This window comes from Ziziphus jujuba, chromosome 1, assembly GCF_031755915.1.
Source record: "Ziziphus jujuba cultivar Dongzao chromosome 1, ASM3175591v1".
NCBI classification, from domain to species: Eukaryota; Viridiplantae; Streptophyta; class Magnoliopsida; order Rosales; family Rhamnaceae; genus Ziziphus; species Ziziphus jujuba.
In genome coordinates, this window is record NC_083379.1 from 15,313,670 (window position 1) to 15,385,758 (window position 72,089).

The following is a 72,089-nucleotide window of genomic DNA, read 5'->3' on the forward strand; positions in this document are numbered from 1 at the left end:
CTTTTTTAATTGGACGGTCTTAAAATTATATTATTTAATTGATCAAGAAAATAAATAAATTAATTAAATATTATACTATTATATTATATTGGATTGAATTATTTAAAATTTTATTCAATTAAATATAATTAAATTATATTTTTTAAATTTAAAATTATTTAAAATATATGATAAATTATACCTATCACGATAAGCAAATTATACATGATTAAATAAAAAAATAAAAAACAGAAACTAAAATTAATTTTTATATGAATTGCAGAAAAAAGAAATTGATTTGATTTTAAAAAATGGAAATGGAAATGGAAATAGAAAAGAAAGAAAAAAGAATTTCGGCATTCCCGAATCCCGCAGGTGTGAAAGGCGTAAAGAAATAGGGGGTGCCGTTGACTAAAGGTTCTTATTTTATCTCAAGCAAGATTCCAACAAGTGTCCCCAACTGAGGGTGGGACCCAGAAAGAAACCTTTTTAAAATTTTTAGTATGAAAGCGAATGCACAGATATGCAGCTTATATGGGCCCCAGTTATAAGAAGTAACGACGACGTCTTGACCTTGTTTGTCATTTTCGTCCCTATCTATGTACTTTCTTGGGTCCAGTCCTTCCTTTCCACGAAGCATTTAAAAACTCTCTCTTAGAATTCCAATAAAAGAAGTTTTCCAGTCGATGAAGAGCTTATGGCAGCTGGGCTCTTATGTTTCTCTCTGTCAATTCTAATTCTTTAAGTGGCTTCACTTATTATTATTTTCCCTTTCCAAACCACCCCTCCTTTAATGTAATTTTTTTTTTAAAAAAATTATTGGTAATAATTAAATAAATAATTGTTGCTGAAACGTCTAATTTTGCAGGAAGAAGCATTAACATCATGACGAAGAAAGCCCCGCCAATACCCGCGCGCCACGTTATCTGGTTCGGCTGGAAGCTGGTGATATTCTTCTCCGTCGCGCTTTGCCTCGTCGCCCTCCTCAAGCTCCATTCTCAACCACCCGACCTCTCTTCTTCAGTCGCCTCTCGCTCTAGATCTCGTATTTCACGCCCTAACATCTTCACCGGTCCTCCCAAGATCGCCTTCCTATTTCTCGCCCGCCGCAACCTCCCTCTTGATTTTCTCTGGGGCAATTTCTTCGAGGTTTGCTTTTCTTTTTCTTTTTCTCTCTTTTTTTTTTTTTTCCTGCTTCAATTTTCTTGGACTTTCTCGGATAATTAATTAGAGTTTGTGGAATTTTTTTTAATTTGTTTGTTTGTAGGATGCTGACGTCGAGAAATTTTCAATTTATATCCATTCCACGCCTGGTTTTGTTTTCGACGAGACTAATACGAAATCACATTTCTTTCGCGGCCGACAATTGAGGAATAGTATCCGGGTGATTATTCTTGTTTTACCAATTTTTCTTTTGGCTGAGTAAATAATATATATATATATATATATGTATGAAGTAATAACATTTAACTTTTTGACATTTTTGTTCTTTGATGCTGTTAGTATCTACTGTACTAGACTGAGGTGCGTGGAGGTTTCTTTATTTCGTTTTGTTTTTTTAATTTTTCTTTATTTTTGGTTATGGAACTAATTCATTTCCGATTTTGCGGTTTTATTTTTCTTTACTCTTTCAGCAGCCTAGGTTTGAATTATCAATTTGTTGATCATTAAATGTCCATACTGTTTCAGTCCGTTTGGTTGCTAAGAAATTACGGAGTCAAATAAATAAAAAAGCAAATTGTATACTCCGAGATTTTTGGTAAAGAAAAAAAAAAAAAAATTTTCAATTCTAGAGTTTTTGGGTATTTTTGGGTTGAGATTAATGCATTGCTATTATTACAGCATCCTGCTTCATATCTTAGTATGGTGGATGAGAATTGTGTGGTCACCATATTGCAGGTGGCATGGGGAGAATCCAGTATGATCCAAGCAGAAAGGCTGCTGCTTGAAGCAGCTCTTGAGGATCCGGCAAGTCAAAGATTTGTTCTCCTCTCTGATAGGTTTGTGTTAAAAGAAATAAATGTCTATCCCATAGGTTCATGATTGTAGCTTTACATTTATCTTGTTAAAGCTTTTCAAAGTAAAGAAGGTTGCTTAAACCACAAATATGTGTTGGTATTTACATAATTTAAATATTTTCAATAAAAAAGAAAAAGAAAAAATTGCTTGGCATCTAATTTGATGATAACAAGATATTATTATCATTATTATTATTATTTTATTACTATGTCATGTTGTGTACAAATTAATCCAGCGGAATAGTTGATGTTAGCGTGTACTGTTTTCTTATTGGTTGTATGAATTTTTATTTTTTATTTTTATCTTTGGGGTGGGGGTTTGTGGTGTCTGTTGTTTGGAGATGGTTTATGTCTAATAGTTGTTATTTTCTACGTTACAGTTGTGTTCCTTTGTACAACTTTAGCTATATCTACAACTATGTGATGGCTTCCCCAAGGAGTTTTGTAGACAGGTAGATGAAGGGCATTGACTCTTGAGGTGCCAAGCACTAATTCTTTTTATATGATTTAATTGCAAGTGAAGATGATAATTCATATTAGATTTCAGCTTCTTAGACTGTGTTTGAACTAAAGAAATTGCTAGCCATTTATGTTATTTGTTTCTGCTGTAGCTTTCTTGATGCAAAAGAGGGCCGCTACAACCCAAAAATGTCTCCTAGGATACCAAAGAACAAATGGCGAAAAGGATCTCAGGTATTCTATTGACTTCGTTGATAATATTTGTCTCGTATATGTATATTTCTTGGAAAATATAAATTTGATTGTAGGGAAGTACATAACACAGACACCGTTGTCAGGAAATAATGATGAAGATAAAATAATACCAATTATTTCCAAAACCAGCATACTAAATTTAGATGCCAGATATACCGGCCTGAATCTTCGTTCTTGCACAAAATGGTCTTCTACATCTGCATCTCGTTTGAGTTATTTCTGCAGTTTGATGTGTCAATATGTGAGCAAAAAAATGATGGGAAAGAGTAGAGAAAACAGAGTTATAACTTCTAAAGGTCATTGGTTGATGAACCATAATAAAAAATTAGACTCAACGTACAGTGAGTCAAAATATTTAATTTGTGTGCAAGTATATGCTGTATATGTTGAATAAGATTCAGTAAGTTTTCTAGAATATAATTTCCTTTTACAACCTAAAATGTTTTAAACGCATCCAGTCACTTATTTTTTGTCCATTGTTGAACTAAATCCCATGGAAGTGTGATTGCAAAGAAAAGAGACACTAATTTTAGAAAGAACCTATGTTTAAAAGTTACTGGTTCTTCTTGCTGGACCTCAGATTGTGCAAAGCCGAGATATGGTACTCAGTAGCGCATTGCTTACCCAAAAGCATCGTCATTATAATTTTTACTTTATTATTTTATTCTACTTTAGGTTTATATAATGACTTTTACTTTATTATTTTATTCTACTTTAGGTTTATATTATGGGGTACTCATCATCTATTTTCTAACTTCAGTTTGATTGGATAATTTCAGTGGATCACTTTAGTACGAGAGCATGCTGAGGTTATTGTAGACGATGAAGTTATCTTTCCAGTCTTCCAAAAATTTTGCAAGGTCTGAAACCATCAATTTGGGTTTCTATTTAAGTAATTTATATTTGTCATTTTCTCAATTATTGTAGTTGTTGAAGGTTGATGCTTAAAGTTGTTGAGTGTTCTTTTGAGATTGCTTATCTAATAATTAAGGTTAGATATAATTATATAAATAAACACAAACCTAGTTGTTTCAACTAGAAAATCTGAACCATCTTCCTTGCTTTAGAGTATAAGTATATGCTTTTATGCCAGTTCAAATTGTCAAATTCTTCCTGCGTTTCAAATATTATATGTGTTTTTACGTTGCATGATACTAGTCATTGGGGATTAAATTAAAATTGTGGCTAAAAGTTTATGGATGATTTTATACTTAACTGGCAAGAAAATGCACATGAACATGTCTGCAAATGTACTTGTTGAAAGAGTTCTTTTATGGAGAAAAAGGAAAATGTGAAAGCATTTCCCTTTTTTTTTTTTTTTGGGGGGGGTTTTTTGGGGTTAACGCTATTACTTGAGAATGAATAAAATATACCCTTGATTCGTTCATAAACTGACTTTGGTGCTTTTCATTTGCAGCGGCGCCCACTTCTAGATGCTAGCAAGGGAAAGATGAATGCTGTAAGTATTCATTATGCCCTGATCTTCATGGAGAAATTAAGGAGCTACTCTTTTAGTTTATGTACTCTATAATTTTTAAATTTCGTGTATAAATTGTTTGTTCATCCGAGTCCTAATTTTTTCTGATTCGTGAAACTCAAGTGGTTTTCGTCTTCAAGTTGATTGATTCAAGAGAGCATGCTTACGGAAAATTGTTATATTATCATGTCAATTCAAACACATGCTAGCGTATTGATAATTCTTAGGAACATGTTGTCATTGTGTTTTTGTAATTTTTTCATTTTTCTTCTTCTGTTTTGGAGAATTTTATCCTTGGGAAAAATAGATATGATGAGTTAGAAGTATTCCTTTCTAACAATTTTTAACTTATTATGATTTTGTTTTAATTACCAAATGCAGAAGCTTCAGAAGCAGCACAATTGCATCCCTGATGAACACTATGTGCCGACATTGCTTGCGGTAAGCTATGGATTTTTTAATTTTATTGGATGTCTCATAATATCAGCTTTACACTCTCATCCCTACTTCTCTCTCTCCCCCGTGTTCTAGTACTATATATTTACTTCTCTACTCGTTCACATGGCTTTTAATTAAAATGGTTTCACTATTTCAAGAGTTCCTATCTAGAATCCTGTAACCCTGTGGCTATGGCTTTCCTTTCGTTCCTTATTCCTGATCTGTGAGCTTTCTTATTAGATGAGTGAACTTGAAAGTGAACTTGAACGACGAACGCTCACCTATACCTCATGGAACTTGTCTGCGACAAAAATGGAGACTAAAGGTTGGCATCCAACAACATTTACCTATGCAAATTCGGGCCCTGAAAAAATCAGAGAAATAAAGGTGTTATTACATAACTTCTTTCTATGTGTTTACTTATAAAAGGATAAAGGTTCCACCTTGTAATCTTTTGGCAGTACTAGATGTCTTTTTTTCCTCTTCATCCCCTTCTCCACCTTCACTGTTTTTCTTATGTCTTGTTTTATGTCTGCTACCACAGAATCTGAACCATGTATATTATGAGACAGAATTCAGGACAGAGTGGTGCCGTTCTAACTCTACATCTGTCCCCTGTTTTTTGTTCGCGAGGAAATTTTCTCAGGCGGCTGCTATGCGCCTTCTGGGTGAAGGAGTGGTTGGCCGGTTTGGTGCTGCTACATTGTTAGATGCACCTCCATGATTGGCCATGTTTTTTTTACAGCTCACTAACCTGTCAACTGACCCACTTGAAATTATAGTTTTGGCTACTAGAGGAGGTTCCCTAGAGGTTTATCAGATATAACATATACCCATTGTAAGAGATGGATTTTGATACTTAAGACACCAACATTTCGTTGCTGCAGCCTGTTCACTGATGTTTACTGAAGCTGTTGGAAGGTGAGAGATAGGAAATTGAATAGCATTACTTGTTGCGACCTTGAGATCATATGAAGTAGTAATATTTTTTTTCTTGTAGCTAGCAGTGACATACAGTACATTGTATACATAGTCGAAAGGATATTACAAAAAGTGGTATACTTTTCCTTAAGTTTATGTTTTATCCAGGTTGAATGCAGATGGATGAATCTTTGGGATTAATTGGAAATTAACCAGCCTGGTCGGTGGTACATAGAATAACGAAGCTAGTCCCTGTTTAGTTCTGTGCTTCAAACTTTTTTATACGTTTAAAACCAAAAGGATATATTTCGAAAGAAAAATTATACATTTTAAAATGATCGACTAGTGTCTACTTTTTTTCAGCAAACTCCATGCAAGCTTTCTCATCCTATTGCTGAAGATGGATCATTTGTATGCATGTTGTACGTAATAGATGTTACATGCACGATCAATGGGTAAAATACTTAAAATGCACAGTTTAAGATGAATTATGAATAATAGTAAAAGGATTACGTGTGTCAAATTATATGGTAATATATAGAGGTTTGATTAAGTAGGCTATCTACCTTATTTTATAGTATTAAATATTAAAATGATACAAAATTAAATAGGAATAAAGAAGAAAATATTTAAATTTTTTAATTTTTTTTTCTAACAAAAAAAATTCAATTTTAGTTAAATAACGTATAAGAATTTAATAAGTTTGTACTAAAAAGTTTACTTTTCATTATTATATTTTTAATATTAAAAAATAAAAAAATAATTTAAATTAGTGGTGAAATTAGTGTTGCCATATATGATTTGGCAATTCTATTCCCAACTAGTCAATAATAAAAATGAGTTTAAGACAATCCACTAAATCATTGTTGAATATATATAATATTATATATCTTCATATACATATATATATATATATATATATTTTGCTTTTTTTATAACACACTCCAAAGTCCAAACCATTTATTTTTACGCATGGAAATAGAGGATTCAGGAGAATAATGGAATAACCTCGATATTTTTGTAGAGAAAAATTCCTTTCAAACTCTTATACAACATTTACAGCATTTTAATATTTCTTGAAACACCAAAAGAAATATAATATATAATATACTAACTAAATGCAACAGTATATAAAAATATATTATCAAAACATGAAAACAAGTATCCCTCCGATCCAATATTCATTCATTTATAATCAATTGGATTAATGATTAAATTTTAAAAATTTAACTTGTTTTGTGATTCAAAAATTAATTATAGAAGATTTTAGAGTAAAACCATCAGCTTAATATGAGCATTACTCTCTCTTTATATATAATATTGTATATATCTCTCTCTGTATATATTTGTTGATTTTTTTTATAACACACTCCAAGGTTCAAAATTAAAGGAACAATGGAATAACCTCAATACTTTTATAGAGAAAAATTTCTTTCAACATCTTACACAACATCTACAGCATTTTAATATTTTTCGAAACACCAAAAGCAATATAATCAGTGGCGGATCCAGAAAATTTGATCAGAGGGGTACAATAAATTTTTTTAATAAATTAAATTATTATTATTGATAATAAAACCAAATTAAAATTACTTATTCATGAATAAGTACTTAATTAATAATTTATATTTTCTATTCAACTACTACGGTATAATTTATATTATTATATATAAAAATAAAATAGTCAGTAAAAAATTTCTCATTGTGTTATCATTATATTTATTTGATTTTTCTTTAGAAACATAAAAAAAAGTATAATATTAGCTTATTTATTTAGGTTTATTTGTCCAATGTTATATACAATTACTTTCTAAATATTAATTAATTATCATTTATGTAAATATCTCTTTGCTTTAAAATATATTTTTTTAACCAACCAAAAAATACGATGATAAATTATGAAAAATAATTTACATATAAAAAAATAAAATATTAATAAATTATGTAAAAACTATATAAATACAATCCTTTAACAGGTAATGAAAACTACATCATATAATTTACCAAACAAACCATTTTATACATAATATTAACATTATACATGCACAAGTTAGTTAATCATAATTTAAAATTTAAAATTTAATATTTGAAGAGTTAAAATTAAAGTTTTAAATTAATGGACATTTAATGTGGACAATTAGTTTCATAATTTATGGAAATACAAACATTTATATAGCTCAATACTTTCAAATTTTAAATTTTAAAATTTTAAATTTCTAAATTTGGCTCACATAATTTATTTATGGACATTATTTGTCAATAGTAAATAGCCCATTAATTTAAAATAGACAATTTTAATATAAAGCTATTTAAATTTCAAATTGTTCATATTATTATAATGAGTAATTAATATAGATAATTAAAAAATATTATATTGCAAAAACAATTATGATATTGAGATGCTAAAGTTTAAATATTTTTACTCATAAAAGGAATACTGTTAATCCCAGAACTTTAAAAACGATATTTTTAACTAAGTAAAAATTAAGATAATAAATTATGGACAAACACTCTCCAATTAAAAAACTAATTTTTTTTAATTACTTCATAAATATTAATTAAATATCATTTATGTACAGTTAATATTACCATTGGTAGTTAAGTTATTCTTAATTTCATTTGGATTTTTGAATATGGAAAAAAAAAAAGTAGCCAATGATTTAAGGTATGTTAGTTTAAAACACTCAAATTGTGTGTGTGTGTGTGTTTTTTTTCCCCCTCCTAAACACCCAAATTACAATTTTTAAATAGTAATAACAAATTTGAGAATTGATTGTGGAATTAAAATTGCCTAAATAAAGCTATTATTTTTTTAGGAGGTAATACATGAATTTGAATAAAGCAAATAATACATTTTTGAAATAATAAATTTATTTTGGAGCAAACGAAAATTGAATAAGGTTAATTATTTATTTTGAAAATAAATAATTTTTTTTTTTTTTTGTGAATGAATGAAGGGATATATAAAGCTAGGTTCATAATTGAGAAGAGTGGTAACAATATATTATTTTTATTATTTCACTTAGTTGATTAAATTAATATTAATTTTTTTTTTGTTACAAAGCATTTAAAAATCTTTAATTTATTTATTTATTATAAATTAGTAAAATTGCTTAATTTTTGTTTGATTTTTTTTTTGCGTAATTTTTATTATTTTATTATTATTATTTTCTTTATTTTTCTAATTGAATTTAGAATGGCACACCCATGCCTATTAAAAGAGATATCCAAATTGTTTGATTTTTATAAAACTACAAAACAATATTAATAAAAATTATAAAATTGATAACAAACTATTAATAGTTTTTTGTCTAAACTCATCAAAAATAGTATATTTAATTAATTTGAATATAATTAATTATCTAAATCATCTATTACGGTTACACGGTATGCCGTATATCATACGGGATCGAGCTAGCAATATAAAATAATGAAATAGTTATAATGTAAATAATATTTAAAAATATAAATATTACATGTAATAAACTCAAAAACTATAAAAAAGAAATTTTGAATTTTTTTTTCTTTTTTGATATGTAAAAAATTAGTTTTAATGTTGAAAGATATTCATAAAAAAATGGTGAAAGATATTTTTACATTTTTTTTCTCAAAGAAAAAAGAAATTGTAAACTTACATATAAATTCTAAAAGTATTTTTGCAATGTTTAGTAAAGTTTTTAGGGTTGCATTAGGCAAATTCATTACGCTAAAAAGGAAAAATTAATTAAAAAAAAAATATGTGAATACTAGGTAGGAAACCATAAATTAAGAAGAATACTTGCCTAAAATTTAAATGATAATAAACCAATTAGAAAAAAAGAAAAGAAAAGAAATTAGGTAAAGTGTTTAAAATAAATAAATAAATAATTGAGCCCCCTCGGCCTTTGGTAGTTCCGCCCCAGAATACAATATATAATATTCAAACTAACAGGCAACAGCTACTTTGAAAAGGTATGCACCATAAAAGAATTATACAAACTAAATACAGCAATTTTTATTTTTTCATTACTATTATTCCCCAGTAAGTAGGGAGCTATAATAATACATTATCAAAGCATGAAAACAAATATTCCTCCAATCCAATATAAATGCTGCTAGCTAGTTGTCCATCCCAATAATTTTTTTCTTTCAAACAGTAAAAAAGAATAATAATATATATTTTTTTTAAATTAAATGACTCGAATTTTTCAAAGTTTTCTTTCAGTTTATGCGATTACACTGCCTTCTCACCTCACCTTGCCTTTGAGTAAGAACGTTGGTAGAGGAAAGCTTAACAAACGCAGAAGAGAAGACATTGAAGAAGTAGTTTTGATCAGCAGCAAACCTTCTAACGATGGGCAAAGTTCGAGGATCAGTGGAAATACTGGAGTCAATCCCGAACAAGCCCTTACCCATTAAAACATTTGTATAGTACTGGTTATCAAACACAAATGGAGTTAAATCATTGGATACAAAAGTGAGATTTGTTAGAGGAACTCTTGTTGGGCATTTCAATCTCAACATTTGTTCGAACACGAAATCCATTCGATCACTGGGTTTTCTGTTATACAATCTGTTCACAATATTCACGCAGTGTCCAACACCCAATGTATGCGCACCTGCAAAAATGTTAACAAAAGAAATTAATTTTGTTCATATGCAATATGCAAATGGTGCTATTGGAAAGCTTTTTTTGTTATTATTTTATTTTTTCCAAAACAAGAAAACAAACATTTGCTTTCTTGTGTAAGAAGCATGCGATCATTACCATTTCTTCCAAAGTTAAAAGTAATGGAAGAGATGCAATCAGTTTTTATCAACTACCTAAAATCAGACCCAATAGCAAACTCTTCAGGTTGTGCTTATATAATCAGACCTACTCTTCGGGTTAAAATTCTGTTTGAGGATGAATAAGCCTGACGAATTTCTATTGGGCTCTTTTCAGAAACCCAACATAAGCCCACCTATTTGTTTGAAATTAATGCATCTGCAAGATTCTCTCATCTATAGGAATGGCAAAATAACTCACAAAATCCGATCCCCTGGAAAATGGGGCGGTGATGGTGCACACTTTAAGAGGTGAGGCGGGCCACGGGGAGGCCGCCCTGGCCGCGTCTCTCCCGGCTGCCATCCCTACTTATCTATAAAAAATCTCTTTTGTCACTTTGCTACCATTAGGAGCAATATTATTACCTAGAATGGCAACCGATTCCTCGAGGTTCATTCCTTTGGATGTGAAAATATGGAGAAGCTGGTCGACTGTTATTCCAGGTGAAGGAAGATTAAGATCAGCCTGTTTGGAATTAGTGGCAGTAGTGGAGTCCTTTCTTCCTAGAGGGATAGTAATGTGAGGTCCGCCCGTGAATAGCACCGACTCTTTGGCGGCTAAAGCAATGATATCTGCACAAGAAACCTGTCCAGGACATTCCAATTCTAGGACAGATTTTATGTGACTTATCAGTTCTTGCTTTCTGATACCAAAGTTTTTCGATGAAACCAATTCGGTGTTATGGGTGGTTAAGTCATGGGAATCCAGCAGGATTGACGCATCACATCCCTGCAGTATTCATAACAAACCTGAATGTTATAGGTGTATAAAAGTCTTATCTCATATGATAACTTTGAGCTTTTAGAAAAGTAGTACTTTAACATAAGTATTAGACAAAATTGTTAGTTGAAATGTTTTAGAAAATACATGATGCTTTAACATTGAAAATGATAGGGAGGACCACACAAATGCATGCTTAAAGGGTTAGTGACTTGATATAATATAAGATTTGACTAGCAAATAATAGCTTATAAGATTAAAGTAATTGATAATTAATTGGTTTCCCAATTAAATTGGAATAGTCCGATTTCCAAAACTCTTGAGTCATTTTCTATAGTTGGTGTAGAATTTGCTTATAGTGAAGCGAGTTTCTGAATAAAAGAAAAGAAAAACTGTATGCCTGGCTATAAACATACGGTGAAAAGGACAACCAGGGGTCAACATCTGAAACCATGCTAACTCACCTACGTACATTATTCAGTGAGTTAATGTGAGATTATCAGCAAATCAACTCCACATATACTTGCTTCTTCATTTATTTATTTTTTGGATAGCGGGTAGATACTGGTTTTAATGCTTATTTGCTATGCTTTCAATGATTTCAACAGTTTGGTGCCATGCAGTTACGGAACGGAACAATATTAATATACATATATATTAGAATATAATACCTAATATATATATATAAACATTTATATTTATATATTTACCTGCACTTGGCAGTCATGGAAGAAGAGCCTGAGGAAGGCAGCTGGTGCAGAGATATCAGTCGCGAAAATGGCTATCATCTCCTTCTTCACTGTATCTTCCAACAATGGGCACGAATACTTGTAATAGTCATACCCAAGTTGGCCTCCATGCACTCCAAATGAATTCCCCACAATCAATGCCACCACAACCATGTATAGGGAATTCCTCATTCTCCTACTTTTTTTTTCTCTTCTTTCTGTCTCCGTTTCTCTTCCTCTCGCTATCAAAGACTATCTGTAAATATATGAAGTTTATTCTTCCTCTCCCTATCAATAATCTGTGAATATGTGATGTCTATTAATGCATTGTATCTTGTCAGAGAGATTATTGATAGTACAAGAAAAAATGCAAAAATATGCCACCATATATAACATCTGATATTTGAGTACCCAAATCCCATATGTAATAATATTATGATATGAAATCCCATATGTAATATAATATTATGATATGAAAGTTTTATTCGTTATAATAATTTTATTTTATTTGTGTTGATAATTAAGAGAATAAATGTGATAGCGAACTAACTAGCTTTCATCAGAAATGATGTTATAAATAATTAATGGTCCAATTAATGCATCTATGTGTCATCTAGTTATTGGTTAGCCATTCTTTTCATTCACAGTTTGCACTAAAGATTAGCACCTCCAAAGAAAAAGACAAGTCAATATTTTAAAAATGGGGGAGTACCAATAACTTTATATAATTTACAAATCTAGAGGTGACCATGTCATTGCCGAGTTCCGACCAATCCAATTTCAACCTGCTGTCAAAATCACAAAGAAATTTAACTTTGCAACAGTGACAGTAAAATATACAAAACATGCAGCATTTACAAAATTAGTTGGTAGTTGCGATTTTCCAGCTCGTCATGAAAATTGCTGTCAGATGCATTTAATTTTTGCTGTACGCAATATCTCTTTGAAAATGGATGCATCTGCTCTGCCATTACTATGCAAAACCATGTATAAAAACAATTTCCTTTAGGTTTGTGCCGTCCAATTAATATTCCTTCAGCTTCTTTTATAGGCAATATCATCTTTTGGAAACTGTATTCCAACGTATAAAATGAGACATAGAACTGCTGATGGTATTAATGATTGCCACTTATCCAACTATATTTTCAATTTTAAATCATGTTTAATTAAGGTGTCATTTATAACATATGAATGATACATGCCACATCAGCATATTTCTCGATATAATTTGGAAGATAGTTTCCGGGAGAATAAAACTCTATATACAATATTATCCCTTAAAGCTAATTTTCAAGCTAGCTATCAGCTCATGCGATGACATGCTACCTCAAACAAAGGAATTTCATATGGTTGAGAGGAAGAAATAATCATTATCTTGAAAATTTTTGCTGGTCTCCCTGTCAGATACGAAATTTCATGTGGAAAAAGAAGAACTTGAAATCCTAGAGATTATTAATTAGCCAGCTAATAATATTTCTGTTGATTAACAAGTAAGCATTCAGAGACACGAGCATGTGCCTGGATGGGGCCTAATCTGTGCCCTAAAGATCCTAAGTCAAGCTAATTTAGCAAGCGCTGCTTCCTGCCTTAATTCTTCTTGAATCTTTACAACGTCCACCTCACACGTACCAATTCCTCAACTGCACTTGTTTCAAAACTTGGGTCCATTTTCTTGGCCTTTACTCTGCAGTAGCATTTTCTTCTTAACCTCCTCTTCTCCAATTCTTCACTAACCTCAGATGTATCCTGCTTCACACAGTCCAAAGCGGAGTACAAAACAGAAGAGAAAAAAAATATTAAAAGGGAACAGTTACATTGTTAGCGCAAGTGGTAAGAAGAATATTGGGGGAAGCAGAGGTGTTCATTAAATACTTCTGGCTTATGGATCACATGCTTACACAAATTGAGCAGCAAAATAATCCAGCAAACCATACCAAAAATATTGGCATAATTAATTATATGGAATGGAAAAAGTTTGCCTAGCTAAGTGTATAGAAAGAGAAGCTAGTGACTCTAGAAACTATAATTGTTCAGTCACGCAGAATAAACGGACAAGATCAGACACAAGTTGTTGAGCACAGATCAGTCACCCAGTTCCTTACATAACGCCTACAGAAACTAAGGAAAACAGGCTAAACAAAATACGCGAAAGCTTTTGTAAGCTTACTAAAACTATAAGCATCTATCACAGCCAGAGGAGCTACTTTAAATTATATATCCTGAATACCTAATAGGATAATCTAAAACACATAAATTGTGCAAGCACTCCGTCACTGCGATTTTCTCAGGAAACTCATATGAGACATTCTGGTGGGCATTAAGACTATAAATTGAATTATTTGGTATTCTTCTTTCCCTCACCATATTTCAAAGAGCAGAAGAAATGAATTTCTTGAATTCGTATAAAATCAAGCGCACTTAAGCTTTTTTGTTCAATAAGCATAGCTGAAATGTACACATAGATATACATTTTTCTTTTTGTTTCTTGGTATGTATAGTACAGATGTCAGATCTTTACTCAGCAACAAAAACACGGAAAGATTAGAGGTGCGAGAATAGTAATGTTGGGGAGGGAGAGAATACTTACCATGCAACCGGCTGGCCACATGCCCATCGTTATCACCAACTACCTTCTGTGCCTTTTGTCAAACCCAATTCATCTCTCTATTTTCCTTTCCCTATATTTCCGTAGAAGCATAATTAAAGTTTTCAACAGCCACTAGGCAGTGAACCTAAGGACATTATCTTTCGGCTCAAGCCCTCAGACTGACGGCTCTATTAATATACAAATCCGAATACTTTCACCACCTTTTTCGGCTTTCCGCTGGAAAGTTAAACTAGCCCTTTCTATTAGAAGCAAATATTTTACCAAACAACAACAATAGTAAAACTTATTTGAAACAAGAGTAGAACAAAAGAGGTCCTCCAGCTCAAAAAACCAGAAGAGGTCCTAAACAATAGAATCTATCGAGTAAATGCAAATATTTGTGTGATGGATCATTTATACACCTTATGAGCTACTTGGTTCGTCATGAATGGTAGAGCTAAGCTTCAAATAAAATGAAGGTCCACAAAACTGGTTTACCGAATATAAACTATCAGGTTAAACCATTTGTTGAAAAGACAACAAAAGTTTGCATAAGGCATCTTCTAATGTACATCAAAGAAGCCTATAGTATCAAGAACTGCAAAATGTCTAGGCAAGAGTCTGGTGACACACTTACATTTCTAACTGACAGGATATTGGAAAGTAATAGTTCATCCAACTTCGCAAACAGCTCCGTCTTAAAATGTTTCCTGTAAATCACATGATACAAGAGTATTCATCAACAATATTCTAATTTCAGCACAGAAACTAAACTGAAATTTAACATAAACTCTTTTCCAGACAAGCAAGATAAACATAAAAAAGACCAAACAGAAAATCTTCCCACCATTGGCCTACCTCTCTAGGAAGGGAAAATAGGGGCAATCATGATGCAGTACCAACTAAATTCATTCCATTCTTATCTGAAAGCAACTGAATCTTCCATCCTTATTCATTGTTGCATAACTGAAGTTTCTCATTCCAAGCATTAGAAAGATGCATTCCAAACACATGGAAAACGTAAAAATAGAAGTTGTTTTTTCATTGCCTTTCTAATGCAGTGTTAGAAATTTTGCTTTCCATCCAATGTAGGCCACAAAAGGGCATACCAGAGTACATCATGCATCTATCCAGTTATAAAGTTAAGGCTCAGTTTCCTCATTTTCCCAGTTAAGGTTCTCAATGTTGATATTATATCATCAAATTGAGGATGTGAATTATGGCCTGTAAAAAATGTCGTGATGTTCCCATGTAATTCAATAAAACTCCAGCCAGGGAGTTTTTTTAAGCCAAGAGACCTCATTTGAGTCCATGCCTCACCAACGCCATCCCACCTATTCATTGAAGCATAGCTGTGTGCCAATTGTACATAGTTTCCTGCACCTGCAGGTTTCAACATGAGAAGATCTCTAGCAATAATGTCACCAAGTTCCTTATTACCATTAGTCCGACAACCATCAAGAAGTATGCCTAACACATCAACTGCAGGTTCTGGAAACATCCTTTTATAGAAGTTATATGCCTCCTCTACCCTTCCAGCTCGACTAAGGAGATCCACAATGCAAGCACGATGTTCAAGGTTTGGTGCAATACCAAAATCTTCAGTCATAGATTGGAATACACTCAAGCCCTGGTCTACAAGCCCATTGTGACTACAAGCAGAGAGGACAGAAAGGAAAATGACATGATTTGGTTTCATTCCAGAGCTTAGAAACTTTGAATACATCCTCAAAGCAGTCTCCCCTTTGCCATGCCAACCATATCCAGAAATGATTGAGCCCCATGAGACCAGATCCAAATCTCGCATTTCATTAAAGCACTTTTGAGCTGTATCTATGTCGCCACATTTAGAGTACATATCAACCAGAGCTGTGCCAACCAAGATGCATGGTCTAAGACAACTTCTAATAACAAAACCGTGGATCCACTTTCCCTGATGGAGTGCTCCGGTAGAAGCGCAAGCTTGGAGCAGGGAAACAACAGTTAATGAATCTGGTCTCTGAAGTGTTGTTTTCATCTCTGAGAAGAGGGTCAGGCCCTCATATAAATAGCCGTTTTGAGCATATCCATCAACTATAGCATTCCAAGAAACCAAATCCTTTTGGTCCATTCTTTGAAAAATGACCCGACTTTGATGCAAATGACCGCACTTTGCATACATGGTAATAAGAGAGTTTTGGGCAGTGATATCTAGATCCATTCCTTGTCTTAGCACATAACAATGAATTGAAGTTCCCAGATCAAAAGAACCCAGTTGTGCACAAGCGGCTAGAGCACTAGCAACGGTAGCAGTAGTTGGCTTTGTTCTTGATTTTAACATCTGGTGAAAGATAAACACTGCCCTGTCTGCATAATCATTCTGCACAAGCCCTGAGATCATTGCAGTCCATAAGACTACATCCTTATTCGTGGTCTTTTCAAACATCTGAAATGCAACACTAATACTTTTAAGCTTCAAGTACATAACAATGAGTGATGTTTCAAGATGGGCATCCAATTCAAATATTGTTCTAATAATCTGCCCATGCACCAACTTTCCCAATTTAAGATTATTCTGTGTTGCTGTTGCAGAGACAATAGAACCAAATGTCTGTTTATCAGGCTCCAAACCTTCGACTTTCATTCTATGAAAAAGCTGGAAAGCTTCTCCAACATTCCCAGTCTGGCAATAACCAGCCATCAGAGAGTTCCATGAAACTATGTTTCTTTGATTCATAAATTCAAACAAGCACCTAGCATCCTCAATGCCTCCACACTTACCATAACCATTCAATATGGAATTCACCAAAGCATTATCAAAATCGAAACCATATGAAATAGTACAACCATGCAAACACTGCACGTGAGCAAGCTCTGAAATTCCAGGGAGCAAGCTTAACAAGGTAACTGAACTAGGTTGAATTCCTTGATTTCGCATTTCACTTAACAATGAAGCAGAGATATCAACATCTCCTGCACGTGAATAGCATCCGATAATGGCAGTCCAAGGGACAACGTTTCTATCAGGCATCATGTCAAATACTTTGCGGGCACTACGGATGTACCCAAACTTAGCATAGAAATTGACCAAAGAAGACGCAATGTAAGAATCAGATGAAAACCCATTAACAATGGCGCATTGATGGAATGTGCGGCCATATGAGAACAGGTCCAGAGAGGTGCACGCTTTGAGCAAGCTAGGGAAGGTGTAAGAGTCTGGAGCGGTGTTGGTTTTGAGCATAGAGGAGTATGTGTAAAGAACTTCATGGTGAGAGCCTTGGGAGGAGAGACGGTTGATGATAGCGTTGAAAGATTTGGTGGCGGTGGTGGTCGGAGTTGAAGTCTGAGGTGGTGTTTTCAGAGCATTGAAGAAGGAAGGGTTTAGCTTGTTCATAACTCATGCTAGGCGGCAAAAGAACACCATATTAAACCTACTGTCGAAAGAGTTCAATTTCAACTTACAAACGATCATTCCCTCTCAGCGTCCATGAAAAAACGGCAAGTCGTTTAATGCCGACGACAACATGTGGCCCTTTGGCAGGTCCATCTTCGTATATTCCTCAACATCAGGCGTTTGTGGTAATTAGCAAGAGGCTCATAGCAAAAATAAAAAAGAATACCCCATAGAGAGCTTTGTTGTTGCCAACATAAACATAGAGTGAGGATATATTAAAAATGGTGAATGTGGCTTCTTAATAAATAATTTAATTAAAAATCAATTCTAATTTGGCAAATGACATTTTTTAGAATTTTTTTATCCAAAATTTTTCAACATAAAATGAAAATTAAATTCCCGACCCAAATCCACGTTATAAAATCTTATTAATTCTTTTATGAATTAATCCATATTCCATAAGTAATATTATTCGTATCTCTGATAAGACTTTTAACGAGACGATAGCAATGCATTCACCAAAAAAAAAAAAAAATAAATAAATAAATAAAAAAAGGTAGCAATGCAAACTTTCTAATCTTTTCTTTGCTGCCCTTTGTGACACGAGAGCATACTTTGTTCCCCAAGTCTTTAAGGACCCTGACCAATAAACATACCGAACGAGTGGTTGGATCAGAGCCTGATTTGGTCTCAGTTAAGGAGTACCAGTTCTCATTCATTTTGTTTTGGTCAAGAGTATCGGTTTTACTTCGTTTTAGCATTCTTACAGCAATATTGTGTTGGTATATGTAATTTCCAAAACCGCGCAAAATGAACAGCTTCATACCAAGTCTACAGAATTCGAAGTTTTGAACCATGCTTGTGTACAATATTTATTAAGCTTCATCTTTTCAAGTACACAGACAACAGATCAAATGGTCATCAAATGACATATAACTTTGGTACACCTTGCCAAAAATGGGAGCACAATAATATTACAAGAATATTGTTCAATTGGAGCTAAGTTGATTCTTTCTTTTTATATTCCCTTGGCCCAAATATTGTAGATCCAATTCTTACGTTTGTACTGCCCATTTCAATCTGCAAGATCAAGAAGCTTGGTTAATAATAGAATACTTGACATTGCGTACAGGCACAACTTCCGCTTCATTTAATCCCTTAGTTAACTGGTTTACAAAAAGAGCTAAATTGTCTGTCTTTTACAGTGGGTTTACGGGGAAAGCTTAAGGCACTGTGAATAAGCCATGCCATAAGTCTAGTGCTTAAATTGATAGTGTTGATTATTTCATAACCCAGCACCTAGATACCCTAAATCAAAATTCCAAAACCATCTTTCGCTCAAGGGAGGAAAATATTAAAAAATAATAATTAAAATAAAAAAAAAAATTAATCTTGACATTCGAAAATGGTAGTAAATGATAGAAAAACAATGGTCCTTACAGCTAGTTCAAAGTCTCCAGACATGCCCATTGACAGTTCACATTGCTCTTCCGTTATTCCAAGTGCCTTGCAAACCTCACTTCTGCAGTTTGCTAATGTCTGACAAGACATCATGCTTTGACTTAAGAAAAATTTATCAACATGCAAAATGAAAAGCTTGAGAAACTAGTAAAATAGATAAAATGCAAAGTGGAAACATCACCTTGAAATTTTCAGGGGTTGATGTATAGTCCAGCATGCCAATTGTCATTAGACCACAAAACTCAAGGTTCGGACATTTCAAACTAACATGCTTTGCAAGCTCCACACACCCAGAGGGCTCAACACCAGATTTCGCTGCAAGGGTTCAAGAGTGAGATGTTGTCTAAAATACTTAATGAACAACTAAAATGTTTTGGAGCAAATGACACATCGTAGGGAATATGAAACAATTTCATGCTTTTCACTCCAAATGTAGTGGACAACAATGGCAAAGGTTTACGTTACAAACGGATCTCTGTCCTGAAGAAAAAATATATTATGCAATTTTAAAAATTAGGTTAATCAGAAATATTTTCAAACTTGAAACATGGGAATATGTTAGAACAAATGCTACAGAAAGTTGAACCAAGAACTGTAAACATCTAGGAAATGTACACAATATGATACATACAGATGCACCACATTGCCAAACAAAGCACTAGTGCAATTGGACTATGGCTTATCTCACAAAATAGAACAACCATAAAGTCACTGAGCCTTGGTGAATTTAGCTATTAGCTTCTTGAGGGAATTCAGAGGTCATAGTACTTCAGAGCTAATGATGGGAATCAAAAATTCTTTAAAACCATATCGTATAATGCAAAATCTACATAATAACTTTGGAGGAAATATACATAGTTCCACAAGTCCAAAATAAACACGGTATCTATTCAACTTACATGTTTCTCCACTAGTATTAACTTGGACCATGACCTTCAAGGGCTTCCTCCCTATGCTTGCAACAGCACGCTCAAGATGATTTGCAATCTGTAAAATATATCGGTCATAGTATTATGGATAAAATAACATACCAAAGCCTCAGCTCGGTATAAAGTAGAGAGTATAATATAGACCTCATTTCAATAGATAGAAAATGACCTTGCATTACAAAAAAGAAGCAACTGGTAAGTGCAAAACATATAATGAAGCACTTTGCTTTACATGAAAACCCACAAACTGTAGGCATAAAACCATTTGTATAATACAATTGTAATGAGATAAAAAAGCATTACCTTTTCATCATCCACAGTCTCAACCATTGCAAGGTTTGGTACACCAGCTGCATGACATAAGAATTTAGATAAGTAGCAAAAACACATTACATTCCTCGATCATGCATTTAAAGTGGGGGAAAAAAAATAAAGAAAAAGGATGCAAAGTTAAGCCTATTTTTAATCTTGCTGATATAAATAAAGCGGCAAGATAGCAATTTGGGAATGTTACAAGAATGACTAATTAGTAGAGAAAAGTGCCAATCTCTGAATCTTCAATAATTCAAATTGAAAAGGGCATATAAAAATACCAGTCACCAGGAAATGAAAGGAGCAAAAATAAAAAAGGACGAGAAAGAGACATTTCAAATGAAGAATTGCGGAGCTCATAACATTTTTAAGTCTTTAATACAGTCCCACATAAAAGTCATAATTTCCAAGTCCATATGTCGAATTCATAACTACCTCTTTAAGTCTTAACAATATCCCAATTCACTCAGAACCCAACACTATGATTTCCCAAAAGACAATACAGAAGGGAAACTTTCTTATTTTACGGATTCAATTCCTCAGCACCATCAATACCCATCCTGTGTGTGTAAAAAATATTAGCCGGACCAGCTCAGTTTTGGCTGAGATCGAACGCTTTGGCTTTCTACTCAACTTAAATTCTATAATAAAAATAAAAATTAAAAGGAATTAAATAGAGAAGGTTAAGTAATAATACTTAGAAGAGGTTTTACTTTGTTGCTCTGTAAATTCCCAATAAAGTGCCACTCGATATCCTCCGGAAGCTGCAATTTTTGGTGATTGGAAAAATTAGTTCTTTTATTTATTTATTTTTTCTTTCTCAAAATAGAAAAAAAATTATATCAATTCGCGCAGAAACAAAAATAACAATAATAATAATAAATTAAAAAAAAAAAAAGCTCTGTCATACAGAAGCCAGACGCCAAAGATTCAACTAGTTTGATAAGAAAACAGAGAACCTGAGGAGCTTTCTCGACGATTTCTTGGACGTAATTTTCGCCGAAGCATCGATGGCCAGCATCATACACTTGGCGGAGAACAGACACAGGCTTGGTCTTGCTCACGGCCACCACTCGTACCGATTGCGCGACACGGCCGGAGCGGTCGGCGGCCTGCTGGACACGGTTGAGCACCGTTCGGAGTGCGTCGGCTGCGACGCCATCCATTGCGGCTGAGGTCGCCATGCCGGAGTCCGAAGTTTCCCCTCCTTTCTCCTCGCTTTCTCTCTTTCCTTCCTCCAGATTGTTCTGTATACTGCAAAACACGGTGCTTCTTGTTTTTATTTTATTTATTTTTCAAAGAGAGTTCGACCGTGATTAAGCGAATCGCTGGCGATTTCAGTTGAAACGACCAGCTTTCTCAACGACTGCTTTGCATTTTTTTAGCCGGTCCCACCGTCAACACAAACGACGGTATTTCAAATGGAACAACCAGCGTCGTTGATTACATTTAGGAGATGAGAAAACGGTATCGTTTATAAGGGAGAATTGGTATGCCTGTAATTCAAGCACTCTGGATCGTTCCAAACCCAACTAATGCTGAACTTTTTGGGTAAGTTTATGTCCGGGCTTTCTCACTTTTAATTGGGCTTCATCTGAGAAAGCTAAGAGCCCAATAATCCGATTACCAGATCAGTGTTTCACAGGCACATATAAACCTTTATTTGTTTTGCAGTGAAACTATAGAAAAGCATATATGCCTTTATTTGTTTTCAAATTTTAAATTTTAAAAGCAGCATACGAAAAAATATAGTGAAGCATGAAAATAAGTTTTTGACCATATTCACCGGTCACCTTCATAACTTGTCAGCAATTTTCAAATTTGATTTTATTCTAGAGAGTATGGTAGTTTCATTGGTTTGAGCATCACCATCCATGGCATCAGTGCATGGATTCGAAACTACTAAGGGGTCTAGGGAAAGCAAAAAAAAAATTTCGAATTTATTCTGTATTATTTTTTTTTTCTGAAATAATATTTGGTCGGTTGCATAAACTTATTTCTCCATTTCTAATGTGCTTATTCCAATTATAGGCAACAATTTGATTCCATTCTAATGTACAAAAATTTATAAATATAGTAGAATGGCTAGCTAGGCCATATAGATGGAGATACAATAGAGTTTCTAAAAAGAAATTGGACAAAGAAGAAAAAGAAAACAGCAAGTGATACAATTAGTCCGGAAAAGGGTGAACATTGACATTGTTATTGACTTGGGGAATTGGTGTGGAATCCTGAGATTCAATCCATCTAATGACTTCCAAAACGATAGCAACAAGAGATAAAACTGCAAGTATTCCCGCATAAGCCCACATCCATCTATTTTGACGATTGATCGCTTCAAATATGTTTATTATAATTAAACAAATCAAAGCATACCCAAGAACACGATGGAATATCTCACACCACTTTCGACATTTATGTTCTTTCTTTGGTTGCCAAAACACGGCAATCATCTATCAAGGAAAAAAAAAAAAAAAAAAAGGCATAATTAATCATATCAAATTGTCAAATATATAGTACTAATAGAAGGATAATTATCTGTTTAAATGACATATAAATATACCTGTATGGTAGTGAGTATGAAAATGATGGTACCAATAATGCCATTTGACGTGCTGCCAAATTCTTTCTTAGCAAAACTTATAAGCAACAATCCAGTGAACCATCCTATCCCGCCCAGAATATATCCTGCACTTTGACAAACTACGTGGCAACAATACCATCGCTCGCACATCAATGGATGTTTTCTAAAGTTCCTTGCTGTTATTGCCCCAGCTGGTAACAGAGTCCCCCATCCTATGATTTTCAGAATATCATGCGCCTAAAAACAATAAAATAAAATACTCAGCTTAGCTACTTAAATTCCAATTTCCCATAACAACAACAATAAGAATAATAATAATAATAATAATAATAACAATACTAACATTGCGAAGATGGTTTTGACGATTATGGCTGGTGTTGTGGCGCTTTCTTGATCTCGAATCCGTGGAGACGTCTGTCCCCGGTCTCCGAGGAGTGGTACGCATTTGCCAAATGTGGGGTTGTTCTTTTCCAACCGTGATGACAGAGTCCCTCTCGCTCTCAGCACCGATATAAGGGAGGGGAATAATTAGACTCATTAGTATCAAAAAATGGCAGGTCATGCTCTTTGAAATGAATTTAGATTCTGCAAAATGATTTTGGCAGAGATTACTCCGTTGGATTTGTGAATAGTAACTTGGTGCCATCAATATACTCGAAGAAGATGGTAGATGAAAATGAAAGAGAGTAGCATTATATTTTATTGTTCGTACAATAAAGAAAAGTAAAGGGAGCTGAGATATTATTCGTTTGGTACTACATTGTTTATGAACCAACATATATAGAAGTATTTACAGTTTGATAGGCTATGATGTTATGCCCTGAAATCTTATAATTGAATTAATTAGTACTTATTGGGTCTTGAGAATCTGTGCTTTTCTTATGGAACTGGGGGAATCATCTGTGTCTTGTTTCGGTAGATGTAGGGTACAATCGGATTTTATTCCCGTCTTTATCTTTTTTCTGCCCTCACTTTTTCTACATGTATATTAATTTAATTTAAGATCTGCTTTTTTCTCTTTAATTTAATTCAAGTCCTGGGGCAGGAGGGGCAGTGAACAATAAACTAATCGTTCATGGAGTATTTTATGAAACTCAATAGGCCAAGGCTATTAGAAGCAAAAAGATAGTTAATAAATATCAATAAAAAATTAAAAAGAACCCGAAAAAGGCCATCTCTATCAACATTCAACAGCTGCATATGTAGCCTGATCTATCAGTTATAATTCTACCCGGTAAAAGCTTACACTTTTGTCCTGGACTCTTTAATAGCCCCTCCAATATGTTGAATTACTTTCTATTGTAAATAAATAAATATATATATATATATATATATATATATATATATATAATCTAATTGTGGAAAATATATATATATATATATATATATAATGTAGAGCTGTTATACGGGTCCGTAATGTGGTACAATGACCGTTTATAATTGGACATTCAAAAATATATATTTTGATATTATACGTGGCTAATATTATTCTGCATTGTTAGACGTTGGCGTATATAATGTAAACATCGAATGCAAGGTTTTCTCCAAACTGAGAATCCTCTAGTTAATTTCTAAATTTTTATTCCATATTAAATATCATTATTTTTAAAAACTTAAATTATTAAAACTTGAACAAACTATTTATATATGTTATCTTAACACTATCTATGACTAGCAATTTCATTGTTCACCAGTTCATTTAACCTAGTCTTGCCTACTTTTACATATACTCTTATTTGTTTTGAAAGCTAAAATTAATTTTACTATATGACTAGTAACCAAACTTTAATGTTTAAATTGTAATATATGATCCATATCATACCTAGTAACCAAGATTGGATTTGGAGCCAAAAAAGAAATGTTTAGTGACCGAGATTTATTTGTATTCTTTTACTTTACATTGGGGGATACGAACATACCGGAAGGTCAACTTTTCTTTGTATCCAATCAAACGATTTCTTGCTAACGGATATTCAGTAATATGTAAGTAGTCTCATGAATTTAGACCACAAAGAAAAAGCAAAACTTGCACATTAATCATTTTCCTATGGTCAACTCTGTACCTTCTCTTTCTCAGCTTTACTATAAAATGCCATGTCCAATCAATGCTCTCCAACATCACTCTCTTTCTTCCCAACTGTAACTCTGTATTCCCCAGCACTTTATAGCCATGGTTAAGTTGCTAATAAAACTTTTCTTTACACTGTTAGCAACAGCATCGATCGTCATCTTCACAGCTTCATATGATCTAGACGACCATGAAAATGGCTCGGACAACACATTGCTTGAAACGCAAGAAACATCAAGCAGCAGTACTACTTCACTACGAGGTGTGAGCCGCTTTCTCGCGCAGCAGAACCTGGCAGTGAACATGACATGCGAGAAGTTTCCAAGGGTGTGCCGATTAAAGAACAGCAATGGGCCAGGTTGCTGCAAGAAAAAATGTGTGAATGTGAAGACTGACCGCCTCAACTGTGGGATGTGCAGAAACAAATGCAAGTACAATGAGATTTGTTGCAAGGGGAATTGCGTGAATGCTTCGTTTGATAGAGGGAATTGCGGTGGCTGCAATAACAAATGCAAGAAAGGGGAGTTTTGTGCTTATGGGATGTGCAATTATGGATGAATCTGATTCTATGGACTAATTAATCCGTTTAATTGTTTATATGTATAATTTTATTTGTCATTTAGAGGTATATTCAATTTAAAGTTTAATAGATTTAAAATAAGATATAGATTTTAAAGGATTTGATGGATTATTATAGAATTTTATAGACTCATAAGGAATTTATAAAAATCCAATGAAATCTTTGGATTTCAAAGAAGTTTAAGTCCAACGATATTCAATTCAGCTTTTAATGGATTTTTATAAAAGTTTATTAAAATCTAGATGTATTTAATTATGATTAGAATTCTTTTAAAACCTAGAGGTATTTAAAAAGTCATTGATTTTAAAAGATTTTAAAAAATAATGGATTTTAATAGATTTGAAAGAATTTTAAATGTGAAATTGTGAAGAAAATTATCAATATTTGAAATCCAATTTTTTAAGGTTTTGTGCCTTCAAACTTGTTTGGACCTTCTTGTAAGCTCTAATATCATACTTTATAGGACAATACAAAGTGATGAAAATGAATATAAGATTATTTAGGAAAATTGTGATCTTATTATGCGAAGTGAGAGATAGTATGAATTTTAATATTGAAGGTGGTATAGCGTGGTGGAAGCATATTTATTATATAATATGTTAAAGCAATGTACACCTCTAATATATCATAATTAATATCATTATTTCCTTTTGTAACCATTAAATCACATAAAATCATTTCATGATACCACATAAGAGAGAAAGTTTTTTGGACAGAAGTTAACTATGTAAGAGGTATTTTTGAATTGTTTCAAATCACATAGTAATTTTTAAAATAGGGGTAAAACACAAGGGATCTATATGATATTAACCTTTATTGTAATTTATGTAACACCTCGTTCAAAAGTTTACTGAGAATTTTCATGCTTTGACTAAGTTTGATCCGAGTTGACAAAGGGTTGGTCAAGGGGATCCCACTGTTAGACCTTTTGCCATAAGAGAAATTTTGCTTTGACTAAAGCACTATTACGAAGTACACATCACCCCGAATTCGTAGACTAATAACACGCCAAAATTAGAGCTAAGATTAGGAAGTAATGACTAGAACAAGCTAAGCTCCAAACTAATCGAGTAAGTTCGAGGTTGACTTGTATGGGTTATTGTTTTGACTTTTGTACCATTATATAGTGCTTGTTGATACAAGTTCGTAGACTAGCGGCATGTTTAATTTGGACTTAGGGTTGAAAAGTTATGGATTTGTAAAATTTTAATTATTTTTCTAGGACTAACTTTATCTGGTATAATTTTGACACATATGTAAAACATGGGAAAGTGGCCTTCACCAACATGTGCCATGTGTTAGCACCCCAGCCACTCTCATGGGTATACAGTGGCACTACTGGTGATTTTAATTGGGTCACATGGCCTTGTGAGAGGAGGGGGACAGAGAGAGAAAGAGAGAGGCCAATTTGTTTTCAGGCCAAATCACCCACCTCCAGCCACCATTCAGCTACACACTCCGACCTGCTAGACTGCTCACTTGGTGGCATACTGACTTGCCAAATTTTACGGCAAGCCAATCGATGATACGCAAAGATCGGAGTAATTTTTTACCACGGCTGGTGTTGGCTTTGCTAACTGATTTCTCTCTCTTCAACCACTATCTTACCTCATCATTGCCACTGTCCTCTTACTCACTTAAAACCAATCTAAAATTTCATGGTTGCTGGACAACTGACGAGCCGGCGCTAGTGACTTTTTCCATCAATGGCAATGGCTCACCGGTTTTCTCAACTCCGATAAGTTTCTAGTCAACCCATCTTCATTCCCTACCATTTTTTACCTTTTTAAAAAGTTTCGTTTGGCTCAATTTTAGCTTGCTTATGAGATTCAAGGATATTAAATTGACCTGATCTTTTCGGTAAGATCCTAGCCACCATTAACGAGATCCTAGCCATGTTGGCTGTATCTTTGACAGGTAAGACCCGATTTGAAATCTCTATATCCTAAGATTCACTTTGGTATATAAGTTGTTAGTTGTTAGTTTTAGTTAAGGTTTGTGTTTAAATCCCTAGGTAATTTGTGTATAAATATCCAATAAAAAAATAATATTTTAAGGGATATTGTATTTTTGTTGGTATTTTTTGGCAACCATATAAATCGAAAAGCGAATCCCATGAAGAATCTGAAGTGACTAATATTTTTTCAAGTGAGTGGTACATTTTATAAAAATTATTTTCGGGTTAATTGCATAAAATGCAATATGAAATATTGCATAATATTATATTATTTAACTAAAAAAGAATTTCACATTTATGTGAGTCCTATGAATATGTTTCCATATATATTTTTTGCAAAATTGTTAAGTGTTATTAAATTTAGTATGGTGGAATATATATATATATATATATATATATATATATAAATATATTTGTAATATATTTTGGTAAGATTTTTGATTTTCTTTAAATAAGATTTAAATAAATTAAATGGTTTATATGAGTTTGCTATGTAACCGAGTAAAAAATTATAAAAATGGTATTGTGATAAATTCATACATTTCTACTATTTTCAAAAGCAGCATGCGGTACTAGTATTCTGTATTAATATTATTATTGATTAGCATGCAGCTATCATTTTAGTCATCCTATGGAAGCTAAGCAAGAAGGGGTCAACAAGTATTTTACATAGTTAATATTAGTTGTTTTCCTCTTAGTCGTAGGATGATAGGTTGTCAAGGTGTCTGATTGCATGTATGTCTCCTTATCTCCTTGTCAGGGGGTGCTTGGGATGCCAAGTTTCACCTGGTATCACTTGGTATATGATACGGTGCATTAAGTATACACCTGATATATGTTTTAAAAATGTTTTTAATACATATTTATTTATTAATTTATCTACTGGTTCTAAATATAATATTTATTATATTATATTATTTTCACCTTAATTTTACTTATTTATTTTAAAAATAATATTTTTGGGATATGAATCTAAATGATATTTTGTTTCAGTTTAATTTTATTTTATTTCATTTTATTTTGTTTTATTTTATTTTATTTTATTTCTAATAATAACATTTAAAATTTTAGTTGATACAAAGTTATGGGTTTTTATGAAAAATAGTTTTTGATAGGACTCGCGCTGAAAACCCTTTAACGATTTTCTAGATGATCCCACCTAGTGAAGTCTCACTAGATAGTTCATAGGGAAAATTCAATAAAATCTCGCTTCCCTACACTTATTTAGAGCCTTGAATTATTGGCAGACAAAAATCTAAGACTGTCTGGATATTAATATAGAACTAATGCTTAAAACTTTCAATACCATAATTTTTCAATCATACCTCGAAATTTGGCATGTTGTCAGTCTATGAATTCATATTGTCGTGTTCTATGCAACAATATACTGACCAAACTAAAACATTGTTCATATAAAAAGTCAAACATGGGACCTATAAATGGTCCAGTTTGTCAAACTCAATCAAAATTTCAAAATTGTGGGCTTTTTTTTTTTATGTGATGGCATAGTTTTAAATAGGAGAACTTTTCAAATGGAGTGACTTAGTAAGGATTTTGAGAGAAAATCATATTTCTAAATATTTTCTTAAATTATTTTTGCCATTATTAATTCTTTAATTTCTTATTTATTTGTTTGTTCATTTAGTGGTGTTTATCTAATATTGCTGTAAATAATTAAACGTATGTTATTCATTGGGATGATTAACATCTCATTATTATTATTTGTTTTAATCCGTTCTCCTATGTCTAGGTAACTAGTGGATCGATCGTCTGGTTTGGAGTTCTTCTTGCTATCCAGGTAACTACCATCTTTTTGCTGCTACAACTGAAGTAGAACTCTTCTTTCTTTATCTTTGTATTATTATTATTATTATTATTATTATTATTATTATTATTTCTCCTGTAGCTATATTAACTTTGTTTCTTAAAATAATTTCTTAGAATACTTTGATACTCAATTATAGATTTGGTGGCCTATATATTGCTATTAATGTTTATTAATTATTATTTTTGTACCTTATTCCTTTATTTTTAGAGTGTTGTAATCTTCTAGAAATGTTATAATAAGAGAGGAGAAATAAGAAGGTTGGAGTGTGTTTTCTATGTAGAGAGTTGTGGGGTAAGTCCAATTCCAAAGGAGATGTGATTAGATTTTCAATAGAAATTCCAATAGAATTTCCCTAATCAGGCTAGTTTAGGATTCTGACTGGAAATCCTAAAATGGTCTTGAAAATTTCAATACAAGCATATATTTTCCATCAATCTGTGTACATAAAGCATTAACATGCAGAATTTTCATTAGCATTTTTTTTTTGTTTGGTTTTTTAAATTTGGCAAGATTGGTACATAGAATTAACTACTTAAATACATTGGATTCCATTCATTCATGAGCTCATAATGAAGGAAGGAAAAATTAGCCATATTTGTGGCAGTCCTCCAAACTAATTAATTAATTAATCAAATATTTAAGCACAGTCAGACTTCCCTTCGATAATTTAAGGCCTAAATCGGTAAATGATAAATTTAATGGAAATTTAAGTTATATAACTGTTTTTTATGTGGATATTTATTTGGAGATAAAAAAGTGTGGGATTAAGGAATCAGATTTCTATCTATAAAAGCATTTTTAATAGTAAATGTAATTTGGCATTGTCATTTCTATAATTTAGCGTTGATATAAGCTCTCAAATAATAAATTTTATTACTGCCAAATTTTAAATTTTATTAAATAGCAATGAGATCCACTTTTGAATTATTTTTTACTAATTACAAACATAATAATATTAATTAATCTATTAAATGACATGGAGCCCACATAATGTCATATTTTGCCAATTCTGCAATCCCCCTTTGAGAAGCCAAATGGAGGACAAATGCCACATTTTGGCAATGGCATACTATTGTAGATGCTTTAAGACAAAATTATTCTCACTTATGAAGATTTTATTTTGAGATTTTCTAATATTCTAGTTTTAGGATTTTTTAAAAATACAAATTTGCTATGAATTTATTATACAAAACTAATTTAAATACTTACAATTCTTAATTTTTTTATTACTTATCAAACATAAAAAAAGAAAAAATTTGATTTCATTAAACTAAATTTTAGGAAGCTAAATTCTAAAAATTAATTTCTCTTTAATGTGTAACATTTTCCAAACAGGCCCTAAGGTAAAGCTACATTCTCTCAGACAATATGGTCTTCAGTTTTTTTTTTTTAAAAGAAAAATAAAATGAGCAACACATTATTATAATATGGTAAATATTTTATGAGGGATTTAAGGCATATTTAGTGGTGAATGTGAATTGTTGCTTATGTGACATAGAAAATAACATAACCTAGTTGATATAAATGTGCATTCTTTTTAAAATTATTATCTAATTCAATGATTATATGTAAAATGCTATTTATGGCTATTAATTATTTAAATATATTTTATAAAATTTTTTCTTTTTTGAAACAATTGATTTTATAAGTAAAATTTTGCTTTTAACAAAATTTTACAATACGAGTCTTGTAAATAACCACCTTTACAGTATCTATTTTCACCTAAAATGTTATAGATTTGGGACACTGAGATTAAAAATAATAATAATAATAATACTATAAATGATAAAAAACATATTTGACAAAGGACTTTTAAAAACTCTTAAATTTCTTATGTGCATATCCTGGCCACACTTTCGAATTAAAAAATTCGTCATATTTGAGCTTAGTTTTCTTTTCTTAAAAAGAAATATAATTTTGTGTCAAAATTAAAAGAAAAAAAAAAAAAGACAAAACAAAAGAAAACTGATCATATCTTGCCATTGTTTATAGGCATGTTATTAAAGCCAGAGATCATAAGGTCGTCTAAGATATGGAACCCATTATTGTGTTTCATTTTTATGAGGTTTAAATTGTTTTGAACCTTTTTTTTATTTATTTTTTTTAAGGAAAAAAAAGTAAAAGAAATGAGCCTCAAAGAAAAATAGCATAGCATAGCTAAAGAATAGATGAACTATCCTTCGTTTAATGTTCTCTCAAAAATAACAATCCATAGATTGAGGGGAGAGAAAAATAGTTGGAGTTTAATTAGGAAAAATTAGTATTATCTTAATAGGATTAAATCATTTACTTAAAAGATATATAAAAGTTTTTGGATACGCATACCAAAGATTTAGGGCATGTTTGGAAGTGTTTTTAGAGTTCAATAAGTGCTTCCACAAGAGAAAAAAAAAAAAAAAATCTGTGATCACGTTTGATAAAAAAACTAGAAAATGTTTTTTTTTTTTAACAAAAAATAAGAATTAAAGGTACTTATAGAGAAGCATCCAAGTTAGTGCTTATTTTAGGAAAAAGTAGGACATTAAATGCATTAATTAGAATATAAAAATATCAAAAATAAATTTAAATTTGTTCTTTATTGTACAAAGTCAAACATTTAACAACTCATTTTACGAAGCATTTATTAACAAAAAGTGCTATAAAAATAATTATTATGAAAAATAATTGTGTATGAGAGAACACGTTCAAACACTTCTTCAAGGGGTTTTAAAAAGTTAAATATATACTATTAGATTACATTAATAATAATCTTAGGTCTGTTTGGAAAGTATCAAAGTTAAAAAGAGATTGATTTTCAAAATTTAATTTTTCGAAAATTAGTTTCTTGGTAGCTTTCCGAAAATTAGGGGAGTATATTCAATTAAGAATTTGAAGGATTTTAAAAATCTTTAAAAATTTAGAGGTATTCGATTTAGATTTTAAAGGAGTTCATATAAGTTTAATGATATTCAATTAAGATTTTGATGGATTTTATAAAAGTCCATTAAAATCTAGGTGTATTCAATTAGGATATTGCAGAATTCTTTTAAAATCTGGTGGTATTCAAAAAATTATTGATTTTAAAAGAGTTTAAAAAATGATGGATTTTAATGGATTTGAAAAGATTTTAACAGTAAAATTATGAAAGAAACTGTCAAACTCTTGATGGAGTCTGTAGAATTTCATAACAATCCATTAAATCTTTTAAAATTTATAACTCATTTTAAATCCATCAAACTCTAAATTGAATACATTCTTCTTAGAGGGATGTATTCAATTTAGAATTTGATGGATTTAAAATGAATTATAAACTTTAAAGGATTTGATGGATTGTTATGGAATTCTACAGACTCCATAAAGATTTTGTAAGAATCCAATGAAATCTTTGGATTTAAAGGTGGATTTCATATTGACAATTTTCTTCACAATTTCCCTGTTAAAATCCTTTTAAATCCATTAAAATCCATCATTTTTTAAAGTCTTTTAAAATCAATGACTTTTTGAATACCACCAGATTTTAAAAGAATTCTATAAAGTCCTAATTGAATACATCTAGATTTTAATGGACTTTTATAAAATCCATCAAAATCTGAATTGAATATCATTAGACTTATATGGACTCCTTTAAAATCTAAATCGAATACCTCAAAACTTTAAAAAACTTTTAAAATCCTTTAAATTCTAAATTGAATACATCCCCCTTAGTTTCTTGGTAATCAAATTTTCTTTTTTAAGTTTGTTGAGTAAAAAAAAAAAAAGTTGGGACTTGTAAATAATCAAATTTAACATTGCATAATAAATTAAGAACAAATTTGTGTTTTAACAAAATTCTAAAACCATTTTCTCTTAGATTTTTAAATGACATCTTTATTGGTGAAAATAATTTTCTCACATATTTTCCCACATAAATGGAAATCTAAATCTCTAGGCCTATACTTTCTCATCTTAAAATAAATATTCAAATGAAATAAAACTATTTTTCAAGAAAATCAGATTTTCATTAACTTTATTATTATCTAAACAGGCTTTAAATTTTTTGTTAAAAACCTTTGTGTGGGAAAGAAATATGATAATTCATTAAAAGTGTAACATATAAACATATGAATAAACTGCATACACATTTTCCAGAATCTAGAATTTTAATTTCAAAAATAAGAAAATGTAAATAAATCTTTTTGATCCCTCTCTCTCTTTCTTTAACAGAATTCAATTCCAAAGTTGAAACTAGTCTAATGATCGGATGCACCCTCTCTATCACTATTTATAATCGCCTATATTTCGTTGATTTTATTGTCCATTCAATATATTAGTAGGGGAAAAAAATGGCAATCTAAAAAAAAAATATTCATTTAACTAAATAATATACTTGTGAGGTTGTGCCATAAGTTAAGCACGGTGCAGATTAAACTAAGCAATGCGCCAAGGGAAAGTACATACACTACAAATGGGTTGCTTCTTTCCTTAAAAAAAAAAAATCGTTGTTAGTTGCACTTGCACCCATCTCCTTTTCTCTGTAAATTTATTTATTTATTTATTTTTAAAAATTTACACCTTGATAGCTTGTAAAATCATATAATTTCGTTGATAGCTTGTAAAATCATATAATTTCTTATTGGAATTATTAATTTTGATATCTAATATTTATGTTTTTAAAATCATTTCAAATGGATTTAATTTAATTAAAATTGATACAACCAGTGATTTAAAAGGCATAAGGCGTGCAAGACGGTAAGGTTAAACCTTAAGCTTTACAAACTTAGGCGTGTTTAGGCAAAGCCTAAGCGTGAAAATGCATTTTACAACTATATTATTATTTTAATTTTTATAAGACTACTACATAAACAAAATAATTCATATTTTAAATGTCAAAATATATATAAGTCTATATTATTTTTGTATGTGCAATAAACATGAATTAGTATGTAATTAATCATAATAAATTTATGTAAATTCATGTTTTTAAAATTTCCAACGACAAATTAGTTTCAAAATATATATATTACAGACCTATAAATACCTAATAACTTCTAGATTAATACATACTTACATATTTTAGTTATTACTATAATCTAACTCTTGTTTAATTATTTATTGGACTCCAATTCAATATCTATATCTTCATCCAACTCATCTTCCGTGCCATCCGATACAAAATTATTTTCTTCATGTCCTTAATTTCAACTTGACCATTTCTAAAATCGTTTTTAGATGGTAACATATTATTTTTCATTTTTTAACAATATTTTTTTATTTTTCAATTTTTATGAATTGCTTTTCAATATTTTTTAAAAAATAATCTTAGAAAAAAATTCGAACAACAATACTCACACCTTTTAGCACCTCGGCACGCATTAAACGGTTAACACATCGTTGACTGTTTTGTTCTAAGCTTTACTACTATGCAAGACCTTATCTAAAAGCATCCCCAAATCTAATTTTTGATTTTTTTTTTCATAATTTCTTCAATTTTGGCCATTTAAAGAAAATTATAGTTTTTATTATAAAAATACCTAACACACCGTTTTAAGATGATGTTAAGATTACCCTGAAGAATGTGCAGTAGCAGAACCATCGGGCCTTGGCGAAATAACCACAACCACATCTAAACCTTTACAGTCCCGGGGTTGACCGCAACCACATCTAAACCTTTCTCTTGGGCAAATTCCCTTGCGGCCTTCCCTGCCAGTATTTTTGAAAGTGGATCCGACAACTATTTACAAAACAATTTCAAAAATGAATTACATTTTTTTCTTTTTTTTTGTCCAATTATGAATAATGAACATATAAACTTGACCCATTAACTTGCGTCTCCTAGCAGTAGTCAACTTCCGTCCAGCAATCCTCTTTCTATACCACGTCGGCTGGCCAGCGAGGGCTGGGAGTTATGGCTGAGATTGAAGATGTTACCACCACGCGACCAACCCCCGCGAAAGAGCCGTCAGAACGTTCACCGTTCCTTTAATTGCTGGGTCTACGAGTTTCTTCTGCTCAGCAAATCCACGAAAACCCATTTACGATCATTAATAAAATAAATAAATAAAACTGAATCGACGATGCAGGGAGAGGCAAGATGGAAGACGCCGGAGCAGCCATTGATGGCGGCAGCGACAGTCTATGTAGATGCTTAGTTTTAAAACGGTGCGTTTTATGTTTTCGTAATAACAAATTAATTTTTTTTAAAGGGCTAAAATTGAGGAAATGATGAGAAACAAACAAAAAAAAAAAAAAAAAAGAAGGGAAAATCAGATTTGGAAGGCCTTCTGAGATGCATATAACCCCTATTTAACCAATTTGATTTTGAAGGCATGAAATATTAGGGTGTCAAAATTAATTTTGAAGTCCCAATTTATGAAATTATATGATTTTATAAGATATTAAAATGTAATTTTCACTTTACTTTTGGGTTGTTATCTAGGATCATGGATATATTTATGATCACTTTCTCATAAAATACTAGTATTTTACTTCTAGACTATCCCAACTTGTGAAATCAATGTAGAGCATACAAGTCAATGGGATCGACAGGACAGTTAGGGAAACTTCTACAATTCAAGTTTTTCATAGAAAGAAAAAAAGGGGGAAAAAAATTCTATAATTCAATGTACCTTTGTATTTTCCACTATTGCTTCCGTTTTAATTTTTTTCTTTTTACTTGAACAATATATATGTATATATGTATATATTATCTCAATAAATTTTTCGGAAAAAAAAAAAAGAAAAGAAATAAAAGAAAAATCTCGACCAAATGTCAAATGTTCTTTTTATTTGTACTTAATAAGTACTCTAATTTTCTACTTTTGTTTTTAGTTTTGTTTAATCTAATAATATAGGTTAGTCCTCATATGCAGTGGCGGAGCGGACCCAGACCTTACAGTGAAAACAACTTGATATACGGTATTTAACATACGGGAATGAACTGGACTGCTGTGGTTGACCATGTCCCTTCCTATCGATTCTGACTTCTATCTGCTGTGCAGCAGAGACGTGAACGTTTTTCTACGCATCCTTATCAAAATGTTCAGCGCTTTTAATACTGAAATTTTAAATTTTTTTTTTTAATTTTTAATTATACTTTGCATTGCTTGCATTATGAATAGCTTAGCAGCCCATACCAAATCTACTCTACCAAAAAAAAAAAAAAAAAAACAAACCCATTCCAAATCTAAATCCAAACTCTTTTAATTAGCAATGTGGGCTGTGGGCTTTGGCGCTTCGTGCTCAGGTCCTCCTATTTAGTCGCCTTTTTCAGTTGGAAAAAAGAAAAATCGTTTTATACTTGTTATTTTTCAGAATTTTATTTAATAATTATTATGACATCTAACTTCTTTTTAAAATAAGTTTATCAAAACTATGTAATTGCTCTATTTTTTTTTTTAATTAAAACGTTGCTAACGTGGTGTTAATTCCATTCCCAATGTATATTTACCTAACACAGTTTTGTTGGTCAATTACTAAAAATGTGCTAAATTTTAAGGTTCTTCCCCCTTTTCCCTCATTTTTATTCTCCCAAAAATACCATATTTTGAAAAACTGGAATCAAATTGGGAGCATAATTTCCATTTACTTGAATCACATGACGCCACTGATGGAGACCACTGCTCCATGCAAACTCAACATGGTGCCTATAAATAATACCTAGCTTTTGCATATGAATTTCCATCTGAAATCATTCAATATATATTATATATACTCTTTAATTTCTTGTAAATCTTTCTTTCAAACACACATTAACACTTTCAAATAAACTAAATATTAAATATGGGTATGAAGTAATAAAAAATCTCATTTATAAACTTGGTGGCCTTCATGTGCACATCCATCGTGCTTTTAGCAACACCACCCGTTGAAGAAGCTGATATCAACTTTAGAAAATCAAAACCACGAGGAACATCCTTCAATGGTTGCAGCCAAGAGGCCCGAGAAACCGGAACATCTTCGAGGAACTGGTAGGTTTCTTGCACAGCAGGCCAGGGATGCAACAACCTGCGATAGGTCCCCAAGAGTATGCCGAGACAAGGGCATTGCAGGGCCAAACTGCTCAGCAAACAGTGCGTGGATGTGAAGACGGACAAACTCAACTGCGGCAAGTGTGGCAAAAAGTGTAAATACTCTGAAATATGCTGCTTGTGGACAATGCGACAACAACTGTGGCAAGGGTACCACATGCGTATATGGACTATGCAGCTATGCTTAATTAGATTAAAAGCTATAAAACCGCTAAAGAAAGTTCTTGGTTATAGCACAAAAAGAAAATAATAAAAAAATAAATTATTTATTGTAGAAGTATATAGCTAGCGGATGTTTGACTAGCTATATTAAATAAGAACAAAGCCTTCGAACTTGGATGGATTTGCAACGCTTTTCAATTTTAATTGTTTTCTATTCCATGTAGTTTTGATTAATTAATTAATTAATTTCTGTTTGAGCCGTTATTTTTGATAAAATAAATTCATATTTTGCCAAAATTTGCGGTATTATACTAATTTGATGCCTCTTCCAACGCAAGCCTAACCATAGGAGAGGCCTCTTCCTTTCAAAATATTTATTTTTTAAAAAATATTTTAATTGGCATTTAATTGTTTTTTCTTGGTAATAATAGTATTTTTTTTAATAGTATTAAAGTTATGTATAATTTGAATATAAGGTCAGTGATGTTATCGGATCAAATGACTTACCAAATGATTGTTTGACTATTAATCAAAAAAGAAAAAAAAAAGATTCATCCTGTTATTTATTTTTCTATTTTTTATTTATTTTTTTAAAAATTATTTGAATTATTCAAACCCAGAATCTTCCATATGAAAGAGTATGGATATTGTTAATAACCTCCCCATACCAAAGGTAGACTAGAAAATTTTTATAGGAAGGACACCATTTCCATGGTGGAGCTAGAAAACTTTTTCTTGGATGCCAATGTATATAATAACATTCAATTAATTTTTAATTTATAATGTGGTAAAGTATAAACATATAGAAAAATACAAGTTTTTAAAACTATGTTATAGTCCAACTAATTAAAGTATTTACCAAATTTTATAAAAAAAAAAGAAATACACACACATTTATTGAGACAAAATGAAAAGTAACATTGGTTTTGTTGGGAACTAAGCAAAAACCAAAAGATTTAAAAAAACCAAAAGTAGTACAGCTTAACTTCTTTATAATGAAAACAAAGATTAGATTATATATACTGTCAAAAAATTAAATTATAAATATTAATGCTTGTATATTAATTAATATTATATTAAAATATAAATGGTATATTAAAAATATTAATAAGCATTAGACTGTTAAAATATTTCAGATAAATATTATAATTATATTAGATGATTATGATCACAAAGATAAATAAAAATATATATGGATAGGTGAGAAAAAAAGATTACAAAACAAATGTAAAAGAAAATTAAAAAGGAAAAGAAAAAATAAAACTATAGAAAGGAGTAAATAGATTAAGAAAAAGAATATACTTATTATGTTATATACATTTGTGTATATATATATATATTAAATAGTAAACAAATAAGACAAGCTGGCTGTAATTATAGAAATGTAAGGGAGGCAGAGGGGGCACATATATATCTGTAAGGATAAATGTAACATCCTATCCCGAAATACATTGAAATTTTTTTCACGTTGATTAAGGTTGACTAGGTTTGACTGCTGTTAATCAAGAGGGGTCAAATTTTGACTTTTTATTTCGGATGGAATTTTATGTTGACCAAGACACCGTTGCGGAGTACGTGTCATCTTGAGTTCGTAGACTAGTAGTATGTCGAAATCAGAGCTAACATTTTAAAGTTATGAGTAAAACAAGTTGAGGTCCGAACTATCCAAAGATGACGGAGTTGACTTTTTATTTTTATAAATTGAGCTTTGAATCATGCATGGTTGTGAAGTACTCATCCATACGAGTTCACAGACCAGCGGCATGCCCGATTTGGACATTTCTTTAAAAAGTTATGCACCTACAAAGTTTTTCGAATATCGTAATATTTTAATATATTTTGAATTGAGTGAATAGTATATGCCACGTATCGTGTTCTCAGCCAATCCTGTGAGTAAACAGTGTCACCCACGGGGTGTTTTCTTAATTGGCCAAAATTGCATGTGTGGGCCGTGTGAGAGAAGAGAGAAAAAGAGGAAAGAGAGAGAGAGAGGAGAGAGCCACTACCGGCTACCACCCGTTCACCTTGCTCCGGACACCCTTTTTGTACATGCCCTAGCCACCCACTTTTACCCCATTTCTAGCCGAACCCTAGAAAAATCACGGCCAGCCGATCGCCAAGTAGCCCGGATGGAGGCTTTTTTTGGTGACGGCGCGGATTACTTCAAATCGTGATTTCTCTCCAATCCAACCTTCGTTTGCCTTATTGCCAGCCCCACTGAGTCACCCGTCCTTCGATCTGTCACCCCACCAAAAATCACGGCCAGTGGCCACCGAAAGCGCCACCGGTGGTGACAGTTTCCGGTGACCACGATGACTCATCAGGAAATCAATTTTCGGCGGGCTCCCAATCACACCGTCCATCCTTTTCCATTAATTCCGATCCCCTAAATCCAAATCTGAGGTCGGTTTCCTCCAACTCACAGCAGTGTGTGAGATTCAAGGACTTAAATTCCGAGATCTTTCCGATAAGATTCTGGCCACCACGGGTCCGATCTCCAAAAGGTGAGACTCAATTCTTAATCCTTGTGTTGTAAGCTTCGTTTCGATATATTATTTACGAACTTTGGATACCGTTTGTGTTAGCTTCCTGGGTATCGTGTATAATTTACCTGATTAAAATATTAATTTAATCGGTTTTGTGTATTGTTGATATTTTAGGAGCACATGCGAATTGTGAAATCGATCCTATGAAGGATCTTGATTGAATTACATGCTTGAGGTGAGTGACCCACCTTCAAAATTATTTTGGGTGATTAATTATATATTTTGTGTTAATAGATTATTTGGAAAAATATATTTTATGTGTTGGAGATTTAATAAAATTACTATCTAAATTTATGTTGCCAATTTCTGATAATGTTTAATATATGTTTTGGTGCCAAAAATATATTTAGGAATTTAAAAGAATTGTGGTTTTAAATTCTTATTAATTATTGTTATGTTTATTATTGAATTTACAATTCATAATAAATGTATTTATATGGTTTTAAGAATATATGAATTTCATGAGGTTTAATGTTATTTTGGTATGGATTGATTTTTCAAATTTGAAGGAAAATAATTTTTTTTTTTAAATTTATTGTGTATTGAAATAATTGTGGAATTTATTTTATGGCATTGAGAAATTGTGGGATTTAATTATGTAAGGATTTTATGTGGTTTTAAGGATATGTTGATTTAAATTGATTTTGAAGATTTGCCCAAAAAAAAATATATATATTGTTTTAAAGTACCATGCTTCAAAAACATTTTTATGCATTTAAATATTTTTATGCATTTAAATAATATGTATTGATTTTATGCCACCGGAAACTTGGTATATTTGCATCAATGAGATTGTGAGAATAGATTTTAACATGATGGATTTATGATTGTGGTTTAAAAAAATATGGATCGAAAATAGGTATTTAAATCCAGTGGTATTATAAGATTTTTGAGATTTGGTAAATATACTGATTTTATGATTTTTAGATGCACCATATAGTACTGGTATTCTGTATTGTATATGTGGATATGATTAGCACGCAGGTGGATGTGGATGTGATTAGCACACATGTTGATTTATAGGGTTGTCCTGTGGTTGCCATTGGACCGAGTGTAGGCAAGTTTGATATTGGTTATAGCTGTCCCCCTCCATGGCCCGGATGCCTGTTAGCAGCGATGCTATGGGACGCCATGCGACCGTATACCGGTTTCTCTCTTTAACCCCCTGTTTGGCGGTGCTTGGGACGTTGAGTACCGTTGGCGCCACTGGTATATAGTTTGGTACATCATATGGTTTCTCAATATGATTTCCAAAATAATAATGTTTTTAAAGACTATTTAAAATTAAAATGTATTTAATTATGTTTTCATCATTTATTCGGACTAATGTTTTAAAAAATGCATTTTACCATGATTTTATTATTTTAATTGGTTTGATGAATTAAAATGGATTTTATTTGTATTTTTTTTTATCATTCATTTCAAATTAATGATTTAAGATCTTATTTATCTTTAAAATGTATTTAATTGTGGTTCATCATTATTTCTATTGGTGCTTTAAATTGTATTTTATCATATTTGGAAATATTATTTCAAATTGGATTTTATTATATCCTTACCATTTATTTTAAATTGAGGTTTAAGAATTTATTTAAATATTTTTTTGGATTATTTTAATATAAATTTTATTAGGATTTCTGTATTATTTGTTTATGATATTTTATTCACCCCTTAGTAATTGTTATAAAATTATTTTTATTTCTATTAGTATTTCCAAAATAAATTTTGGATCTTTAATTTATTGTATTTTATTTGTAATTTATTTGCATAATTATATCCTTGATTTTTGGGGTGCAAACATTGGGTTTTGTGAAAATGTTAAAAAAAAACATTTCCAATAGAGTGAATTGTGAAGGTTTTGAAAGAAAACATTATTTTAACTAGATGTTATTTAATTACTTATTTAGTATTGATTTATTAAGTTTCTTTTATTTGATATATTATTATTATTATAATTGTGTAGGAGCTAGGGTCACTCACGGAAATATTTGTTATCTCACTTTTTTTAAATCCGTTCTCCTAGATCCAGGTCAGTAGATGTTGATCGTCCAAGGCGAGCTCAATGTGTTGGTTTGTTGCCGAAGTCTAAGAAGTCATTCTTTTTTTTCCTTCCAGCTTTCTTGTATTAATTTTATATTCAAATGTATTTTATAATGCTCTGTATACTATATTGGATATTTATTTATAATATGACTTTTGGTTCCTTGTTATTTTGGAAGTGCTGCAAGTATGTGGAAGTGAATTATAGTAAGGTGGAAGGAATAAAGAGATATTGTTAGAAGTGTGTTTTCTATGCAAAGAATTTTGTGGTAAGTTCAACCCTTAGGGGAGATATTACCGGATTTTCCATCGGAGGGTCCGGTAGGATTTCCTTGGGATCAGGGCTTGTCTAGGATTCCGGTAAAGAATTTTAGATGGATCCTGACAATAAAACAGTAAATGTAAAAAATAAAAAATGTAAAGCTATTAACTCTTGAAAATAAAGTGTAAAAAAAAAAAATTATTAAAAATTATAGTAAAAGAAAGGAAAAATAGTTCACCTAAATCATTTAAGATTATAATAATCATTTAAGATGAAAAACCAAATAATATTAAAATTAATATAATCTTAAAATCATATTAAAATTGTCAAAAATGAAAGTATATGAAGACCTAAATTGTTTTTAAAAAATTATAACCTTTCCTTTTATACTTTCTTTATGAGCATAATATTTTTATTTACTGTTTTTGAACTTCTTTTTTTTTTTTTTTTTTTTGAGAAACTGATGACATGTGAATATTTATCTCATATTCAAGTTTGGGTTTATTTCTATTATCTTAATCAGAAAGATTAAGCTTGTAAATATTTATTTCTTTTTGACACTTTATTTTAAGAGTTAATAGGATTAAATGATAAAATAAAAATATACTTAATATTTTGAAATATTTAGTAAACAGTAATTAGCTTTTTTTGGCCAAATAAGAATAGTAACATGTAGTTCTTTTTTCTTTTTCTTTTTTTTTTGTAAATAATAATAGAGTTTTAATTTTTTTAATCATTTACAATAATATTCTCCTATTCTGATACTTTGAACCTATAATCTATACTAATACGTAGTTAGAAACATTAATCTTTAAGATAAAAAAAAAAGCATAAAATGTCACTTTTGTATTTATTAGGTCAATATATTATCAAATAACCTATAGTTAGAATAGATTACAATAGAATAGATTTATAAATACATATTCCAAGATCTTCATAAGTTTAGGTAGGAAAGAATTCTTATCATTTTGGAAACCATTTGAGAATTCAAATGTAACAGCCCAATTCACTCGCATGGGATATTGTCCGCTTTGGGCCCAGCCCGTACAGTTTTGTCAAAACGCATCGCAAGGGAAAGGTATCCACATCCTCTTTTAAGGCATGCTTCATTCTCCTTTCCAACCGATGTGTGATCTCACACCAAAACTTTTTCATTTTATTTAGCATATATATTTTGTAAGAAATGTTTATCGTTAATAACATAAAATTATTATTTAAGGAGTAATTATCAATAATTTTTTTAAAATATAATATATATATATATATACATATATGTTTGAAGAGATTCTATCATCAGGACCATCTTGATAATTGGTCCAGTCAAAAAATATGGAAAAAATTGTAACCCTTAAATTAATAACGGACGGCATAGACATCTCAGATTAAATACTCTCTCACGCAAGAATAAGTGTGATCCTCTGCTTCCACCATTTTCGCTCGCACGCAAGCCACCACCATTTCCCCGCTCGCACCATTGTCCCAAATTTCCATCTAAATCATATCAAATATTGTACTCTTTCAATCCCTTCTGTTCTATTTCTCTCTCTCTCTCTTTGTTTCTCTCTCTTTCTCATTCATGGAGATTCTTTATCCCCATTAGATGCGGCACAGTCCTGGTCTATCTTGATCTGAACAAACCCTTCCATCCTTGAAGCAGACAATATTGAACAAACCCCTCTTTGATTTCCCCCATTAACAATCTTTCTTGAACCAATAACAACCTGGTTTCATTGTTTGCAGTGAGCCCCCTCTTTGGTTTCTCTGTAGCTGTGAGTTGTGTGACTTGTGACCACCCTGTTAAGTTTGACTCCTCTTTTCACTCACTAGTATGCTCCTTGTCTTCACCTAAAATCTTTGCTAACTTTGGGATAATTGTTTTTTATTTTCCTTTTTTCCTTTTTCATGAGGGAAGGAGAGGAGGGAAAAAAAGAAAAAAAAAAAAGAAAAGAAAAGAATGGCTTTCCATTGACATACGCCACCTCATTGAGTATAGATTACCAGACATAAGAACACTCTTTTCTCTCTTTTTCTCGAGCCCCTACCTTCTTACCCTCCAATGGTTTCAACCTGGCCTTTATTTTGTTCTCTCTCTCCTTCAATGGAGCTTTCAACTCGCACTGCTACTTCTCTTCAACAGTATGAAGCATAACAAGACCCATTTGAGCTGAACGAGAAAGAAGAAGATAATAAAGAAGATCCAGATGAAGATGTAGATGTCGTTGATGATGAACATGAAGATTTGGTTCCTGAATACTGCCTTGGATTCACACCAGAGAATAACCTTTAAAAAAAAAAAAAACCTTCAAAAAAAAAAAAAAGAAGAGGGAAATTGAAAAAAATAAAAATAAAAAAGGGAAAGGGCAACCGTTTTTGAAAAACCATCACCAAAAGGGAGGGAAGAAAGTGGACACTTTTGTAGAAAAGTGTCAGTCATAATAAATGTTTTTAGCGAAACGTTTTTAAAAAGCGTTGCTAAAAATCTATACAATAGCCTATGCTTTTCAGTAAAAGTATCGGCTTTTCTCCTTTTTGGTGATTGTTTTCTAAAAAACATCACCTTTTCACTCTTTTTTATTTTTTTTATTATTTTTTTTCTTCTTGCTTCCAAAAGTGTTTCACATTTTTTTTTCCTCCATCTGTTTCTCTCTGCAAACACCTTCTTTCTGAATCTAATTGTTTTAGGATTTTTTTGAATTTTGTTTTTCCATTTCATGGAAATTTTATTTGTAAAAAAGAAAAAAAATTGTAAAGATGATGGTGAGAAATGTGGTGATGGTTATGCTATATGCGACGGTTATTGCTCCCATTGTTCTTTACACCAATTGCGAGTGGGAGCCAGAATGGTGGTGCGGGTGGGAGTCGTGGTGCTCAGTGGGAAGGGAATTTGACAATTTTTCTCACATAAGGAAATTTTAAATCTGAGTCTTCTATGCCTATGATTTTAAATCTAATGGCTACAATTTTTGACATGTTTTTGAGCTACACCATTTTGATCAGCTCAAACTTGATAGTAGAAAGACTATATGTATATATGTCGCTTAACTTTTAGTGGATATGGTCAATAAAGACAGCCTAGACCTCTTTGTTAAACCTTTGGTTCCTCTCACAAAAATCCAGTTTAAATTCCCAAGTTCCATTATGTATTGAGGGAGGAAAAAAAAAAAATCTTTTACCTATATAGTACAACATGATGATTGACTTGGGACGTGTAAGGTCAACTAATTACATATACATATGTGTGTGTGTGTGTGTGTGTATATATATATATATATAGGGATGGGCACTTGCCGCCCACGTGGAACATGAATTTATTGCGTTAAATATATATTTTTTCTAATTTGAAATTTAAATTTTTATTTAAAATTTAATTAAATAATAAATATTATTAAATAAAATTCAAATTTTAAAATTTATTGAAGTTATACACATATTTGTTTACTTTAAAAGAAAGTATCTTCTTGAAATGAAAATTATTGCCATATATATGTAATTTGAAAGTAAATATGATTATGATATTTACATAAGAATGAAAAAGCAACGTGGGTCATAATCTCATAAAAGTAACAATATTGAAACTACAATTTTTTAGATTTTTTGTTATATAGAAAACTTATTTGGTTAAAAACTTATTTGGTTTCATCATAAGAAATAAGAATTAATATGTTAGATGTCGTTTGTTCACGTGTTCAGTTTTTGTTTTTTCTTTTAAATTATGTGTGATTTGCTTATCTCAATAGTTTATTGGTAGTAATCAGAGTTTGTCAAACATATCAATAAATTACGAATGACATAGGAGCTCTTCTTGGTGCTTAGTCTGTTGTCTCTTTCTATTCTTCACATATGAGGCCCATTTTCTCTCTAGATGTACATGTGAGAAGTCTTAGATACATGTTTGTGTTATCCTGATATAATTGGACCACTTCTAAACATGAAAGTAAAGTTGAATAAATTCTCATTTTCTGAGTTCTAAAATATAATACTTACCACCCAAATTTCAATAATTTAAATATAGGCCCCTTCAATTTAAAATATAACACCCAACATTATACACAATCAATGCAAACTTCAAACAATGTAGAAAATGAAAATCAAATTTTGAAATTCAAATATTAAATATTCTGCAAGTTCAGAGTTATACTATCCTCAGCAAAAGTTATTATTATTTTTTTTCCTGAAGAATCTCAATAAAAGTTATCAGTATAAGATAAAATAGTTTCAAATAAATGCTGACCAAGGATAATCAGAACATAAGTGACAAACCAAATTTTACCTTCCAGAAGGTATCTCTCCAGCATTGATCTCCCGTTCCTGATGTTTCTACTCCATCCATCCAAACCTTCAAATATAATTAACATGTTAAATTCTGGTAACTTATACTCTTTCGGAAATCCAAAATAGGCACTACAAGAAAATGATGATTTAGTGACGAAACATATACCGACGAAAACAAATATTGTCACGAAAGATAACATTTACCAGCGGAAAATATATTTCTCGGTAAAAGTTGCACTTTTGGCGATGAATAATAAAAGTCACCGGCAAATGTGATATTTTTACCAATAAAAATACAATTTTGCATTGGACTGACTTTTACTGACGATTCCTTAACATTGTCGGCAACAATGAATTATTTACCAAGGAATTTATAATTCGTCGGCAATGGTCATGAATTTTACCGACAAATTTAAATATTGACGGTACAAATCTTACAATTACCGATGGAATTAAAATTTGTCAGAACTTTTAATGAAAAATTTAAATATTATAGGTAAAAACCTTACAATTACAGAAGAAATTAAAATTCGTTGGCAATTTTACCGACAAAGTTAAATATTGTCGGTAAAAGACCTTACAATTAACAAAGAAAATAAAATTCATTGGCAAAAGTAAAATATATATTTGAATTATTAATATTATTATTATTATACTATCCATTTAAATTATGGTATGGAGTTGGAAAAAAAAATTTGAGAACAAAATTTTACATATCAGCAGCATGGCTTTGTTTTGGATTTTAAAATTTTAAAATATATAAATTACTTTGTATCCTAATTTTCATTTAATTGTTACCTTCTATGTACTTGACTTTTTTTTTTGTTATGGAATACACTTCTTTTAGAAAATTTAAAAATTTCCTTGGCAATTTGTATAACTGTTGCCAATGAAATTTAACAATGTGTTGTTAAAAATTGTGGATATTTTATTTCAAAAAATGTATTTTTTGGGAAAATTATCATATATTTACTCTTTTCATCAACATAGGATGTTTGTGACATATATGTGTAAATTTTTATGTTAAAAATAAAATGCAGTACTTATTAGTTAGTATGATAATTGCAACTATATATTTAAAAATAAAATGCAGTACTTATTAGTTAGTATGATAATTGCAACTATATATTTACACACACACACATATATATATATATTATTGTTATTAGTATAGTACTATTTGTATAAATTAAATTGAAGAGCATACATATAAGTTAGTGTATATATTAACTTACAAATAATTTGTTATATTCTAAATACTTTTTTTTTATTGGTAATGGAATAAACAATTGGAAAAAGTGTAGTCTTCGGGAAAAATTCCTTTTTTTTTTTTTGTATTTTTGGTTTGGGCTTTTTATGACATGTATATGTAAATTTTTTTATATTAAAGAAATTAAATATTGTATATAGTTAGTATTATAATTATATAAAACTATATATATGACTATTATTGTTATTATTAATAGTAGTATTATATATACAAGAATTCGTAAGATATAAATTAAATTGAACCATCATATATATAATTAAGTTATTTTTTATTTTAGCTTAAAATTAAATTTGAAATTTAATTATATTTTATATTACATTTTAATGGCGGAGAGTACATATATTTCTTACATTTTATATATTTTATTTTTTAAAAAAACACTGGTAAATATTTGTTTATAAAATTTATATTTTATTTATTTGGCAATTGCTTTTTTATTCGTTTTGGATGTATTTATATATTATATATTGTTAATTGTTCGGAACTGTTGCCGACGAAATATATTTTGCTCGGTAAATATTTGGATTTGTTTGGCGACAATTTTAACAAATTCGTCGGCAATAGAGAAAATTTTCGCGCCTGCCCATCCCGCCTCACAGTCCCCCCAGCCATAGAATGGGAAAATTAAATTAAAAAACATTAGCTATCTAACCCATTATTTTTCTCTCCATCTCCGTTGCATCTCCTTCACCTTTCTCTCTTTTTTTTTTTTTTCTTTTTTTTCTTCTGTCAAAATCATTTTCCACCGCAAACCCACTTTCTTCCTTCAAAACTTGGGTTGAATCAAATCAGCTGCTCTCTTTAAAGGTTGAAGCAAACCCATTTTCTTTTTTGAATTTCACTTTGAATTTCTCTTCGAATTTCTCAAATTCGATTTTCGTTTGTTTTTTCTTTTTTTTGCAGGTTGCCGATCGATCTGCTGGTTGCCGTTCCGTTGTGGTTGTTGCCGTTCTGCAGGTTGGTGTTGTATATATATATATATATATATGTATTTTTTTTTTTTGGGATATTGCTATGAGCCCTTCTGTCTGGTGATGTAGATATGGACCATGGCACATCCCATACATTGGTTAGGATATCTAACCTGCATTTGGTCATTCACACAAATTTATCCCAAAGGTCCATTTGATAATTTTTATGGATTAGGATATTTAGGATAGACTGACCAGATTTGGTCACTTTTTCCTACAACCAATTTGAGCCCAATGATTATTGAGTTACATACTTCATTTACGAGTGCTTATGAGATGAGATCTTTGGGGATACTTGTTCATTTAGATGGTGGTGGTGTCCGAAAGAGACAAGTGTCCATTGGGAATGTAGGTTTAGATTATGGAACAGTTTAGGGACATAGAGATCGGTTTTAGATTTATTTGATAACTGTTGGGTATTTCATTGCAAAAGCCTCTTGACCTTTCAACACTTTTTTTGAAGTGTAATGTTAGTAGTCTTCTCATGGGAACTCAAGATGTTCCATATTATTTGTTTTCAAATTCTATCATGGAAGAAAGCAGAATAGTTTTAGATTCTGACTTAAACGTGTTTCAGATGTAGATTAAGGTACAGGATCTTCAGTTGCTCTAGAATGTTGCTTTTGTTTGCTTTGGCTTTATTCTTGTCTTCCGTAACAATACTGTTGTTATGGTCTATAATATTATGTCGCTTTATCAAGGGATTCACTTTTAGGTTGGAAATCCATTATATTTGTCCCTTTATTCATTTTTGAAATTAAATCCCCTTAGCTATATTTATGATCTCACTCGTATTAACTTACAGAAATTGTTTATATACAGTAGAGGATCATTTTCGAACTTCCCTACTTTTGCACAATCAGAAAACAAAAAACAGTAACTGCTGATGCATGTGGCTCATTAACAATAGTCTGAAATATTGATTTATAATTTATAATTTACATATCTGCAATTTTATTCCTGATTTTTGATGGTTAGGACAAGGAAATCAAAACTTGATATTACAAATTAATAATACATTCTCTTTTTTTTTTTTTTTTTTTTTTTTGGGGTAAAGAAATTAATAATATATTCCTTACTTTTGTGTGCATAATACTTTTTTTTTTCTTTTGAAAAATAAAAGAGTGGTGAAGTTTGTTAAGTTCCAATAGTTCTGATCTGGTTTGTATTGGGTTTGTATCTGCTCCTCGAGTTCCCACATTGTCTCGTCTACTAGATGGTTCCTCTAGAAAACTTTAACTAAAAGTATCATCTTGTTGTGAAGTACTTATTCCTCACGATCTAGAATCAGCATTGCCTATCCTACATAGAATAGGTCTCCCCTTAACTCGATGTTTGCTGCCTCCAGAGATGGCTCAGCATTGTGCTTACACAACATGGAAATATGGAACACATTGTGCACACGTGACAACTTATTTGGTAACATCAATTTGTGTACCACTAGGCCCATCCTTTTTATTTTCGCATACAGACCTATGTATCGAAGGCTTAGTTTCCCTTATTTAACAAACCACATTACTCCTTTCCATGGGAATAGTTTTAAAATACTCAATCACCAACTTCAAATTCAAGATCCTTTCTTTGGACATCCGCATAGGTTTCTTATTGATCTTGCTGTTTTTAATTTGTCTCCCATGATTTTCACCTTGTCCATGGTCATCCGCAAATAATAAGATCTAACTAAATTCTCATATTTAACAAGCCTTTCTTCACCCACATCACTTCAGCATAGTGGGGTCATGCATTGTTTCCCATACAATGCCTTATATAGAGACATCTTAATATTCGATTGGTAAATATTGTTATAGATAAATTCAACCAATGATAAATGCTCTTCAAACTTTCCTTTGAACTGCATGATGTAGATCTTAGCATATCTTTTAAAGTCTTAATTATTCTTTTAGATTGTCTATTTGTCTGCAGATTAAAGGCAGTGTTAAAATTTAACTTGGCTCCGAGTGTGTTAATCAAATTTCACCATAACCTCGAGGTGAAATGTGGATTTCTATTCGATATGATGCTCATTGGCATTCCCTATAGACACACTATACGATTTACAAAAAACTCAGCTAACTTTCCTTGAGAAAACTATTCTCGCACCGATAGGAATTGTGCTAACTTAGTGAGTCGATCTATAATCATCCATATACCATCATACTTTTTTACTATAGGAGACATTTTAAGTAGAATATCCATAGTGATATGCTTCCACTTCCATATAGGAATAGGTAAAGGTTGGAGTTATCCGGAAAGCTTTTGTCTTTTCACTTTTAATTGTAACACCTCGCCTCCACTGGCAGACCTGTCACTCTCTCTCGATATTATATCCAATTTAGCCACTGCACTTGGTATGGAATCTTTTTGTTCAAAGCTTCCTAGGAATCACCTATCCTAGAACTACTCTTACTTGAGCGCATTTAATTTCAAAATTCTTTTAAATTTTAAAATCAACCACTCTAAAAAGATTTTAACGTTATAAAAGTCACTATCATTAAATTTGAATCATCCCCATACCACCCTCAGATGACTTCAAGAATAAGATTGACTAACACTGGTTGCATTTGAAAACTTGCCAAGAGTACCTTAAAATAATGTATGCACATTTTAACTCCCATTTTCTTTAATTTGACCATTAAAGGGGAGTTGAATAGACTGTACATAGGCTAGGGATCTGGTAGCCTTCCTGCTCAAAGCATTAGCCTTACCTAGATGGTAATCAAATATGCAGTCATAATCTTTTAATAACTCTCTCCACCTCCTTTGCTTCATGTTCAAATCTTTTTATGAAAATAATATACTTGAGGATTTTGTGGTCTGTGTAGATCTGACATGTGGCTCCATACAGGTGATGCCTCTAGGTCTTCAAGGCAAGGACTACCTCAGCAAGCTCTAAATTATGAGTAGGGTAATTCAACTCATGCTTCTTCAATAGTTTTGAAGAATAGCAACTACCTTTATTGCTGCATCAACAAATAACCTAAACCTTGATTGGACACATTTAAGTAGAACTTGAATCCCTTATTTAGTTGTGGTAAGGTTAGAATAGGAGCTAATGTCAACCTTTTGTTTAATTCTTGGAAGCTTTGTTCATATTAATTAGTCCACTTAAACTTAACTCCTTTTTAGGTTAGATAGTAGAGTGGTTGTGCTATCTTTGAGAACCTTTGAATGATGCAATGGTAGTACCTTACTAAACCATGAAAACTCCATACTTTTGCCACCATGGTATGGCATTCCCAATTTAATTTGGCCCTTACTTTCTTAAGTTCCACAAAATACCATTTGTTAACATTATGTGTATGAGAAATCCCATTCTGTCCAATTAGAATTCACATTTATTGAACTTGGCATATAGTTGATGCTGCCTTAGAGTTTGAGTAAACCAAGATGTTTCGCACTTTTCCTTGCTCTTTGAGTAAACCAAGATGTCATTTATAAACATGATGATGAATCAATCTAAGTATGGTCGAATTACATGATTCATCAAGTCTATAAAAGCCACTAGAGCAGTAGTAAGTCTAAACTTACATCATTAGAAACTTGTATCGAGTTCTAAAAGTAGTCTTGAGAATATTTAATTCCCTGATTCTCAACTGATGATATCCAGAATTTAAATCAATTTTTAAAAACACTTTCACACTCTGGAGTTGATCAAACATGTCACTGATCTACGGTAATGGTTATCTGTTCGAGATAGTAACTTTATTAAGCTTGCTATAGTCAATGCACAACCTTAGGGTACCATCTTTCTTTTTTACAAATCGACAGGTGCTCCTCAAGTTGATTCACTAGGCATGATGAAACCTTTATCCACCAATTCTTGCAACTGAACCTTTAATTCACTTAATTTTGTAGTAGCCATTTGATATGGTGGTAAGGAAATAAGAACAATACTCAGAACTAAATCCATCACAAAATCAAAATTTCTTTCTAGAGGTAACCCTAGTAATTCTTCAGAGAATACATCCAGAAAGTCTCTTACTATGGCTATGTCCTTTAATCTTATTTCATCAAGCTAGTATGGATCATATGCCTAAGATACCCTTCGTAACCATTCTCAGTATGTTTAGCAGTAAGGGTAAAAATTAGACCTGATGAGGGTTTTTTGCACTTTCCATGGTATATTACTACTGGTATGTTCGATTGCCTAAATTTCACTTCTTTCAGCATACTACTATTGGTATGTCCGATCGCCTAAATATCACTTCTTTCTTATAGCAATCCATGGAGGCATGATTTGTAGCAAGCTCGTCCATTCCCAGAATTATATCCAAACCATAAAAATCTAAAAGGATTAGATTTGCTTCTATCACTTGGTCCTACATTTGACAAAACCATCCCGAAAGTCCTTAGTGGACCCTCAAAGTGGTCCTGCTTAGAGATACTATTAGGATCCATCTAAGATCCATCACATAAACCCTAGACAAGCTCTAATCCCAGATAAGCCCTACTAGATCCTCCAATGAAAAATTCGGCAGCATCTTCCTTAAGAGTTTTACTTACCACAAAATTTTCCGCATAGAAAATAGACTTCTAACAATATCTGCTTATTTTTCCTACTTTACTACAATTTATTTCCACAAGTTTACAGCACTCCAAAATAAATAGGGAATCAGTGCAATATTAAATAAATATATCCAAAATAGTGTACAAAGCATTTTATAGAATTCTAAGTATAAGAGTTAATATAACATGAAGTAGAAAGAAATATTACAAGATAGGAAATAGAGAAAGGAAGACTTCTTGCACTTTCAGCAACGAATAAAGGCGTTGAGCTCATCCTCAGTCGATTAATGTCTACTAACCTGAGCCTAGGGAACGAATTTAAAAACGTGAGGTGCTAATCATCTCAGTGATTGACCCAATCTACTATACAATAATAATAATAATATAATGATAAAATAAATTTGATTAATTAACAATAAATAAGTAAATAAATAATAAGTAGTTAAAAATAATGTTTTCTCTTAAAACTTTCACAGTTCACTCAATTGAAAATGTTCTACTTTTAAATATTTTCACAAAACCTAATATTTGTATACTCCAAAAAATCAAGAAATAATTAATTAAATAAATTGTAAATGAAATACAATAAATTAAAGATCTAAAATTTATAATGAGAAATTAAAATTTTTTAATAACAATTATTAAATTGTAAATAAAATGTCATAAATAAAATAAAACAAAATCACAATAAAATTTATATTAGAAATAATCAAGGAAATATTAAAATAAATTTTAAACCTCATTTTGAAATAGATAATGAAATACAACAAAACTCATGTTAAAATCTCAAATTGAAATAAATAACAAAAACATGATAAAATGCATTTAAATGATCAGTCTAAAATAAAATAGAATAAATCAATTAATTTAGGAAAGAAATATTTAAATCAATTTAAAACATCTACTTGAAATAAATGGTAAAGATATAATAAAATCCATTTTAAATCATCAAATCAATTTAAATAATAAAATCATGGTAAAATGCATTTTTAAAACATTAATCTGAATAAATGATAAAAATATAATTAAATACATTGTAATTTTAAATACTCTTTTAAAATGTTTTTATTTTGGAAATCGTATCGAGAAAAAAAAAAACCCACTTGATGCTCTAAACTATATACTAATGGTGTTCGATAGTACCCAGTATCTCGAGCACGATATGGGGAGGTTAAGGAGAGAAACCAGCATACGATTACTTGGCATCCCATAGCGCTACTGCTATTAGTCATCTTGGTCATGGAGGGCGACGGCTGATGCTTACTATGTATTATACCCTGTCAGCCCTCGGATCCAATGGCATCCCATAGGATGACCCTATAAACCTGTGGGCTAATCATATCCACATATACAGTACAGAGCATCAGTATTGTATAATGCATCTAAAAATCATAAAATCAATATATTTTCTGAATCTCGAAATCTCATAAATACCACTAGATTAAATATCTCTTTTCAAATCCATATAATCCACATTTCTTTAAACCATTATCATAAACCCATCACGTTAAAATCCATTCTCATAAACCCATTGATGCAAATATACCAAATTTCCAATGGCATAAAACTAAACCCTTAATATTCAAATGCATTAAAATATTTTTAAAGAATAATACTTTAAAACAATATTTTTCTCAAATCCAAAAATCAATTTAAATCAACATATCTTTAAAATCACGTAAAATTCATACATAATTAAATTCCACAATTCCTCAATACCACATAATAAATTCCACAATTATTTCAATGCATAATAAATTTAAATAATTATTTTCCTTCAAATCCGAAAAATCAATCCATACAAAAAATAATATTAAAACCTCATGAAATTCATATATTCTTAAAGTCATGTAAACACATTTATCATGCATCATAAGTTCAACATCTACTCAACAATAATTTAATAAAAATTAAATTCATAATTTCTTAAAAATCAAAATATGATTTTTTTATGCACATATATTTTATTTCACCTCAAAAATAAAATTTTCAAATAGAAATTTATAAATTTTTCAACACATAAAATATCAAATCCAAATATTTAATTGTCATAAAATATATATAATTTAAGACATGGAAATAAATTTTGAAGGTGGATCACTTATCTTGAGCATGCATATCAATCAAGATCCTTAATGGAATCGATCCCACAACTCACACGTGCTCCTAAAATATCAATGATACACAAAACCAATTAAAATTAATATTTCAATCGGATATATTACACACAGGTGCCGGGGAGCTAACATAAACGTTAACAAAAATTAACAAATAATATACTGGAACAAAGCTTACGATGCGAGCATTACAAATTAGGTCTTACCTCTCGGAGATCGGACTTGTGTGCCCATCGAAAAAGCTCACCCTCAGTGACCCGTTCGGTGACCAATGACAGTGATTTTGGTGGGGAGGTAGATCGAGGGATGGGTAACTCAACGAGACTAGCGGTGTCAAAAATGGATGGGTGGTTTGGGCGAAATTGATGGTGGAAGGAAAACGGGTTGTTGTTGGAAAAAGCCTTGATCTGGGTGTGTCGATGGTTGGTTGGCCATGAAATTTAGGTGACCAGCCAGTTTTCAGGTAGGCTTTCTGGGGGTGTGGCAAATGTAAGGCTTGGGTGGCCGGAAAGTGGTTAACCGGTAGTGGCTGATTCTCCCTCTCTCTCTTCTTTCTCTCTCCTCTTTCCTTTTCTCTCTCTTCTTTCCTTGTCCCCTCTCTCCATTTCTCGCTTAATCAAAACAACACCTGTGGGTGCCACTGTGCATTCATGGGTTGGTCTAGTCTTTGACGTGTGGCGTAGTGTCATTGGTCACTGTGCACACACACATATATTGATGCTTGCAACATTGTCTTTAAAAAACTTTGTAGGTACATAACTTTCTAATCAAATGTCCAAATTAAGTGTGACACTAGTCTATGAACTCGTATTAACATGTAATTTACAACTATACATGAATCAAAGCAAAATTTCACAAAAATAAAATGTCAAATTTGGCATCCTCGGACAGTTCGGACTGCATCTTATCGCTTATAAACAGTACTAGTCTATGAACTCGGGTCAACGTGTACTTCACAACAATTCCTTGGTTAATGTAGAATTCTATCTGAATCAAAAAGTCAAAACGGACCCACTTGGTCAATGGTGGTCAAATCCGATCAAACTTGGTCAACACGAGAAAAATTTCTGATGTACTTCGGGGCGGGGTGTTACAGAAATCCCACTGAATCAGTACCTAAAGTCTAGTAGGACCTCCCCATGAAATAGATATAATCCAAAAATATAAATAAAATATAATAAATGTTATTAATAAAAGTTCCATACGATCATCGTCATACTCATCAAAGGTTCTAAATCATATTACTCAAGATTTCTAACTCGATTACCAAGAGAAGGAAAATAAACTAAAAGTCATATATACTAGGTCAATCTACCAAAGCAATCTAAGAAATGTTAAAGTTTAAAACTAAATAAAAAACAACATAAGTAATAAATCCAGCAGAAGTACATGAAAAGAAAATACATTAAAGATGGAATACACTGGCAAATAAGATATGAGATGATGATATACTGGGAAAATAATGAAGATGCCAGATGTAGTATAAGTAAAATTGTGAAACAAGCTTAGTGAGTGGAATAACATAATAATATGAAAATAGCCATTTTATTTCAAAACGTTTCACTTAATACCTTACTTTCATTCTTTTTAAAAGTTCCATTTTTTGAAACCATTTCATAAAAACCTAACTTATATCCTAAAACAATATCATAGGAAGAGCATTTCATAAATAAAGAATTTAAAATATGAATTTATTGCTAGGCAATAATCAATATAACAATCAAATTGGAAATGGTGATGAAACATAATAAGACCACCAATATATATATATATATATATATGTAATTAGAAAGAACACATACAATATACCATATGATATACATAGCACTATCAAATGGTGCATAGTATCCCGAAACACCACTAGATAATAAATAGATACATAAAAATCAACATCATGAGGGAGTAGAACACAACTCATCATCAATATAAAAGAATGGTCCACAACTTGTAACACCCTGTCCCAAAGTACAACGGAAATTTTCCAACTTTGATCGAGGTTGACCGTTGATCAGGGGTCAAAAGTTGACTTTTTGATTCAGATGGAATTCTAGGTTGACTGAGGTACCTTACGAAGTACATGTTGGCACGAGTTCGTAAACTAGTAGCACATTGAAAACGGAGCTACGGTTTGAAAGATATGAGCAAAACAAGATTGGGGTCCAAACTGTCCAAATGTGCCAAAGTTGACTTTTTATTCATGCAAAGTTGAGCTTTGACTCATACATGGTTGTGGAGTACTCGTCGATACGAGTTCATAGACTAGCGGCACGCTTAAATTGGATATCTGGTTAAAAAGTTATGGACATGCAACGTTTTAAAATAATGTATTATTTTAATATTATTTATAAACATGTTACAATGTGTCACGTGTGACTTAATAAATGTGACCATGTGTCACCATGTTGCGATGCCACATGTCAACCATGTTTAATATCATATTATTTTATATAATAAAATTATTTTTTAATATTATTTAATTATTTTTAATTTATTTTCTCTCTTTCTTTTTCTTTTCTTTTTTCTTTTTTTCTTTTCCCCCACGTGGAAAAACACCAGCCCCCCCCCCCCCCCCGGGAGCCTTCTTCTTCCTCCTTCTTCTTCCTTTCCTTTCCTTCTTCCTCTCGGGCCGTCGCCGTTTCTTCATTTCCGGCCACCAGTTTGCAACACGCGTCGGCCAGAGATGAGTGGAGGACGGAGGCGAGCTCACCTACAAAATTTCACGGCCACCAGTCATCGGACGCGCCCATATCGGGCCGGAGAAGCCGCCGGTCGGAAATTTTCTCTCTCCTCTTTTCTTGTGTTTTCCAGCCAACCTAGCTCGATCCATACCTCTATCCCACCATTTTCGACCCCTCTGAGTCCATTTCCAGGGTTAAATCCCCACTGTTTGAGAGATCCCTCAAGTTTAAACTCGGCCGAAGCTTTCCGGCCAAATTCCGGCCACTGCCGGTTGAATTGAGCTCAATGGAGGTCGGTAATGTGATCCTCATCTCACAAGCTTTCCATAGACATATAATTTGTCAATTTTGGTTAACATTTGTGTTAGACCCCCCGGATACCGGTTATTATTTACCCGAATAAAATATTAATTTATTTGACTGTGTGTGAATCGTTGTTCTAGGAGCACGGGTGAGTCATGGAATTGATCCTATGGAGGATCTTGGATTAATTGGGTGCTCGAGGTGAGTGACCCACCTTTAAAAATATTTTGGGGTAATTAATTATATTTATTTGGTGTTAAATTGGTATCTGGAATTATGCTCATGTGGTGGAATTTAAATATAATTGGGAAAAAATATTATTTTATATATAGATATATACCCTTTGATGCTAAACGAAATTTTGGGTTGTTAAGAAATTCCCGATTATTATTTTATTGTGATTTAATTTTATTTATTACGCATGAGTAAGGTATTTTCAGTAATAAATCGTATCTGGATTTTAATATTATTTGTAACATTCCACATCGGTTGGAAAGGGGAACGAAGTATGGCTTATAAGCATGTGGATACCTTTCCCTTCAAGAGGCCTTTTCCTATGACCCACCGTTGTACTGGGATCGGGAAGAGCAAAACCGTGCGGGCCGGGCCCAAAGCGGACAATATCTTGATGCGGGTGGTCTGGGTTGTTACAGTGGTATCAGAGCTAGTACCCGGATCGGTGTGCCAGCGAGGACGTTGGGCCCTAAGGAGGGTGGATTGTAACATCCCACATCGGTTGGAAAGGGGAACGAAGCATGGTTTATAAGTGTGTGGATACCTTTCCCTTCAAGAGGCCTTTTCCTGTGACCCATCGTTGTACTGGGGTCGGGAAGAGCAAAACCGTACGGGTCGGGCATAAAGCGGACAATATCTTGATGCGGGTGGTCTGGGCTGTTACATTATTTTTGGGCATAATTGGTTTAAATATTTTAAGAAAAATATTTGTTTAGAATGGTGGTTTAAATTTTATAATTATGCCTATGGAACATTATTTGTTGAACCTCGTGTTACGAGAAAATTTATTGGTGTATTGTTATCAATGTTTTCGTACCGAAAATGTTAAAGGAAAATGTGGGATGGTGAATTTGAAAACTGGTATATTTCCCACGGTGATTTTTGGAAAATCGGTACGGTAATAATTAATTTAATAATTATTTTAGATGCACTCATACAGTATTGGTGTTCCGGTGTATATGTGGTTAGCGCGCAAGTTATTATGTCTCCTGTGAGTTGCTATTGGACCGAGGACAGGCAAGTTTTATATAGTGCACATAGCCGCCCCCCTCCGTGGCCGGGATAACGGTTTCAGTAGCGGTACTGTTGGGACGCCGAAGTGCTGTATGCAAGTTTCTCTCTTTAATCTCCTCGCCAATCGGTGCTCGAGACGCTAGGTATCAGAGGGCATCACTGGTATATGGTGTGGTGCGTCAAGTATAAATTTTCGGATAGAAATTTCAAACCCCAAAGTGTTCAAAAATTATTTATTATAATTTATTACATTTTATTATATTTGGGGTATTTATCTATTGTTTATTAAATTAATTGATCCCTTGGTTTTCGGGAAATACGAATAATGGGTTTTGTTAAAATGTTTTAAAAGGGGAACATTTCCAATGGAGTGAATAATGAGGGTTTTGAGAGAAATTATTACTTTCAAATGTTTATTATTATTTATTTATTTAATTGCTGGTATTAATTAAGTTCCTTTATTTGTTATATTATTAATATTAAAAGTGTACAGTAGATAGGGTCACTCACTGAGATGACTAGCATCTCACGTTTTTAAACTCTGTTCCCCTAGGTCCAGGTTGGGAGACGTTGATCATTCGGGATGAGCCCAACGTCTCAGTTCGTTGCCGAAAGTCCAAGAAGCATTTTCTTCCGTTTTTCCTCTTTACCTTGTATTGCTTCCTTATCTGTCATCGTATTAATTCCATATTTATTTGTATAATGCTCTGTGTACTATATTGGACATTTAGCTGTTAATTATGCACTGATTTATTGTTATTCATTTGGAGTGCTGCAAATTTATGGAATTAAAAATTGTAGTAATGTGGGAGAAATAAGGGAATATGTATAGAAGTGTGTTTTCAGTGCAGGAAAATTTTGGTAAGTCCAACCCTTAGAGGAGGTTTTGCCGGATTTTCCATTGGAGGGTCCGATAGGGTTTCCTTGGGATCAGGGCTTGTCTAGGGTTCCAGTGAGGAATTTTGGACGGGTCCTGACACAACTCATCATCACTTCGAAAGAATGATACATAACTCATCATTATTCTTTCATATCGCGACTACGCATAGGTTGACTAAGCTTGCACACAATTAATAACATAAACAGAACTAGTGGTAAATATATGGTACACCATTTAAAAACAACAATGTAGTATTTATAAATCATCCTTTCAAAATCATAGTTTCTATTTTTCTCAAACAAATATAGTACCATAAACCGAAATTCAATATTCAAAGCCAATCATTTATTTAAATACTCAAAATATTCAAAATGATCATTTGATAGCAAAACGTAAATAACGATAGGGAAATATAAATTATCATAAACCCTTTTTTAAGCATTTTGAAATATATACACTTAAAATGTACTTAAAAATATACAATTTCAAATTCTCTTTCCCAAAATCCATTATTTTTCAAAAAGACTAAAATATCAACTGTCAAAATATTTGAACACCAAAATTTTCAAGTTCACTATAAATTATTTGAATTTAAAACCATTTAAAATCTTATCAAAAGTCGCATGAAACTGTAACCCTTATATTTATATATGTATATAATAAGAATTTAAATCAAACCATAAAATATCCAAGCCATATATATATAATTGTACTAATATACTAAAAACTATTTTAAAATATAAATCACCTACTGATACTATTGATGTTCACTCCTACTACTTCGTAGGATCGTCTCCAAGCTAAGTATCATTGCATATAGTATAATAAAATATTTTTTAGCCTTCAGAAATTAAACCCAAGGCTTTCATGTGTATTAAATAAATGTCTTAAGATTCTCTATGCAACTCTTAGATCGTATAAATTAGACACTAAGGGGTCCAATTATATTGTGACCATTTAGGATCCATTATCCAAAATTATGGTTATTCACTAAGAGGCTAACTTATTGAAACTAAACCTCCTATTGTATCCTGCTAACACCTAATTACACTAACCCAGCTTCAATTTTGTCGAATATCCAAACACAATCCAATTTTTATTTAGTATTTAACTAATTAATCCAAAAATGGAAATTATCAAACGACGTCCAAAATTTACAAACTTTATATCAATAGAAAGCTTGTGGAATATGTATCAAGAATCTAAGCTCATCATGGTTCAAAAATGTCATTGGTGGCTGGAAAATACATTAGAATATTTGGTCAAAATTTGGTGTTGATAAATCCCTAAAACTATAAGAAATTTTGACAGATGGAGGCCATATTTGAGGTCAAGGGGTACAAAATAATGGGTAAGGGGTATGGATTGGCTTAGAATTGGCGAAAATGCCAAAATCTTCGACGACCTATTGGACTGTCACGACTAGCTTTGCTGGCTTGATCCCCTGCCTTCGATGGTGATTTAGCTAGAGATTTGAAGGCTGAGGTCATCCGACGACGAGCAACACCTTTGGCTGGCACATGGTGGTCAATGATGATCGAAAAAGAAGAAAACCTGTGTGATTCGATTGGTGGGGAAAGCGGGTTGCGGGTTGGCTTGGTTGGATATTTTTTGGATATTTTCTTGATTGTTTTATGAAGGTACAGTTCCCCATGTATATATATAGAAGCTTAAGTCACTAAAAAAAAAAAATTTAGGATTTGTTTAGATACTGATAATGAAACAAAACACTGTAACATTTTAACCATAATTCAAAATTAGGCATATCACCAATCTAGGAACTCATATCAACAAGCTTCTGCTATGGTGTATTGGTCAAATAAAAATTCTTGACCATTTAAAAAGTCCAAGTTAGGACCACTAACAATCTAGTTGGTCAAACTTGGTCAAAATTTCATGTGTTTGCCAAGATGGGGTGTTATATGATTACAAAAAAGACATCCTTTGAGCATTTGACTAGGCCATAAAAACTCTCTTGTAGGGTAGAGATTTTTAACTAAAATCTAAAAGGAAATGTGGTTATTCCAACTCAAGCAACAAACTCTGGTGAAACAAAGGAATGTATGGGTTTCGGATCAATAAGAACAAGTGCATTACTGCCAAAAATATTCAAGGTGCCTGTTACCACATCCAGAGTAGCTAGGGCTGCTTGATATGCCATAGTAAACACTTGGCCTGGTTTTTTTGGTTAGGGTCTCCATCCTCTGCCTTTGCTAGGTAATGTGGATTATTGCACTGATTCGGATGAACAACCTACAATTTGGCTTGCCTGCAAACTCTTACCTTTGTAATCACTGCCTTGATAAGCTTGTGGGCTTGATCCCAATAGTCTAGTATTACAGTGAAGATAGGGGCTGTTTTTCTTCATATGTCTTAATTATCTACATTGGAAACATATACCGTCCTACTCGCTTGGCCCACCATGCAGTTTGCCATAAATCTTAAAGCTAGTTTAGAGCTTTCTCCAAAATTAAAACCTTTGTAAAGACTAGTATCGCTACTCATTGAATGTCATGCTATCGGTTGAAAATTACAACCTCTCCGTATTGAGCTACATTGAGAGCTTTGTCCTCCACTACTAACAAACCTAAACTGTGACTTCTTTTAAGTAACCCTTATTGGGGACTATATAATAGGTACTTTTGTGCACCTTGATCTGCACATCAAAATCTGGCTTTTAAACACTCACAAACTAATAAGTTAGATGCACCATCCTTGAAGTATTTAATGTCGTGTTCTCGTTCAAGTCATGCATGAAACTTATTTTCTTACATTCTTCATTAGGGATAAGTGAATACAAAACTCGGATAACTCTCAAAACTTCCTTTCATACTCAGATACTGTCATATTTCCCTAATGTAGCCTCTTGAATTCTCTCCTCCTCAACTCACAGAAAGCAGGAGGGCAATACTCCTTGGCGAACAGATTTTTAGATTACTCCCAAGTACAACATCCCATCATCTTTTCAGTTCTCTACCATTTCCTGACATCTCCCTCCAATGTAAAACCTACGATTTTGACTCGGTCTTCATCAGGACACTACATTGCTTCATCCAGTAATTTCTCCATGTCAACCAACCATGCTAGTGCTACTGCTTGGCCTATAAATCCTCTATAATTTACAACTCCCAAGTGCCTTGCCTGATCCATAGTGTATCATGTAGCATTGGTATTACTAGTGCCTGAGTGTATTGCGTGAGAAGATTTTTAAAGGTTGACACACTTCCAGAACTCTCAACCGAATCGTCACGGGTACCATGTCTAATATATCTTGGCATTTTGATGAATTCTAGAGGAACAAAATAGAGATAAAGAATCTTAGAGATATTTGGTAACAAACAATTAAAAGATGGGATGCAAAACAATGTACAATTGCCTAGGAATATGAGAACCTAGCGCTACGACACCAAAATGGTCAAGACCTATTCCAGAATTCTCTACTGAAATACTAGGACAGCTATTAGGGGAAATTCCACGAAAATTCCACAGAAAATGCAATATCTTCCCTGTAATTTGGACTTGCTTAAATTTTCCTTGCACATAAAATACACTCCTAAAATCCACGTCCACTTTATTCCTTCCCGTTACTATGATTTTCCATAAATTTATAGTAATGCAAAATATAAAACATACAACAACACGACAAATAAATAATTAATAAGAAGGAATGATAACTCCAGCTCCATAATTATTATTAGATCATTTTAAGATTATTCGAAATATAAATATTACAGATACACGTGATAGATAATAATAATAATTATAATAATCATAATAGAACAACACTAGAATGAGGAAACAAGAAACTACATAGTGCAGCGAGGAATAAAGAGCAAATGACCGATTTGCGTAGCATGTACAATCGGTTTGCTATCTACCAGAACTTAGGGGAATGGGTTTGGAAAACTAACATACCAGTGAATAGTATCTATCTAATATTAACAGTAATATTTATAATAAATATAATAATAATAATTACTTAAAATAAAAGAACTAATACTAGTAATAATATTGCTAATATTAATTATTATAGTGATAATTTAAGAAAAATAAAATAAATATTTAGGAAAATGATTTTTCTCTCAAAACCCTCGTTAATCCACTCAATTTGAAAGGTTTCTGCGTTTAAAATCATTTTCACAATACCCATAATTTTGTATCTCCAAATATTAAAATATCATTGTTGGAAATAAAATAAAATAAAATACAACGAGGTAAAACTTTTAATTCAAATAATTATTCCAATGAGATCCTTTTAAAATAAATACATAAAATTGAAATGAAAGTAATATAATAAATATTATTCTTAAAAGAATTAAATAAAGTATTAAATGGTTGAGCAAACAATTAAAGCCAAAATTTAAATGTACCTCTTAAAAACATTTAAAAGTACATAAAATATCAGGCGTATGTCTGATATATCACATTATATACTGAGTGTCACTAGATGGCACTTAACGTCCCAAATATAAAGAGGGAAAAAGATACGTACAATCGAATACTTTTGCATCCCAATGGCACCAATGCTAACATCTTGCTATCTTACAACTAAAAGCGGGAGACAGTTAATGGTCATATCACAAAATATCTGTTTAGCCTTTCTTACCTTAGCTCTCATAGGAAGGCCAAATAATACTTTCACACTAATAAATTGTAATAATATTCCAGTACACTAATTTTGTATGATGCATCTAAAAATAATGTAAATGTACAAACATTTCTACAAAACTATTTTATAAATTTTACCGGAATATCATAGCATGTCAAACCCATATAAAATATTTAATTGATTAAAATAACCATACTAAACCTCAATAAACAATTTTTACAAAAGTATATATAAAAATATATTCGTAAAACATTCATACAATAATAATTCCTCTTAAATCAAATAACACAATATTAATCAAAATTAATAATAGTATTCTATTTGATTAACCCCAAAAATATATTTAAAAAAAATCACCACTCATCTAAAATGGAAATTACTCCAAATCTTCCATAGGATTTTTTCTACGGTTCATATGGATGCCTAAAAATACAACACATATTAAAATATTAATTTTTATAGGATATTTTACAAACAACTCATCTAGGGGGGTTAAACACAAATGTTAACCAAAATTAGCTACCTGTATACCAAAATGAAGCATAAAGTATGAGGATTAAGAGTCCAGTCTTACCACTCGGAAATTGGCAGTAGTCAAAATTTCATCAGAAATGTTTGACTCACTTCAAGCTCTTTGATCTATCAACCTAGCTTGAAATGAGTTGAAAATACCTTGGATTTGAGCTTAGGGGTGTCAAAGATGGTGGAAATGGTGGTTTTTTGGCCTAAACCCCACTACAAAAGTGAAAAATGGTTGGTTGCCGCCATTGTTGGTGATCAGCCTGATCTCGGTGCGTCACCTATGATCTAGCCTTGAAAATTGGATGGCCAACTACTCTTTGAGTGGTTAATGTGATGGTTGGAGACGAGGCAAAACGATGGTCGAAAACAAGTCAATTTGGCCAGAAAAACTACTACCGTCGTTGGTGGAATTCGCCCAACTTTGAAGCTTCGTTAGCAATCTAGTTGTGAATTTTGGATAGTAAGTGGGGTTTGGGATGGGCTTCATGGTAGTAGTGTCATTGAGAGTGGTGGTTTTTGTGGTAGACAGGTTTTCCCATGAACTCGTGGGCCTCTCTTTCACCTCTTTCCATTCTACTTGGTTCAGTGGACTAATAAAAAACCATAATTTTGCCATTGTTCATCCACGTGAGCCACCCAAATGCTAACACATGACATGCATCAGCTGATATTTTAACTCCACATTTTTGAACTTTTCAAAAATACCTAGTAAAATCTGTTCCAGAAAAAATAATTATTACTTTATAGAGTCGTAGCTTTTTACCATAGTTTCAAATTAAACATATTGCTAGTCTACGGACTCATATTGATGCACAAAACACGATGGTACATAGGTCAAAACCATAACTTATACAAATAAAAAGTCCACCTTGGGCATCACTTAGTCAATTAGGACCACTCTTTGTTCTAACCATAACTTTTTGATCCTAATTCCAAATCTGGCATGTCACTATTCTATGAACTCATTATGACGAGTATGTTGCAATGGTGCCTTGGTCAAAATGGAACTTTAGCTGTACCTAAAAGTCAACTGTGGGAATTGCTGAATCAACCTTGGTTAACTCTAGCTAAAAAAAAATAGAAAAGATTTCGGTACAATTTGGTATGGGTGTTACGAACAGACTAAATTTAATTGCCATTTATGAAACACATGCAATTTCAATCCAACGCTTTGAAGTCTTTTAGCCCTCATTCTCTTCTATGTATACTTCTCACCACCCGATACTATTTTCCACAAAACCATTCACAGTTATTTTCACCATTTTCCTCCTTCAACGACTCCACATTTCAAAACTCAATATATCGATCCCATTCCCTTTATTTGTTTAGTTACTTACACACATACATACCTCAAGCATGAAAACCTAACTGATATTCTTTGTGCATGGCTTTAGGAGCCATTCTCATTGCCTTATCTACAACACCACTAAAAGCAAAAGAAAAACCATTCCCCAATATCGACGAAGAGGAAATTGCTACAACTGAGACATAAAACAACAAACACTGACTCCTTTTAGAGGGATGAGTCGATTCCTTACTTCTTGGGAATGGTGGTGTGTAATAAATATAAAAAGGTGTGTCTTGCCCAGGACAGCCCGGGCTGAATTGCCAAACACCCTTATTTTTGGATAAAAAAGCTTTTCACCGTCAAATAGAATTTTTGGACCCAAAAAAAAAAAAGAAAAAAAGAAAAAAGAGCTCCATCAAATGGACATTAAAAAATTACTGCATCATTAAATGAATATGTCAATCAGCAATTATCATATCAACAGTTGTGGAGCCAATAATATTTTTAAGGGCGTATTATAAATAGATGAGTTTGGTGAAGTTTAGCAGTAAGCCGCATAACCCATAGATTTAAATATGTATGTTCAAGTCATGCCGTATTCTTTAGTTTAGAAAATATTGTAATTATGCTAATAAGAAACTCAAATTTTACAACCCAACATTACAATCAAAAGAGTAAATAACGACATAAGATAATTGTTAATAAAATTTTTAGTATTTTTATTGAATATTTACAAAAATAGCATACAGAATCATACCAATCTTTTTTTCGGATGGATTATTAAAGTACAAATAACAATGCCATATGATGTTTAATTATTTTAGTTAAATGAAAGATATCCACAAAAATTAAATATTAAAACAAAATAAAGTATTTATAAAATAACATATAAACTAACTGAAAGTACCTTCTAATAAAAACTAAGGAAAATAAATATCAGTAAGTTTTAAAAACAATAATACTTTGTCACTTAAATCTTAAGGCATAGTTTTATTAATATCTACCAATTAAATACATTTTATTTGTGGTGCTTATAGGGGGGCATGGCGCACCACCCTATAACGTGGCTCCTCCACTGGCATATCAGTAATGGTCCATCATCTTTTATGGTAAATAACAAAACTTTTTTCGTATAATGTGAATGATAAAACATTGTACAAGAAGATAAAGGAACTCAAAATGAAAAATCAGTTTTTTCTCTTTTTGTTTTGGCAAAATATTTTGGATGACCATTTTAGATGCCTCTTTTATATTTATACGAGACTGTACAATTGAGAGGGTAAACAAGTTCTTACCTCTATATGTAACCAACTCTAAAAATATTTAAAACCAGTGAATTAATAATTCATCATAGTCTCCAATTTTGGTGGCGTAATATTATTAATAATCGACTGGCGTGGGTATCTGTTGTTAGCCAACAAAAAAATCAGATATATACCTTTGTCTCAAAATTTTATGGAATTAAAATAAGATATACTCTGTCCAGAAATTTTATGGAATTAATTTGGCTAACGATTAAAAAGCTAAGCCCATTAGTGGAGTAGCTGCTCATACAATATTAATTATATTTTAGTACATTTTAGTTTGAATTAGTTTTTGTACCTTCAAGTATTAAACTTGCAATTTGGGCTTTTTAGTTTCAATTTGCTACATATTTGATTCAATTATTATTATTATTATTATTATTTTGACAAAAAATAGCTCTCTCTTACTTCACAATATTAAAATACAACTTGATATAATTATAGGCTTGATCTGGTTGTTGTATCATTTAAAATACATTTTTAAATTTAAAAATCAATCTTTAATTGGGATAAAAAGTTAAAAAAAAAAAAAAACCTCTTCAAATATGAAATATTTGTGTTTTAATTATCTAATTTACACGTCATGCTAACCACTATGTTTTAAAACAAATTATGCAATAAAAAAAAGCTTAAGGGTATACATTAAAAAAAAAAAATTAATTTGAAAATTAAAATTGCGATTACATTTAATTAGAGAATACTAAATTGAAACAATATGGGACTTTATTCACAATCTAACAAATGTCAACATGGCCTTTCAATGGATTCAGGATGTTCAAATACGAAAGTCAAGTGCTCCTCTAACGGATTTTTAAGTTTGACAGAAAGAGGACTTATTTGCTTTGGTTTTCTTGGACTTTTCAGAGACAAGAAAGGCGGGCTACTTGCTGGCCCATTGTACACGCACGACGCATCTATTTCTATTTAAATTTTTCTCTTATCAATTGCACCCGATTATTTGAACCACCAAAAAAAGGGAAAAAAGAAAGTTGAGACTAGTTTTTTTTTTTTTTTTTTTTTAAGAGATTTCTTTTTTACTCTTCCCCCGTAATGTTGAGCTAATTAAATGTACAATTTCGAACGTGTGTTTAATTAAAGACATATAAGAAAGAATTAAATTTGTACGAAAAAGGAATTTCTGCTCTCGCTTGAGTGCACACAAAAACACCTATACGATGCACAAGGGCTTCAAAATTCAAAGAAAACTTGGTTCGACAAATATATCATACCCAAAAAAAAAAAAAAAAAAAAAAAAAAGATAACGAATGTTTATCCCCAGCACACATGTCGCTGACCTTTCTCGAATCATGGTACAAATAATAGTAGTTTACCTTATAGATTTAAAACAAACTCGAATAATATACGTATTGTTCTTTTCGCTGTTTAAATCCTGGATTTACCTTTTTCTTCTTGTACTTAGTTTGTCCTTTATTGCATAATTAAATAAAATACTAGAAAAAAAAGGTTGAAATAAGGTATTTTATCCTTCGTTTTCTTATGGCTATAGCTAACCAATCCCAATTACGTTGTAGGAATTAAGAATCAATTAATATTTTATTAAGAGAAGCCTAACCTGCCTACCCCATATTGTTATCTTACGAGTCTATAATTTCTGTTTTTCTACATACCAACCTAATTATTAGTATAATATTTCTTCAAAAGCCTAACTTTAAGCCCTTTGAATTGGACCAACCCACTAATAGAAATATGAAAATATGCCACGTACAAAAACATATGTAAACTTTGAGTCCAACTCTTTGAAGAAATCTATGGCCCCTCTAATAACTCTCCTCTATATATACTTGATACCCCCCAACATTCTTTCCCACACAAACCTTTACCTAAGCATATCTTCACCTTCATATCCTCCAAGTCTCTCTTTAAAAATATTCTACTTTCCTTTTTGGCACCAACAAAACATGAAATCCCAGAAGCTATTCCTTCTACTAGCCATACTCATTATGGCTTTGAGCACCATTGCTCTGTCTGCAACACCAAATGCTGATGAAACATTTCTCAATAACGACGAGGATGATAATGCCACAACTGATGAGGATTCCTTGGAGACCGAAGACCAACGACAGACAACATTGACTCCTCTTAGGGGGATTAGCCGCTTGCTTGCGTCACGAAATCAGATGACATGCAACAAATACCCGAAGGTGTGCCGCGCCAAGGACAGCCCCGGTCCAGATTGCTGCAAGAAGAAATGTGTTGACACATCGAGTGATAGAGTAAACTGCGGCAAATGTGGGAAGAAATGCAAGTACGCGGAGATATGCTGCAAAGGCAAGTGCGTGAAGCCAATGACTGATGAGAAACACTGTGGAAGTTGCAATAACAGGTGCGGCAAGGGGAACAAGTGCTCGTATGGGATGTGCAACTATGCATAGATATTAAAAAACGCCACCAAATTTAATAGGAAATGAATAATAGGACATATAACTTAATAAGTAGTTTGAAAAATAAAAGTTGAGCCATCAATTGATGTTTCTGATAGGCTTTACATACACATACATTTACGTTTCATTAACTCATTATGTTGGTTTGTGTAATTACAATTAATATGTTAATTTAATCGGGATTTGGGACGTTGTAACATAGGGTTATAAGCATTAAAGTCTCATGTATTCATTATTAATATATATTCCCATCATAAAATTCTATATATGTTACTTTTTATGGTTTCATTGTTTCCAACGTCTATGATAAAACTAATATTATATCATAAATTTATGTAACGTAATTTGTAAAAAAATATAAAAATTGTTTGATAACTAATTTAAAGTCCAATAGTCCTTCTTAAATTGATTTTTGTAGACAATAATAATATGATTATCACCACTAGCAAATAATCACGAACAAGTTTTATATGTTAAATAATAATTTAAATAATCATTATAAAAAAATTCATTTTTAAGAATTTTAAAAATTTAGTAAATACTAAAAAATAATAGAATTAAATATTTCAATTAAAATTTTCCATGTAAGCTCATGATCGTCGTCAATAGTAATAAATAACAAAATTCATATTTAAAAAAATAGTATTATCCTTGAATATCTTTATCTTCCAACACAAATTAAGGCTCTTTAGAAGAATATAATTAAAAGAAGGCACAGTTATCAAGTTTGAATTTAGTGTAAAAACATTTAAAAATTGAGGAAGGATTGTCCTCAGATTGTCCACCTTTTAGCCCATATGTGAGTGTTACACAAGCTTTTGAATAGAGTATAACTATTCCTGATTTGTACTTAAAATATTTGTCTTAATTACTTTAAAAATTCATATTATTTTTAACTAATGTTGCATAAAAATTTAAAAAAGCATTAAGTCTTCAACTCATGTGTATTGTATAATAGCCGGATTGACGAAGCGGGAGCAAATAAAAGATAATGAGAGAAAATAATTCTCTAGAAAAAAAAAAAAACTTTTTATTACATTTTCAATGATGAAAGTAACATTGTAGGATGCCTTCTTTTATAGAGAACCCTAATATCAACACAAGAAAATTGAAAATTAACTAATTAATTTAATTCCATGAATTAAGGGCCAAGAAATAGCATTTAATTTAGAAATTTCTTTATTGACTCCAATTGACGCTAACACCTAAACTTGAAGACCAAGAAAACAAAATTGTACAAAAT

At 31.7% G+C, this 72,089-nt stretch overlaps 7 protein-coding genes and 1 long non-coding RNA gene across 10 annotated transcripts; 4 read left to right on the plus strand and 4 right to left on the minus strand.

Annotated features, from left to right (window-relative positions):
• Positions 1–616: 616 nt before the first annotated feature.
• Positions 617–5,698, plus strand: LOC107420813 (glycosyltransferase BC10). Of its 3 annotated transcripts, XM_016029879.4 has the most exons (11): positions 617–774; positions 848–1,128; positions 1,247–1,363; positions 1,879–1,979; positions 2,378–2,449; positions 2,609–2,690; positions 3,491–3,571; positions 4,129–4,170; positions 4,570–4,629; positions 4,867–5,013; positions 5,171–5,698. In XM_016029879.4, exons 2-11 carry the CDS (start codon positions 865–867, stop codon positions 5,348–5,350), a joined length of 1,146 nt encoding a protein of 381 aa, XP_015885365.2. In that variant the 5' UTR covers positions 617–774; positions 848–864; the 3' UTR covers positions 5,351–5,698. The 3 variants fall into 3 exon arrangements, with proteins under 3 accessions (XP_015885365.2, XP_048323387.1, XP_048323385.1); XM_048467430.2 differs by lacking the exon at positions 2,378–2,449; XM_048467428.2 differs by having other exon boundaries at positions 622–1,128.
• Positions 5,699–9,407: 3,709 nt separating this feature from the next.
• LOC107420806 (peroxidase 29) lies at positions 9,408–12,483 on the minus strand. The gene is made up of 3 exons (XM_016029870.4): positions 11,785–12,483; positions 10,720–11,083; positions 9,408–10,145 (listed from the first exon to the last, which is right to left on the minus strand). The coding sequence occupies exons 1-3, from the start codon at positions 11,992–11,994 to the stop codon at positions 9,748–9,750; spliced, it is 972 nt and encodes a 323-aa protein (XP_015885356.3). The 5' UTR covers positions 11,995–12,483; the 3' UTR covers positions 9,408–9,747.
• A 2,399-nt stretch (positions 12,484–14,882) lies between these two features.
• Positions 14,883–18,027, minus strand: LOC107420797 (pentatricopeptide repeat-containing protein At4g04370). The gene has a single exon (XM_048464434.2). It carries the CDS (start codon positions 17,760–17,762, stop codon positions 15,516–15,518), a length of 2,247 nt encoding a protein of 748 aa, XP_048320391.2. The 5' UTR covers positions 17,763–18,027; the 3' UTR covers positions 14,883–15,515.
• Positions 18,028–18,601: 574 nt separating this feature from the next.
• Positions 18,602–21,840, minus strand: LOC107419867 (uncharacterized). The gene is made up of 7 exons (XM_016028700.4): positions 21,424–21,840; positions 21,162–21,228; positions 20,456–20,502; positions 20,123–20,210; positions 19,405–19,538; positions 19,203–19,301; positions 18,602–18,842 (listed from the first exon to the last, which is right to left on the minus strand). Exons 1-7 carry the CDS (start codon positions 21,646–21,648, stop codon positions 18,762–18,764), a joined length of 741 nt encoding a protein of 246 aa, XP_015884186.1. The 5' UTR covers positions 21,649–21,840; the 3' UTR covers positions 18,602–18,761.
• A 607-nt stretch (positions 21,841–22,447) lies between these two features.
• On the minus strand, positions 22,448–23,844 carry LOC107420118 (cytochrome b561 and DOMON domain-containing protein At3g61750). Its single transcript, XM_016029003.4, has 3 exons — positions 23,392–23,844; positions 23,028–23,285; positions 22,448–22,917 (listed from the first exon to the last, which is right to left on the minus strand). The coding sequence occupies exons 1-3, from the start codon at positions 23,824–23,826 to the stop codon at positions 22,636–22,638; spliced, it is 975 nt and encodes a 324-aa protein (XP_015884489.2). The 5' UTR covers positions 23,827–23,844; the 3' UTR covers positions 22,448–22,635.
• A 1,374-nt stretch (positions 23,845–25,218) lies between these two features.
• On the plus strand, positions 25,219–25,674 carry LOC107419205 (stigma-specific STIG1-like protein 3). The gene has a single exon (XM_016027953.1). The coding sequence runs from the start codon at positions 25,219–25,221 to the stop codon at positions 25,672–25,674; it is 456 nt and encodes a 151-aa protein (XP_015883439.1).
• Positions 25,675–48,543: 22,869 nt separating this feature from the next.
• On the plus strand, positions 48,544–52,379 carry LOC132800389 (uncharacterized). The gene is made up of 3 exons (XR_009635463.1): positions 48,544–48,825; positions 48,922–48,975; positions 51,835–52,379. It is a non-coding gene; the product is annotated as an uncharacterized LOC132800389 (long non-coding RNA).
• A 17,898-nt stretch (positions 52,380–70,277) lies between these two features.
• On the plus strand, positions 70,278–71,116 carry LOC125419650 (stigma-specific STIG1-like protein 1). The gene has a single exon (XM_048466012.2). The coding sequence runs from the start codon at positions 70,364–70,366 to the stop codon at positions 70,835–70,837; it is 474 nt and encodes a 157-aa protein (XP_048321969.1). The 5' UTR covers positions 70,278–70,363; the 3' UTR covers positions 70,838–71,116.
• The last annotated feature ends 973 nt before the right edge of the window (positions 71,117–72,089 follow it).

Excerpts from the sequence above, each read along its gene's own strand:
- LOC107420813 (XM_016029879.4), top strand. The coding sequence starts at position 865 with ATGACGAAGAAAGCCCCGCCAATACCCGCGCGCCACGTTATCTGGTTC. Across the intron at positions 1,980-2,377 it reads TTTGTTCTCCTCTCTGATAG|TTGTGTTCCTTTGTACAACT; the intron begins GTTTGTGTTAAA and ends TCTACGTTACAG. Across the intron at positions 4,171-4,569 it reads GCAAGGGAAAGATGAATGCT|AAGCTTCAGAAGCAGCACAA; the intron begins GTAAGTATTCAT and ends TACCAAATGCAG.
- LOC107420806 (XM_016029870.4), bottom strand. The coding sequence starts at position 11,994 with ATGAGGAATTCCCTATACATGGTTGTGGTGGCATTGATTGTGGGGAAT. Across the intron at positions 11,084-11,784 it reads TCCATGACTGCCAAGTGCAG|GGATGTGATGCGTCAATCCT; the intron begins GTAAATATATAA and ends TGAATACTGCAG. Across the intron at positions 10,146-10,719 it reads GGAATCGGTTGCCATTCTAG|GTGCGCATACATTGGGTGTT; the intron begins GTAATAATATTG and ends ACATTTTTGCAG.
- LOC107420797 (XM_048464434.2), bottom strand. The coding sequence starts at position 17,762 with ATGAACAAGCTAAACCCTTCCTTCTTCAATGCTCTGAAAACACCACCT.
- LOC107419867 (XM_016028700.4), bottom strand. The coding sequence starts at position 21,648 with ATGGCGACCTCAGCCGCAATGGATGGCGTCGCAGCCGACGCACTCCGA. Across the intron at positions 19,539-20,122 it reads TAATACTAGTGGAGAAACAT|CGAAATCTGGTGTTGAGCCC; the intron begins GTAAGTTGAATA and ends GAACCCTTGCAG. Across the intron at positions 18,843-19,202 it reads CTGGAGACTTTGAACTAGCT|ATTGAAATGGGCAGTACAAA; the intron begins GTAAGGACCATT and ends TTGATCTTGCAG.
- LOC107420118 (XM_016029003.4), bottom strand. The coding sequence starts at position 23,826 with ATGTTGGTTCATAAACAATGTAGTACCAAACGAATAATATCTCAGCTC. Across the intron at positions 23,286-23,391 it reads GTCAAAACCATCTTCGCAAT|GCGCATGATATTCTGAAAAT; the intron begins GTTAGTATTGTT and ends TATTGTTTTTAG. Across the intron at positions 22,918-23,027 it reads TCATACTCACTACCATACAG|ATGATTGCCGTGTTTTGGCA; the intron begins GTATATTTATAT and ends TTTCCTTGATAG.
- LOC107419205 (XM_016027953.1), top strand. The coding sequence starts at position 25,219 with ATGGTTAAGTTGCTAATAAAACTTTTCTTTACACTGTTAGCAACAGCA.
- LOC125419650 (XM_048466012.2), top strand. The coding sequence starts at position 70,364 with ATGAAATCCCAGAAGCTATTCCTTCTACTAGCCATACTCATTATGGCT.